Here is a 72,089-nt window from a genome sequence, read left to right on the forward strand (position 1 = left end):
GCATCCCTTTTGTGCGCTGTTAAGCTGCTGCTGTGTTGCACACCAGAAGTGGCTGCCTTTCAGTGGTGAGTGAAATCATCCCTAGCTGTATAATAATAAGCACATGCATTTAGTGTACTGGGTGTCAGCCATCCCACTCACATAGCTGTCATTAGGCAGATGTTAGATCTAATATAGTTGGCTAAATGTGTGCTGACCTTGGTGATCAAAGGTTCAGTCTCTGGTGATGATTAATGCTAGAAGCAACTTTTGCCCTGAAGCATCCTCAAATATCTTACAAAACCACAGGAGTGCAACAGCCACATGGCAAATGGCACAAATGGGGGAGGAGGGAGATTTTGGCCAAGTGCCACAGAACAAACCTCTCTTTTTTACAAGAGCTGTTAGTTATTGCCAGGACCCTGATCTTTAATTGTCCCACTGAAGACACTAATCTGCAATAAGCTGCCTGGTTATATCTACCTCACAGCAGCAAAGACATCAGGTTCCTTCATATAACACCAGGTGTGAGCATCCGGAGGACCGTTCGGTAAAGGAGACAAGGGCTTTACCAGACACCCGCTGCGCTATGCTAACTGCTCAGGTGCATGCTCTTACCCCATGGTAAGTGGAAGTAAACCACCATAACATATTTCTTTTTTCATTGGGGTCCAAGCTACCATGGCTTAGGTTCCACATACCATGAGGCAGTTATCCGAGTAACAAGCCTGATAAAGCTCCTTCTCCTTTGAGTGTAGTAAACTGATTGTGTGTCCCTATCCTTAGTTCCCTGCCCTGTAAGACTACCTGTGCAACTAATGCTGCTGTTCCCTACTATCTAGCTCAGGAGTAGATGCCATTTAGAAGTGTCTGAAGTGCTATATAAAGGACACGATGCTCTGCCGAGACAAGCTGAGTCGGCCTTTGCTTATCAATGCCATACAAAAAAGTATTAAAAATAAGGCCCCTATTCTTCTGTGCTGAGGAGCCTACCAGAAGAGAACTGGATCCCATGGCTCTAGAACAGTCATTGCACAAATGGATGTTGAGGGCTTTGCCACAGTACACCTTTAAGATGCTGGGGAATGAAAAACAGAGGCCCTTCCACCCATCCTTCCCAAGGATGAATGTCAAGGGGACTGACTAGGGAGAGGAAGAGTCATGGGACGTGTATGGGCTGCTTCACAAGTCCAAGTAACTTTACTTTAAATCCAAACGTTCTGAATACGAGTAATAGTATTTCCCATCATGATGTATGAATTTGCACTGAATGTATTGAATACACTGACATATGGCTTTGCATTGCCCAGAATTATGTGTAACACATACTTATTTTCTGATGCAGAGAGAGAGACAGGCACAATATTCACATTGCTGGAGCTGGAGGCTCTTCTGGCAGGTATAACCCCGGCTCTACCTACAATGATGCAGCTTCTGTGAGTGACGGCTGCGGGTCAGCCCTTCATGTTCTTAATTGTCCTCAGGATGCAGGTGATAACTGGTAAATGGCGAAGTAGAAGCTAGTTATCTGTGAGTGTGTCTTTTCTTCCTTTCAGTTTCCTTTCCTCCTTAGTCATGCAGTCTCTTTCATGCTTCTTGCCTGCTGCCTTTTCTTCTTACTACATAAAAAGCTCAATGTCTGCCCAGATCTGAAAGAACTTCACTGAGAAAGGAACTATCTAAATTTTGTAATACCTTGTAAGCCTAGAGAAAAATACCAGATCATTCCCTTAATAAGCAATCTGGAAAGGAGAAAAAATGGTGCTATTTTCAGCTTTCATGATGCATAAAAAAAGCTTACAAGACCACCTCTTTTTTTCCCCCTGTTCCCTATTCTCCATTAGAAACTTGGCTTCCCTGTTTTTTTCTGAATGACTCTACAGGCAGCTGTAGGTTTGTACAATTAAAATTGAGAGAAGGGCTTTTTCCAGGCTGCTTAAAATTCTGTCCTATTTGTTTCAGTTCACACCTCTTCTCTCATGCCTGAATAAACAGTGGGAGAGAATATGAGTTTGTAAAAGAATTAAAAATACAGTGGTATTTACTCCTTCCATTAAAGCCTGGGAGAGCTCACAGAAATGAAAGATGGTATTCCTGAAATGGCTAGTGTGAAAATACCAAGGAAGGAGGGAAACATTAGAAGATCCCATAAGTGTACTGTGTACATATTTAAAAAGAATCAGACAGACAAAGAAAAAAGCCCCTCCTTTCAGAAATATTTTAGGTTACCTTACTGGAAGAATTCTTTAGCCAAGGAGCGAAAGGTATCAGGTTGTGTCATCACAACAGTTGCCGTCTCCCATGATCTTTCTTTGAGTCTTGATTTAACGATTTTGGTGCAAATAATGTTAGTGGCATGACAAAAATGGGCAGCTCTGAACATGGTACTTGTAAACTCAGCTGTTGCTCTCCAAACTTTGTTAGGAGATGGGAAGGGGGAAACTTCAATAGCCAGGTGGAGGGGGTAGATTGAAAGACTTCTTCACTCTGATCTTGAGAGTTGCCACGTTTCAGTTGTTTTCCTCCTGTCCTCTGTTTGCCTCCCAGGCAGCCCAGAGTTTAACTTGGCAGCTCCCAAAGTCAGCTTGTTTACTTTCACATCCACCCCGTTACACAATATATCAAAAGTCGTAGGTTTGCTTTTCAAAAAAGCCATGAAACCTACAAAATCCATGCCAGAAATGTATCTTTAACGACACTGATGAGCTAATAGCTGTGCCCGTGTTTGCAATAGACTGGTAGGTGTGTTGTGATTTCGTGGGGAACTGACCTCATGCTGACTCACTGAGGAATAACACGGTCTTAGTAGCCCAATGAAGATGGACGTCCTTTTCCATGGATCACTGGCCAGAAAAGGAGAAGTTTGCCTATTTGCTCCCAATGTTTCTGCTGTGGCATTTGCCTGCCCAGGAGAAGCGCCACTGAACAAAATACAGCTGCGCCTCTGCAGAACGTCTGAGGGCTTGTGTCAACTGGGGAAATATAGTGCTTTCAAAATCGATTTAGCTAAAGTAGGATTATGCTTGGTTTAACCCTCGATGTTCACATTGACACATTTAAAAACATGCTAGCTGGTTAACCTCATATTGAGAGATGATGCAGTCCTAATATGAGGCCTAAATTAACCACAATCAGTTAACATGCTTTAAAAAAAGGATTGTTGCCTATATTAAAGGCTAAGTTGTATTTACTATGATGGTAATGTTGGCTGTTAGTTACTGGGAATTCATGACTAACATTTTGAAAGGCTAATCTAACACGATACTCAGGGCCCAAGGGGAGTTCATCCCAACAAGAAGCAAGGGGGGCAAGAGTGTCCGAAAGCCCCCCTGGCTCACCAAGGGCGTCCAGGAATGCCTGATTGCCAAAAAGGTGATGTACACCCAGTGGAAGGGGGGTACTATCTCCAAAGAGGAGTATACCTCCTCTGCTCGGGCCTGTAGGGGGCTGTCAGGAAAGCTAAGGTGGACATAGAGCTAGGACTAGCGTCCAAGATCAAGGATAATAAAAAGTCCTTTTTCAAATATATAGGGAGGATGAAGAAGGCACCGGGTAATGTGGGGCCCCTGCAAAGTACGCTGGGCAATCTGGTGGTTGCGTCAGAGGAGAAAGCGGACCTCTTTAACCAATTCTTCACTTCCATTTTCTTGTTCAGGGACCGGGACTTCCCCGCTGGGATGTCAGACGGACTCGAGGGGAACGCCTCCAGACCTCAGGCTGGGGAGGACCGGGTTAGAGAGCTTCTGGAGGGGCTGGATGCGTTCAAGTCAGTGGGTCCAGATGCTCTCCACCCCAGGGTGTTGAGGGAGCTAGCTGGGGTTATTGCAGGGCCCTTGGCACGGCTTTACAAGTGCTCGTGGTGCTCGGGCCAGGTGCCAGATGACTGGAAGATAGCTAACGTGGTCCCCATCTTCAAAAAAGGGAAGAGGGAGGACCCGGGCAACTATAGGCCCGTCAGTCTTACCTTTATCCTTGGGAAACTCTTTGAGAAGATCCTCAAGGAGCACATCTGTGATGGGCCGGCTTCAGGGGTGATGGTCAAGGGCAACCAGCACAGTTTCATTAGGGGCAGGTCATGTCAGACCAACCTGATCGCCTTTTATGATCAGGTCACAAAGGCACTGGATGCAGGTGTCGCCATAGACGTAGTCTTTCTAGACTTCAGCAAGGCCTTTGACACCGTCTCCCACCCCATCCTCATTAAAAAACTAGGCGACTGCGGCATTGATGCCTACACAGTCAGATGGATTGCAGATTGGCTGAAGGGTCGTACTCAGAGGGTGGTGGTGGACGGGTCATATTCAACCTGGGGGGAAGTGGGCAGCGGAGTCCCCCAGGGCTCGGTCCTTGGGCCTGCGCTATTCAATTTCTTCATCAGCGATTTGGATGACGGGGTGAAATACAACCTGTTTAAATTCGCTGATGATACCAAAATTTGGGGTGAGGTGAGCACGCTGGTAGGGAGGGAAAGATTGCAGCAAGATCTGGATAGGTTACAGGGGTGGGCTGACATAAACAGGATGCGTTTCAATACTGACAAGTGCAGGGTGCTGCACTTAGGCAGTAGTAACCAGCAGCACACTTATAGAATGGGAAACTCCCTTCTTGAGAGCACAGAGGCAGAAAGGGATCTTGGAGTCATTATTGACTCCAAGATGAACACGGGCCGACAATGCGAGGTCACTGTTGGCAGGGCTAACCGGACCTTGTCATGCATCCACAGGTGCATCTCAAGTAGATCCAGGGAGGTGATCCTCCCCCTCTATGCGACGCTGGTCAGGCCACAGCTGGAGGACTGCATCCAGTTCTGTGCGCCCCATTTCAGGAGGGATGTGGACAACATGGAGAGGGTCCAGAGGAGGGCCACCCGCATGATCCGGGGACAACAGAGCAAACCCTACATTGAAAGACTGCGGGACCTAAATCTGTTCAGCCTTCACAAGAGAAGGCTGAGGGGGGACCTGGTGACCGTCTATAAACTCACTAGGGGGGACCTGAAGGGTTTGGGGGAGACACTGTTTCCACTAGCACCCCCTGGCATGACAAGGAACAATGGCCACAAGTTGTTGGAGAGGAGGTTTAGATTAGACATCCGCAAGAACTTCTTCACTGTCAGGGTGTCTAGGAGCTGGAACCAACTTCCTAGGAAAGTGGTGCTGGCTCCTACCCTGGGGGTCTTTAAGAAGAGGCTTGATGCCTACCTGGCTGGAGTCATTTGAGTCCAGTTTTTTCTCCCGCCCAGGCGGGGGTCGGACTTGAAGATCTGCAAGGTCCCTTCCGACCCGGCTGCTATGATTCTATGAATTTTTTCTCTGTTGCAGAGCTGCAGCTATTCAAAATGGAGTACATTCACAGTATCTAGCTTCACACAATCCTTTTTACAACTAATTTTTATACCAATAACATATAGTCTAATAGAATTAGCTCACAGATCTCGAAAGAAATACCCCAGAAATCCCACAGTCCTGGGCACACAAAACATTCTTGCTGGTAACCATCTGGCATTTTAAAAAGAGGAGACAGAGAAGGGCAAGATATACACAATTTATATGTTTCAGTGGTAAGGAAAAAGGTCATTTACTAGACAACTAAAAAAAGAAGCTAAATTGAATCCCATGCAAAGTTTAGCCAGGCTCTTGACAAAAGGGAGTTTGGCTGACTACTAAGGATGATGGGAATTTGGCTGACTACTTAGGATGACTTATTCTAATAAGCCTACAAGCTAAAATAGACATCCAGAAATAATTTACACTATTGTTAACAGTAGATACAATATCTGTTAATATTTTTCTATAACAGTGCATTGTCTCAGTATAAATATACCTTGATATTTAAAGCCAAGTAATTGGGTAGATTAAATATGAATGCGGAATCCAGAAATCCTACTCCTTTCTTCCTAGATATTATTGAACCTGTTGCTAACATAGTTTCCTTTCCATATAATAAAACACTTGCTTGTTTCATAAGGATGAAGTTCATCATACTGAAGGGTGGCAGAAGGCAGGGCAGGTGCCACCTTAGAGACTGATTTGTGCCACCTTGCCCTTCCTTCAGTCTGACTTCAGACTAACACAGCTAAGCACCAAGTTTCATATAAAAAAGTAAAATAACTAGGATTTTCTTGTCTTTTGAGCTTCCACTTGGGTTCTCAAGATTAGTAATAAACACTTGCCAGTACTTACCTGCATTTTCCATTGGTTGTTTGCTGTTGGTTTCTTTTTCTGTTGCTCCTTTATTTGCTTTTTTGTCATTTTAATGTACCATTGTTCAGTTAACCTCCCAGTAAATCCATGACCTTACTTCTAATGGAAACATCTTGTAAAATTTCTCCTCCTGAGGAAAAATATCTCGTTAACAGATTTATTGTATCTTGTCTTGTACTTGATTTTGTTTGGAATAATAACAGTCCTTGAGGTGCATCAGACCTCAAGTTATCCCAACTCCTTTTAGCTTTCAGGATGAGAGATGATTCAGAATAAGCAAAAAAAGTTTTAAAACAGTCGTAGCTCCCCAGTAGTAATAAATATATTTAGCATAAATACAGCAAGTTGGATTTTTTGTGCAATATACAAACAGAAATTAATTAACTCTCCGAATTCCCCTTGTGTAATATGTTATAATCTACATTCAGATGAAGTAATTGAGGAAGAAAGATAAAGTGATTTACCTAAAGAAACATGAAATCAATGCTAGATCTGGGATTAAAACTCAAGTTTTTGACTTCTAGCTCTTGGCTTGTTTCTTCAGTACAATACCCAGTTCTTGGCTTGCAGCTGCATCGAGCTGTTTCTCCTTGTTTCTAACAGCTAAATTGCATTAAAAGCAATGCAAAATGTGTGAAATATGTTCCCTATATGAACGGTTCTCAAGTAGGGGACCAGGGCACCCTGGGGTGCCATGAGATCTTTTGAAGAGTACCATGAGGTGTGAGGAGCTAAGTGCAGGCTCAGGCTCCTCCGTGCCCCCACTGCTTGGCCCCTCTGCAAGGAGGTAAGCACTGTATTAAATAAATTTAGTATTTAGTTTTTGACATGGCATGTTGCTCAGTTCACAGAGGATTGGGGGGATGGGACCTCCAGTCAAAATGGTGTGCCTGAGTCTTAAAAAAGGTTGAGAATCATTGCCCTATATATTTTTTGTAAGCAGCTGTCACAGCAGTATTGTACAACTGTGGCCAGTATTGCACATCTGAGGTGGTTTGCATGATTGTGAATGGGAGGTAAAGTGTTCATTGGATGGCATCTAGGGTGGCCATCATAGAGCACATTCCGGTTTTCTACTACTCTGTCCTCTAATGACACAAAACTTGATGCCTTTATATTTCATATCAGGTTTCATGTCAATAGAGGACAGAGGACAACCGGACTGTCCTCTATAATGGCCACCCTAATGGCATCTGTATTAAAGATTTGCTCTCCCAGTCATTACAGAAGTCATTGAGATGACGTCTCCAGGCTGACTGGAGAAAATGACTCTGTTGATTCTCCTGTTAAAGGATGTAGGTTCAGATAAGGCAGCAGGAGGGCACACAAGCCCCCATGGCTTTTACCAAAAGCATCCGGGAATGTCTCCTAGCTAAAAGGGAGGTGTATACCCAATGGAAAGGAAGGGCCATCACCAGGGAGGACTATACTGCAGTTGCTCGGGGATGCAGGGGGCAGTTAGGAAGGCCAAGGCAGAGATGGAACTGGGACTAGCTTCCCAGATTAAGGACAACAAGAAGTCCTTTTTTAAATACATAGGGGGTAAAAAGAAGGTACTGGGTAACGTGGGGCCCCTGCAGGACATGTTAGGAAATTTGGTCATCACACCAGATGACAAAGCCAACATATTTAATGATTTCTTTGCCTCCATTTCCCTAAGCAGGGACCAGAACAGTCACACCCCACTCTGGGCCCCCCTCATGCCCCAGGGGAGGCGCACCTAGGCCAAGGGTTAGTGAGGAACTAGTTAGGGAGCTTCTGGAGGGACTGGATGTATTCAAGTCAGCTGGTCCAGATGATCTCCACCCTGGAGTGCTGAGGGAATTGGCTGAGGTCATTGCGGGACCCCTGGCACGGCTTTATGAGCACTCGTGGTGCTCTGGTGTGGTGCCAGAGGACTGGAAGAGGGCCATTGTGGTTCCCATCTTCAAAAAGGGGAAGAAGGAGGACCCATGAAACTATAGGCCAGTTAGTCTTACCTCGATCCTGGGCAAGCTTTTTGAGAGAATTATCCTGGCACATGTCCATGAGGGGCCAGCAGGGGAGATTATGCTTAGGGGCAACCAACACGGGTTCGTTAGCGGCAGGTCCTGTCAGACCAACCTGGTGGCCTTCTACGACCAGGTCACCAAGTCCTTAGATGCAGGGGTGGCAGTGGACGTTGTCTTCCTGGACTTTTGGAAGGCCTTCGACACTGTCTCTCACCCTGTTCTCATTAAGAAACTGGGGTTCTGTGGTGTCGACACCCACACAGTCAAATGGGTCGCCAACTGGCTGGAGGGCTGCACCCAGGGAGTGGTGGTGGATGGGTCATTTTCAACCTGGAGAGATATGGGCAGTAGGGTCCCCCAGGGCTCGGGCACTGTTCAACATCTTCATCAGTGACTTGGACGAGGGGGTAAAAAACAACCTGTTTAAATTTGCTGATGACACTAAGATGTGGGGGGATGTGGGCATGCTAGAAGGGAGGAATAGTTTGCAATCTGACCTAGACAGGCTACAGGGGTGGGTGGATGAGAACAGGCTGGGATTCAACACTGACAAGTGCAAGGTGCTGCACCTGGGGAGGAAGAACCGGCACCATACCTACAGGCTGGGGAACTCCCTTCTCGTCAGGGCAGAGGCGGAAAAGGATCTTGGAGTCATCATTGACTCCAAGATGAACATGGGCCGGCAGTGTGGAGAGGCAGTCAGGAAGGCCAACCGCACCTTATCATGCATCCACAGATGCATCTCGAGCAGGTCCAAGGAGGTGATCCTCCCCCTCCACGCGGCACTGGTCAGGCCGCAGCTGGAGTACTGCGTCCAGTTCTGGGCACCGCACTTCAAGAGGGATGCGGACAGCATGGAGAGGGTCCAGAGGAGGCCACTCACATGATCAGGGGTCAGCAGGGCAGGCCCTACGAGGAGAGGCTACGGGACCTGAACCTGTTCAGCCTCCACAAGAGAAGGCTGAGGGGGATCTAGTGGCCTGTTACAAAGTAGTCAGGGGGGACCAGCAGGCATTGGGGGAGTCCCTGTTCCCCCGAGCACCGCCAGCAGTGACCAGGAATAACGGTCACAAGCTGGCAGAGGGTAGATTTAGGCTAGATATCAGGAGGCGCGACTTCACAGTCAGGGTGGCTAGGGTCTGGAACCAGCTTCCAAGAGAAGTGGTGCAGGCTCCTACCCTGGGGGTCTTTAAGAGGAGGTTAGATGAACACCTTTCTGGGGTCGTTTGACCCCAGTACTCTTTCCTGCCATGGCAGGGGGTCGGACTAGATGATCTAGTCCGAAACAGGTAAGCGATGGGGGACGGGGCATTGCTGAGACTAGGGGGTCAGTGGGCACAACCGTTGAAGGCCTCAAATGCCTCTACACGAATGCTCGAAGTATGGGGAAGAAGCAGGAGGAACTCGCCCTCCTCCTAGCTGTCACCAGCCCTGACATAGTAGGGATCACAGAAACGTGGTGGGACTCATCGCATGACTGGGCGGTGAGTGTCAAGGGCTATAGGCTATACAGGAAGGACAGGATAGGAAGGAAAGGTGGAGGAGTAGCACTCTACATCAAGGAGGAATATACTTCCTCGTTAATTAGCAAGGGGGTAGAGGGGGGGCACTCTGAGGTGCTCTGGGTTAGAGTAAAAGGCAGTCCAGGGGAGAGAGACTTAACGGTGGGAGTCTACTATAGACCTCCCAACCAGGGAGAAGAGCTCGACCAGGAATTCTTAGGTCAGCTTACAGAGGCAGTGAGGGCTAAGGATGTGGTCATCATGGGGGACCTGAACTTCCCAGACATCTGCTGGGAGGAGCAGTCAGCCAAGTCTGATCGCTCACATCGGTTCTTAGCCAGAGTGCAGGACCTCCATCTAACCCAGGAGGTGCACAGTCCCACCAGGGGAGACGCCTTGTTGGACCTGGTGCTGGCCACGGGTGATGACCTGGTGAGGGGGCTGCGGGTGATGGGCCACCTGGGAGACAGCGATCATCGCTTGCTGGAATTCACCATCCAGCGTAAGGTTGCAAAGGGCTGCAGCAAGGCAACAGCCCTAGACTTTAGGAGGGCTGACTTCAACAAGCTAAGGAGGATCGTTGGGGAAGCGCTGAGGACCCAGAGGGGAAGGGAATCGGATGTCGAAGGTGAGTGGTTGCTCCTTAAGGAGACGATCCTCCATGCCCAAAGGGAGGTAATCCCAACAAGGGTCAAAGGGAGCAGGAGGGCACATAAACCCCCATGGCTCACTAAGAGCATCCGGGAATGTCTCCTTGCTAAAAGGGAGGCATATACCCAATGGAGAGATGGGGTCATCGCCAAGAAGGACTATGTTATAGTCGCCCGAAGATGTAGGGGGGCAGTCAGGAGGGCCAAGGCAGAGTTGGAGATAGGACTAGCTTCCCGGATTAAGGACAATAAGAAGTCCTTCTTCAAATACATAGGGGGTAAAAAGAGGGTCCCGGGTAATGTGGGGCCCCTGCAGGACATGATGGGCAACTTAGTCATCACGCCAGATGACAAAGCTAACATATTTAACGATTTCTTTGCCTCTGTCTTCCTAAGTAGGGACCAGTTCAGCCACCTCCCTGCTGGGCCCCCCTCGGGCCCCGAGAGAGACACGCCTGGGCCAAGGGTTAGCGAGGAGTTAGTTAGGGTACTTCTGGAGAGGCTGGACGTGTTCAAGTCCGCTGGTCCGGACGATCTTCACCCTAGGGTTCTACAGGAACTGGCTGAGGTCATTGCGGGACCCCTGGCGCGGCTCTATGAGCACTCGTGGTGCTCTGGCGAGGTGCCGGAGGACTGGAAGAGGGCCAATGTGGTCCCTATCTTCAAAAAGGGAAAAAAAGAGGACCCGGGAAATTACAGGCCAGTTAGTCTGACCTCAATCCCGGGTAAGCTCTTTGAAAAAATTATCCTGGCACACATCCAGGAGGGCCTTGCGGGGGAATGCATGCTCAGGGGCAACCAACATGGGTTCATCAGTGGCAGGTCTTGTCAGACCAACCTGGTGGCCTTTTACGATCAGGTCACCAAATCATTAGACGCAGGGGTTGCTGTGGATGTAGTCTTTTTGGACTTCCGGAAGGCTTTCGACACTGTCTCTCACCCTGTCCTCATCAAAAAGCTGGGAGACTGTGGTGTCGATGCCCACACGGTCAAATGGGTCGCCAACTGGTTGGAGGGCCGCACCCAGAGGGTGGTAGTGGATGGGTTCTTCTCGACCTGGAAGGACGTGGGCAGTGGGGTCCCCCAGGGCTCGGTCCTCGGGCCTGCACTGTTCAACATCTTCATCAGTGACTTGGATGAGGGGGTAGAAAGCACCCTGTTCAAGTTTGCTGATGACACTAAGATGTGGGGGGATGTGGGTGCACTAGAAGGGTGCAATAGGCTACAAACTGACCTTGACAGGTTGCAACGGTGGGCGGATGAGAATAGGATGGGGTTTAACACTGATAAGTGCAAGGTGTTGCACATGGGGAGGAAGAACCGGCACCACACTTACAGGTTGGGGAACTCCCCTCTTGCCAGCACGGAGACGGAAAAGGATCTTGGAGTCGTCATTGACTCCACGATGAACATGGGCCGGCAGTGTGGGGAGGCAGTCAAGAAGGCCAACCGTACCCTGTCATGCATCCACAGATGCATCTCGAGCAGGTCCAGGGAGGTGATCCTCCCCCTCTATGCGGCACTGGTCAGGCCGCAGCTGGAGTACTGCGTCCAGTTCTGGGCGCCACACTTCAAGAGGGACGTGGACAATATGGAAAGAGTTCAGAGGAGGGCCACTCGTATGATCAGGGGTCAGCAGGGCAGGCCTTATGAGGAGAGGCTACGGGACCTGAACCTGTTTAGCCTCCACAAGAGAAGGTTAAGGGGGGACCTTGTGGCCTGCTACAAACTAGTCAGGGGGGATCAGCAGGTATTGGGGGAGTCCCTGTTCCCCCGTGCGCTGCCAGGAGTGACCAGGAATAACGGTCACAAACTGGCGGAGGGTAAGTTTAGATTAGATATTAGGAGGCGCTACTTCACAGTCAGGGCGGCTAGGGCCTGGAACCAGCTTCCAGGGGAAGTGGTACAGGCTCCTAGCCTGGGGATTTTTAAAAGGAAGTTAGATGAGCACCTTGCCGGGGTCATCTGACCCCGGTGCTCTTTCCTGCTAAGGCAGGGGGTCGGACTAGATGATCTACCTAGGTCCCTTCCGACTCTAGCTACTATGAAACTATGAAACTATCTACTCAGGTCCCTTCCAACCCTAGGAACTATGCAAGTATAAGGTTCAATGAATAAGACTTTATTCAATGTTTTCTTCTGTCTCTGGAAAGTGTTTTCTCTTTTCTAAAAATGGGGATATTTCTTTCCCCTCAGTTTCATTTCTTCTTCTGTTGCTGGAGTTCAGAATTTTAGGTTCTAATTTTGTAGTGCTGGCATTGAAATTAAATGTTTCTTCTAGCTGCGCTTGTCTCATGACTGCAGCTTGCTATTATAAAGGGACAGAAAATTGCAGAAGGATGGAGCCTAACATGACTGCCCTGGCTAGAATGCCACCGTCACATCCAAACAGGGGGGAAATGGATGATCCTGAGCTCTGAGCACCACATACAGTGAAGCACATTCACACTGACATCCAGAAATGGGTCTGATTCTGATCTCACTTTTGATTCTCATCTCAGTTCAGCTTTGCTGAACTCAGTGTAGTTACACTTGAATTAGGAGGGAGATACTTATCCCCTAGTCTGAATCTATCTCCTGGCTTTCACCTCCACATCAAATACATCTTTCTCATTGTTTTAAGGACTGTCCTAACTTAGCCCTACCCTAGCTAGCTGACCCAGTACCTTTCACTGATGTCAGTCCCACCTTCTTTTCACCAGCCTTTCCCACCCACTAGACAGTTGCTCCCATAAAAACTTCCTTGTTTTCTTCTGCAAGGCCCACTGCCTAGAGCAGCAGTTCTCATCCTTTTCAGACTAACGGCACCCCTCAGAAAAAGCCAGCTCTTAGCTTTCACTCATTTTTAAACATGGAAAAATAGTAGCAATTCTTTTGTTGCAGCCAACTCTAAAATACCACATCAGGTTTATCTGTGAATGGTGTAGGTGTTTGCACACCTAACAGTGCTAATATTAAGCAGCACCCAGTGTCATCTTTACCAGGATCTTATTGTACTCCAGAGTGCCGCAACACTGGCTGAGAATCACTGATTAGAGAAAGCTTACTGGTAAGATCCCAGCAGCCATTGCTTTATCTTTTTTCAAATCCCGTTTTAAGACTCACATGCCTAGAAAACCCAGATATGCAAGTTGTGGCTATTCCATTTGTTCTTGTTTCATGTCTCTACTCTCACTCTTCCTCACCATCTCTGCAACAAAAAATGAAATTCAGTCCATGCAGCTAACAAAATTGGATCAACTTTTACCAAGTCCACTTGCTTGCACGTCATATCTCCACTCCTACCCTCCACCTAGCTTTTTAGTTTTAAGTCCTTCAGGCAGAGATTGTTTCTGTTGTGATTTTTCCAGTGGCCCACAATCCCAACTAGAACTCTTGGGGTCTAACACAATAAATAATAAGAAGAGGAAAGACTTAGACCGTGTTGTCACCCCACTCTCCCCACACTGTGGCCAGTTTTTAAGTGTAATGATGAGCCTGCTCTCATATTCACTCCACGCCTATATTTTCATTATGATTATGCACTTCTTTCTGAGAGGCCCCCAAAACTCTGCAAATCTCAATGAAACAAGACAGATCAGACTCCCTCCCCACCCTGAGAGAGCTGGCCTTCTCGGGTGCTGACATTTGTCATGTGATCAGTCCCCGAAAACACTCTACAGCTGTGCCTTGGCAGAAGTGCATGGCTGCAGTGCTTTAAAAGTGCTTGATTTCACAACAACTTAACCCTCATCTAATGAAGGTTCAGATCGAGGTGCTCCAAAGCGGAGCACCTTCATTAACTTGTGTCAGTTCCTTGCATGTGGAAGTTGGGCTGATGCAGACCAGTCCTGCCCCAGGTACTGTCTGCAGGATGGGAGTGGGGACAAAGGAGGAGAGGGAGCTCTGGACTGGGGTTTGCCCAGCCTGAGTGGAAAGGGGGGCAGGTGGATTGGAGCCCTACCACTTTGTGCCCCTCCCAGACCCCTTCCCTTACAAAGAGCTGCCTGGGGCTGGAGGGAGTGGGAGGAGGGTAACTGGAGGCAGGGGGTGCCATGTGTATGTGCACATGCACACATGAATGTAGCAGCCAGGCAACATGGAGAGCAGCTCCTGCAGCTACCTCCAGGTAAGTCAATGTGGGAGGGGGACAGAATGAGGCCCCCACAGTGAGGGAAGGAGGGAGTAGGGCAGGGCAGGGTGGGATTGGGGCTGCTGCCCAGCCAGGGCAGTGCATGGGGCCTGGGGCCAGGACAGGAATATATGGCTGTGGGGCCTGACAGGGGGGTGGGACAAAGTCACAGGTGGCTTGTCCAGGGGGCAGCAGGGGGGCTGCACACAGTCCTGGGCTGGAAGGTGGGAGGGCGTGTGCTCCCCAGATTTGTGCACAGGGCAGGAGCGGATGTGGGCTGCCCCCTGCATCTGTCCCACCCTTGTGGGCCATGCTGCCCACGGTGGGCAGAGGAGCTGGGCTCCACGCTTCACTCCAACAGCAGCAACCACTGCCTCCCACTGGTGGCAGCTGGGGCTTGGGTGCTGCTGGGGAAGGCAGGGGGCTGTAGGCCCTGGCCCTGGTCCTGTAGTCCTCGCTGCTGGGGACACCTCAGCTGTGGGGTGCAGCCAAATACATTAAGAGCTGCAAGTGCAGTCCACTATGGCGAACTGGTTGAGAACCACTGGTCTAAAAGCTTGAACCTGCTGAACACTTGGTCCCTGATCCATGCCCTTGATCCTGGAAGCAGAAGTCTTGAACTCAGTGAAACAAGCTACATGATTACAGTTAAGAGCTATGCTTGAGCCCCCTGCGGGTTTAGGTGCATGGTGATAGACTCAGATCACACTCTGAAGGGCTGTCCCCCTCCTTGTGACTATAATGGTTGCAGCAAGTAGAGGCCTCTAAGGTGAAGCCCCGTCTGGCATTGATGACGCATAGGGGGTGCACGCGGGTGCACATGCACCTCCTGAGTTCGGCTATGCACCCCCTGGAAGTGCCAGCTGCAAAACCAGAAGTGCCAGCGGAAGTGCATTTCTGGTTTCGCCACTGGTTCGGTGATCGGCAGCTGGGGGACCTCTCCCCTCCGGTGCCCCTGTAGACTCAGGAGGCACCAGTCGCCCATGCCCTCTGGTGTAAGAAAGAGGAAAGATTTGACTCCGTTAGGACCTTTAGAACTCACTTCCTCCCCATGTCTGTAACAATGGGAGGTTAATGCCCAACTTTACTGGGATAAAATAGTTAGGGAAGCTAATTAGTGAAGTCACCTGGGCTGAGGAGCTCAAGAACTAGGCCTGGAATCCTGCAGTCACAGGTGCTGAAACTCCCTGGACTTCGTGGCCCTGCAAGGGGAAAATAAACTAGTAAGGAAAGGTGCCAGCCAGAGCTGGAGAAATAACCACCTCAAGGAGGATACTAGGAGCAAGAAGAGAGCCTGTAAGGTATGGGAGAAAAAAGGACTGATTAGCAAAGAAGGCTATGTGTTGTTGGAGAAGTGTAGAGATAAACTGAAAATTGCTAAGAGTCAGGCCTTGCAAAGGGTATTGAAACATGTAGCAGAAGGATCTTCAGACACATAAATAAAAAGAGAGCACAGAAAGAAGAAATCTTTCTCATAATTTTTTTTCTATTTTCTTTTCACTTTCTCCATTGTGGATTTGGCGGAGTGAGCACAGTGAATATCTCCCAAGGGTTGTATGTTCTAGAAAAAAGGACAAGGAGTAACAGCCTTAAATTAAATCAAGAAAAATCTAGGTTGGGTATTTGGAAGAATTGTTTTCACTTTGAAGGTGGTTAAACATTGAAACAGTTTTTCTACAAAGGCTGTAAAACTTCTAGCCCTGCAAGTTGTTTAGAGTTGGCTAGACAAACGTTTGTCCAGGGATCATCCTGTCTTGGGTATGGGGGTGCTGTAGATGACCTCTGGAGATTTCTTCCAGCCTCATTTTCCTATGATTCTATGTTATGCGACAATTTCCCGCGGTCTTTATATAAGACTGGGAGCAGAAAGCAGATCAAGCAGAGGAAGGGGGTTGGGGTGGCCTTTGGGAGGGTGCAGGGCTACAGTTAACCCCCACTGAATTTAGATCATGGACATGGGCTGATCCAGGATTTCAGAAATGTTGGCGAAACACCCTGTGCTGTAGCTGTGCCCTGGTTCCCAGCCTGTCTCCACACATTAGGGTGGGCAGACTGTACTGCAGGAGCAGCAGCTTGGGCCTTTTTAAAAGTCCCTCAAACAGGCAACAATCTTCCCTTTCTCCCCCCCTTGCTCCCCTCTGTGCTCAGCAGAGTCTTCTCTTCCTGCTTCTCTCATTCCCCCCACTCCCCAGCCTGCTCCTGTTCTCAGCTGAGCTGGGGTGGGGGGTATCTCTGTGTTGTGGGGTGGGGGGAGAATTGCTACAGAGCAGCTCCTGACTTGCTGCAGCTGGACTGTGTGTAGAGCCAGGCTCAGCTCAGCTAGAGACAGCAGCTGTAGAGGTGGTATGAAACACTAGGGGGAACCAGGCAGAGGGCAGGGTCCCATCTGTTGCTGTCCCTGCCTGAGCCCAGCTCCAGGGGGAGCCCATTACAGTATTGCCAACTCATGATTTTTGGCATTGTTTTTAAAGTCTACACTTGAGGAATGGGAAAAACTTAGCTCTTTCATATATATATGTTTTTCACATTCCCAAAGTGTAGACTTTAAGAACAATGCCAAAAATCATGAGAGTTGGCAATACTGCCACTGGAGTGCACAGGAGCAGCTCTGGAGCCCTTGCCCCAGGGCAGCTGGACACAGAGGCAAGCATTGGCTGGGAGAGAGGAGGGGAGGGGAGAAAGGGGGATGTGCCACTGAGGACAGAGGGGGAGGGAGGTGGTGATTTTTTTTTTTTTTATTTGCTTCAAGGACTTAGAATAAAAGCTCCTTTTAAAAAAAAAAGTCCCTATCTGCTTCTCTCATGGCATAGTCAACTGAAAGCGGGGGTGGGATACTTCTATGCCAGTGTACTCCCCTGGATTGTCCTTAGAGAAATGCAGGAGTAAATCCTGCCAGAGGAAGCAACTGAATCCGCAACTCTGGAATGGCAGATGAACACTCTACCAGTTAAGCCACAGGGACCTCTAAGGGAGTACAAGCTGGATGAATGGACTGTAAGGTGGATAGAAAACTGGCTGGAGTACTGAGCTCAGTGGGCAGTAATCAATGGCTCAATGTCTAGTTGGCAGCTGGCGTCAAGTGAAGTGCCACAAGGGGTTGGTCCTGGGGCCAGTTTTGTTCACTGTCTTTTATCAATGACCTGGAAGATGGCATAGAGTGCACTCTCAGCAAGTCTGCGGATGACACCAAGCTGAGGGGAGTAGTAGATACACTGGAGGATAGGGCTAGGATTCAGAGTGACTTAGACAAATTGGAGGATTGGGCCAAAAGAAATCTCATGAGGTTCAACAAGGACAAGTGCAAAGTCTTGCACTTAGGACGGAACAATCCCATGCACTGATACAGGCTGGGGGCTGACTGGTTGGGTAGCAGCTCTTCAGAAAAGGACCTGGGGGTTACAGTGGACAATAAGCTGAATATGAGCCAACAGTATATCCTTGTTGCTACAAAGGCTAATGGCATACTGGGGTACATTGGTAGGAGTGTTGCCAGCAGGTCAAGCAAAGTGATTATTCCCCTCCTATTCAGCACTGGTGAGGCCACATCTGGAGGACTGTGTTCAGTTTTGGGGCCCCCCACTACAGAAGGGATGTGAGCAAATTGGAGAGAGTCCAGAGTCAGCTGCTCTGACCAGCTGTGCAATGCTCTGGGGACCAGCTGTGCAAAGCTCCCATCAGAGTTAATGAGTCCTTTTTCTGGTTTTTGTGTGTTGGGTAAGCTCCACACTGAAGTCAGCATTTGGGCATGTTTAAACTGAATTACCTAGAAATTTCCTTTCAGCCTTAAGATGATCAGTAACCATTATTTATCATTAGCACTAGCAGCCTAAAAACTTTTTTTAAAAGTAAAAAGATTGTTCAATTTGGTTTTAAAGGGGAACCACCACTTCTAGGCCTACAGTTTAAATTTTGGAAAAGTAAGATGTTCCAAACTGTAATGTCAATTAAAATATTGTAACTTATTGTATAAATTGTTGTATTTTAACTAGAATAACACTTGGAGGCCACTGAAGTATTGGGTCAGTATTGATAAACCTGATATTACACTACCATGCAATTGCAGCTAGAAGACCTTACATTTAAAACAAAAATAAAAGCAGGTATCAAATTAGGTGCGACTAGTTAAGGTGCATTAATGCATGTGTAGATGCGTTAGAACACATTAATGCAGTGACTTTAGTGCTGGGTCTGCCCAGCCCCAAAGGGCTGGCTGGAGCCAAGCCCTGGGACTGCTGGCTGGGAGTCTCCCTTTGCCCAGGCCTGGGCTGCCTCTGTGGTAGCCTCTAGCTGCAGCTGCAGGCTATAAAAGCCCACGGCCATTTTGTGCCCTGGGGCACACATCACAGGCTGTTTGGTACTGAAAGTCAGTGCCAACACATAGGGGGTGCACTGGGGTGCATGTGCACCACCTGAGAGTGCTGGTGCACCCCCTGATAGGCAGCATTCCCCACTTAGATGATGGGCGGGGGGTGGGTAGGAGTGCTGGTGCCCCCCTGAAAGTGCTGGCTGAGGAGTGAGGTCACCAGGAGAAGCACTGCTGGCCCTTCTGGGCGCACTGCTGGCACTTCCAGGTTGATGCATGTGACCGGTGGGGGGGACCCTACCCCAGTTGGCATGATCGGTCATGGGGGGACCCTTCCCCCATGGTCACTGACTGGCCACTGTGGGGGCAAGTTCCCCCCACTGACTCAGGAGGCACCAGTTGCCCATGTTGAAAGTCCTGTATGTCTCCTGGAAAGGACACAGGCTGCTGCGGCTAGTCCTGTGCACTAGACAGAGATCCTGCTTCGCCACAGGTGAGTGTTGCAAAGGGATTCAGTCTGCTGCTTTCCCTGCCCAGCCCTGGGATCTCTCTAGGGCTGCTGCCTGGCTGTCTCTGGCAGCAGGGCCAGCACCTGCTTCCTGCTGCTGCTCACCCCCAGCACTGTCTCCTGTGTTTGCAGGTGCTGTGCTACATTTGCCTCTTCTGCGCAGCTCACAGTCCCTGGTTGCACCCCTATGCTGGGTGCTGCAATCAGCTCTCCAGGGCTGGCCACACAAGGACAGCTACGCAGGTGCCCAGGTGTTGATACCTCACTGGAGGAGGGACCCTTGGGTGTTCAGCCCCACTTACCTTCCTGGCTGCTGCACCCATTGGCAGCTCAGGGAGCCCTAGTTAGCTGCTGCCTCAATTGCTCTGCACCTCCAGCCCCCACCACAAGGAGTGGCCATCCAGGACAACACTGGCTGTCACCAGCACCAGTCCCTCCCTGGGGCCTGCCTCTGGCTGGGCACTGGCCCACCAGACATCATGGGCCATGGACACCAGGTGCAGCTGGTTGCCATCCCCAACAGGGAGGCCTGCACCAAGCCGCCAGCCTCACCAGCCCCAAACACGAGGCAAGTCCTACACTGGAGGGAAGGCCCTCCCAGTCCCTGTCCTGCCACTGTCCTTGGTTCTGACCCTTGCCCCTGGACCCAGCCTCTGCCCCTGCTCCTGTCCTGCCCTCCTCCCTGCCTGGTCTGCCTGCATTTCCCCAGCCCTAGATTTCTGTTCCCCACCTCCCCCAGCACACAGAGTGTCAGAACACAGGTCAAAACTATCGAGCAGTCCATGTCCCTGCAGCTGGGCAGGCACAGGCCATTCACACCCCAAGGAAGGTGTTGATGTTGGCAGCAATTTCCTCCTTGGTAGCAGGGAGCTGGGACATGTAGCACTGCCACAGGGAGCCCTCCAGCTGGTTGCAGAGGTTGCGGGGCAGGTCAGGCTTGGTCCCCACACCATCATAGCTCAAGGTCCCGAACCAGGACTGCAGGTGTGCCCAGGGCACCAGCAGCATCAGCAGGGCATAGCAGCTCTCATACCCCTCAGCCTGCACAAACAGCTCATCATGCACTGGCTTGGGCACATGCAGCAGGGGCATGTTCAAAGCACATAAAGGTGTTTTGTTTCACCCGTGTGTATATCCTGAGAGTGGTATTGGGGTGGGCAGAGAGTAGGTGGTGTGTAGGTGCTGGGCAGGAAGACTGTAGTGGGGAGTGAAGGAGGAGGGGGTCATGTAGGGCCTCCCACAGCCAGTTCCCTGGCCCTACTGGTAGGTGCATGGCTGTCCTGGGGCTTGGGTGCGGGCTGCTGGGGCCAGCTGGGTCAGCACCATGGCCAGAAGAAGTGCAGGGTCCTGGCCATTGCTGGCAGGGGCTTGGCTGAAGAAGCGGGGCACTGGATGCTGCTGGCAAGGGCTGGGGCAGGGGCAGCCCTGGTGCAGAGATGCTGGGTGGGCAAGGAAGGATCTGGAGGCAGCTTCTGAGCAGGGAAGGGACTTGCAAGAGATCAGAGCTCCCAAGATGGCTACCGGGTGCTGGCAGCTGGATCTGGCTTCAACATGGCTGCCAAGTGCTAGCAGACATGTGTCTGGAGGCTGGCACTCCCCCCAGTGGCCACTGGGGCACATGACAGGGCTGAAGTAACTTGGACTAACATTAGTCTCAAGTCTCAGCATGTGTAGACACCTGCCAAAAACCACTTAATGCGCATTAGTTTAATGCACATTAAATTTAAGCACACTTATTTGCACATGTAGATGCACCCAGACTATCAGAGAAGGATAGCCCAGGTTTGAGCCCAGCCTAGCCTCTGGGAGAAGGGATTCAAGTCCTTGTGCCATCATTTACTTCTTGTGTGATCTAGGACTAGCACTCAGCTCCACCTACAAATGAGGAACCTCTTGAGATAACAGCACTTCCCTGCTTTACAGAAGTGTTGTGAGAACAAACACTTCAATTATAAGGTACTCAGAAATGATGGCCTTGTGGGAGAGCTGTAAGAGATACCACTGAAAAGCAGGGGATGTTTGTATTCCTGTCAGGTGGTAGTATAGTAGAAGTTGCTTTGAGTGATTCCAGGCCTGTGAAAAGCCAGTACAATAAAGGGCACCCCCACCCAAGTCAGCGGTGCTGATGCAGGAGGGAGGCCGAGTGAGGGGTGGGGGAAAGGGGCCAGTGGAGTGCAGCTGCCCAGGCAGGCAGCCCCACCCCTTGCTCATCCCTGTCCCCAGCTGCCATGCTGCAGCCACATGGCAGCTATCAGCCTGCCCACCACTGCCTGTGTGCCCATGAGGAGCTACTGTTGGAGCGATTGTGACACCCCTGGCATGGCTGCATTGCTAGCTCTGGTGGGGGGGAAGGAAGGGACAGGGGGAGCATGGCTTCCTGGGCAGGTGGCCCCATCCCTAGCTTGGTCCCCAGCACTGTGGGCATCTCCCTGGCCTCATCATGGGGGGCAGGGAATGTGCACCCATGCTGCTCAGCCTAGCTCCTCCTGAGCAGTGGCTGGAGGTCGGGGATTGATGGAGTGGGGTGTGGTGGGGGTAGAGCACTGCTGGGCATGTGTGCATGTGAGTGTAGCACTCCCCAGAAGTCCCCCCTGGTGCTCCCCTGCCCTTCGCATCCTGGGGAATCACCCACATCACCCACCAGCCAGCTCTGGATGTACTAATTTCATATGCTGCTTCTTGATTGCACTGAATGGTGTCAGCAGACAGACAGACATCATGGCCACCAAGAAGTGTAGAACAGATGACTTTTACCTCAAAAGCAGAAGATTTACTGCAATTTAAAGCAGATTTTTTTTTTCTTTAACTGTGTGAATAGGAGGCTGTTAGAATTGCTGGAAAGAGCTGCTATAGAGACACATGGCTTCAGGCACTATGACAGTGTATTACATAGAGCCTCTTACATCTTTTTTTTCCTTCCTTCAGGATTTTCAGAGATGTGGGCAGATTTTGCAACTAAACTGTCTAGATTGGTTGTTGAGTAGCCCCATTTAGAGTAGTATTGTCTATACCTTGTGACAGGTACTACAACTGCTAGGATGCAAAGTGTGTTTGAGGTCTCCATAGAAATACATCACTCTCTATCTGCCCATAACATCACAGATTCAGTGCACCTACGACACTTCTCTAAGAAAACGGCGAGCAAGGGAGGACAACCAGCAAGAAGGCGAAAGAACTACATGTCTACAAAGCTACCAGTTCTCTAAACACTGTTTAAATGCACATGCTTGGAGACGCCAGGAAAATATAACCCATGTTACCATCAGGTTAGCAGAGCTATGAAAACTGCCAGTCAACAAATGGAGCCCAGTCTTTGTGTCACAGTATTTCAGAGGTGAATTGAACAATTGATTTTTGGTTTGGTTTGGTTTTGTTGTTTTTTATAGGCAAGTATTGTGGGACTAACATTTTCCTGAAATACTAGGAAAGCCTTCTTTCAGTTCCTTTAGAATAGTAAACTTTGCAATTGTATTGTATAGCGCCCCAAGGACATGCTTGCTTTGTTTTTAGTTTGAGCTATTTGTTTCTTGTTTGTTCTGACAAAAGTGAAAACAGCACAAAAAGCAGGAGGCTGAAGCCTGGCATGTTGAATGTTTAATCAGGAATTTGCCAGAGACCTTATATGGACATCTCGGGGCAGAGGTGGGACTTGAGGAAATTCCTGCTAGGCAGAAGTGAAACTTTCATGAAGGGCTAAAATAAAATCCCTGATTACTGCTTTGCCAATGCCACAAGACTATGACTTCTATCCTGGACTTGGAATAGTTAATGAAGTCTCAAGAGGTGAACGAATGGGTGGAAGGATAATTTAAAGGGTATCAGCACTAAGATTGCTCGCCATCCTGAAATCCATATTACAGATTCAAACTGGATGTGTCTCGAGTGTTACGAAGTCATGTCATTGTGTCACAAGGCAGTGCCCTGGCACAATGCTTTGGCTTTCCTCAGTGTACAATGGGTGATCCTGAAGTCATCTGGAGTTTTGCCATTGACTTCAGTGGAAGTAGGATTTTGTCCCAAGACTGTGTCAATGACCAACACTATCACAGTTGATGCAATGCAACGGCATGATGACGTAAGCATTGCAATGTGGGTATTTGGCTTCATGGTATGAAAGCAAATAGCAACCATAATGGCCTGCCAAGAAAAGCAAAGGGTTGGCAGAAGAAATGGGCCACTACATTTTTATAAATTATACTCTGAATGCATGATCAGTTTCTGTACATATTGCTGATTGATTTACTTGCTTTGAAATTGAATCAGTATATATTAAAAAAAACAACCCTAAAAGGACACACTGGTCACAGTAATAGTCTTCAGTCCAGCAATTGTCTTCTCCAACTGAAAGTCCCACGAGGGAGAGAAATCCTTCTTTCTTCTCCAGGACTACAGGAAAATGTTCTTTATGTTTAGGTGCTGACTCTGAACCATGCGCTAAATGCAGAGATACTGAACCAGATAAGGAGATAATGGATATGATCTAAGAATAAAAAACATAACAGATATTTCACAAGCTGCATTTCACAGGAGTGACAAATTCACTTTTCTCCCATCCAACCCAGATTAAATGTTGATTTAATCACAAAGGCCTGTCTTGATCTCGCATCCATGGTGTCAGTAGCCTTCTCCACTGGGATTGGGAGGGATGATTGTGGGTGGGCTCTTGTTCCCCAAGTAGCAGCTCTAGCTGGGCACAAGACAGAGCACAGGCTACACAAGAGAGGTGACAGGGCTCCAGCCAACGCACGCATTTCTCAGATCTCCCAGAGGAATGCTAGCTGCATTGGGCATAACTTCTCCTAAGGCAGCACAGGTCTCTCTGCACTCCCAGTGCAGATTTGAGGAGTTTATTCCCCTGTATGAAGTAGTGATGATGTCACCCTCATGCACAATGTTTCATGTATTTCCAGTAGAGGCAGGCTTTCAGAGCATTTCTACAGCCAAACACCAAGGATACCACATCCCAGAAGTGGGATACAGAGATGCCTTTTCAAGAAGAATCTTAGATTTTCTTTGACTTCACTGGATATATGAGACTAGTCACTAACCCCGTGTGTGTGTAAGATTATACATGCTCATATAAATTCAGTGAGAATCTATCCCATAAACGGTTCCACTGATGTCCATGGTACTTGTCCCTGACCCATGGGTGTGGAATTGCTCACAGTCACAAGAAGTTGAAGACTTAAAACTGAGGTTAGCAGTGCGGTAGGATGCTGTCCACAGTATGTTGATGACTTAGTGAGCTACTAGTCTATGGGTTTTTTTACCACCAGGAATGAGAACTGCACAAATCTAAACCTTTGTGTTCTGACAATTGTTACTTTAAAGCCCTGTGATCAAAAGTGTCTCTGGTATCACAGAGCTGAAGTCACTGATGTTATATGGGCTGAATTTTTCTCTCCATCCTTTTACATTCATTTAGGTTAGAAACACAGATTGTATTTCATATTCAGCAGCATTTACATGCCTCTTAAACATTATGACTTAGTTGTAAAACTAAAGCGTATACTACATACTGCGGGCCCACTGTGCTTTCACCTAATTCCTTCCATCTTTACAAAGTTGTAAGTCCATTAACTTCAGTGGGTACACAGCTAATTTACACTGGGTCCATAGGATGCAGAACACAATCGGATTTTATGATGAAGGGTTGCTTGCACTGTTGAACACTAGGAGGAGCTCTTGTAATAAAGAAAGGAGGCGATGCCACTTAAGTACTTATGGCAGAAGGCAAGTTTTTATGAACAAAGTCAGGACATGAGAGACAATGAAATATATGGCTGAGAACAGTTTATGATTAGACTCGTGCTCTTGATCTGTAAAACTCAACTTTGTGTGATTAATTTGGCTAAGGAAAGAACACTTGTGTAGGCAAGTAGGTTAGTGACTAGTCTCATGATGCACTGAAGGCCAATAAAATAATGGGACATATATGTTCATTGTCCTTCTGGGTGGCCAGCCCACAGCTATACATATGGAAAACTTCTTTGTGAGCTTTCCTAATCCTTAAATCACAGCTAGTTATGTAGGGTCAGTAAGACACGTTCCATGCCGTCTAGCAGAACAATGATCTTTCTGCATGTGTACTGACTAAATGCACTTTGAAAAGAGAGGGACTTTGTCCTTCAGATAGATGTAAAACATTTTTATGTGTTGTGGCCTTGTGTTATACTGGGTATGTCAAAGAGGGAAACTGAGCTACACATCTTATTTTCCTGTAACCAGACAAGAGTGGAAAAGTTATAACTGTGGTCCAACTTTTGTTGCAGAGTCACTTTGTATCAAATCATTTACTGTTTTCTCCAGCCCTCTGTAAGATGCTCTGTGTGGTCTACAGGTGCCTGGCACCCTGCCACTATGGCAGGCCGTAACGGGAGGGAGCTTGGGAAAAGACTTCCATCATGTCATCATTCTTCTCAAAATCTATAAGGGCTTCTTATGTAGGAAGACAATGCTCTTATGTGGGCTTCTACTACATACTTTTACCCTCCCCAGCCCAAAGACCACTTTTGTCTCAAGTTGAGACAAGTAATCAATGGGTCCACAGCTACCTCCTGAGCCACAGTAGAGAAAGCAAGGGACTGAGAAGTAGTATGGAGACCTTCTTTTAATATCTTGAGATCCACAGTATTCTCCCTTTTGTGAGCCAGATGAACCACAGTCCTGCCCAGCTTTTGGGGTTCAGCCTCCTGATCTGATGCTTTTGTTGGAAAGAAACTCTTTGCCCCATAAGCTGTGAATATTTTCACCTGGGCTTGAGAAGGTTTGATTGTCAGATGCCTACAGAAAATCTCTAACTGCAGCTACAAAAGAACACATAATTACAAGGCAGTGGGCAGAAAGATTATGGTGCTTTTTTTCTGATTTCAGCTAGCCCTCACCATCAAAATAAACAGTAACTGAGCAATCCAAAGTAAATAGCTGTCACTCATTGCAAATCAGGTTCATGCATAATCTCATTTGTGTCCTCTGTGCAGCCAGTGATAGCCATTGTCCAAACCATTCATTCCCTACATCTGGAGAGAAAGCACGAAGGTACCTTTATTGGTTACAAAGGACCATCTAACGGGATCATAATAAATTCTAGTTTATCGGACGGGATGTGAAGTTACCAATACAATCATACATGGGTTATGGGTGGTACTGGTCACTTCAGCACATACACACATGCAGTCACTCATTCAAACCGATGTAGTATAGTGTATAGTAGCTGCTGTAGTGATTGTGAGAGCACTGGTGCCAGTATATCTACCTATCCACGGCCCTGGAGTCTGCTGTTGATGGTCAGCTTCCTCCAAGGTGATGTCTCCTCCAGAAGGGGGTTGCCTGCTTGTCCTTCTGTCTTGGTAGGTCAGGTGCTGGATGAGAGGGTGCCACTGAGGGTCATGCTTCACTGCCTTTTATCTCTTCCTGGCAGACTTGTGTGATCCCCCATCATCATGTTGGCTACTGTCACAGGGCAGGGACCCAGGAGCGGCCGTGATCTCTCCTGGCGCCCCCTACTGAGCCAAGTGGGTGCCCATGCACTCTCATTATCTCACCTGCCACGACTTTGATGGTGAAAGTATTATAAGGGAGGCTGCCTTTTACCCCCTTGGGCACGGTACCCCCTGGGGATACTCCCGCCGGTACCCTGTCTGCCGCTGATTCTGGGTACTCCCATCACAGGGCTACGCGTGGCTCCTACCACCCCTAATACCACCCCCCAAGCCTCTCGGATATTCTGGACGTTGTTGAGTCTATTCCTAAGGCCCACGCCCTCATGGACGCTTTCCTGGCCTGCCTTCACCTTGTGGCCCCACCTACTGCTGGGGAGCTCCCCTGAGGCCTCCTCCACCCCTACAGCCTCACCAGGTCATCCAGTCAAAACAATATCATAAGCTAGCCGGCTACAGCTCAAGAACTATTTAAGAACTATCTACAACTCAAGAACTGTTTAACCATTTCTTTGCCTCCGTCTTCCTAAGTAGGGACCAGAACAGCCACCTCCCTGCTGGGCCCCCCTTGGGCCCCGGGGGAGGCACACCTGGGCCACAGGTTAGCGAGGATTTAGTTAGGCAGCTTCTGGAGGGGTTGGACGTATTTAGGTCACCCAGTCCGGATGATCTCCACCCTAGAGTTCTAAAGGAACTGGCCGGGGTCATTGCAAGTCCCCTGGCACAACTTTAGGAGCACTCATGGTGCTCTGGTGAGGTACCGGAGGACTGGAAGAGGGCCAACGTGGTCCCCATCTTCAAAAAAGGCAGGAAGGAGGACCCAGGAAACTATAGGCCAGTTAGTCTTACCTCGATCCTAGGCAAGCTGTTTGAGAAAATTACGCTGGCACACATCCAGGAGGGGCCAGCAGGGGACTGCATGCTTAGGGGCAACCAACACGGGTTCATCAGTGGCAGGTCCTGTCAGACCAACCTGGTGGCCTTTTACGATCAGATCACCAGATCATTAGATGCAGGGGTAGCAGTGGATATAGTCTTCCTGGACTTCCGGAAGGCTTTTGACACTGTCTCTCACCCCGTTCTCATTAAGAAACTGGGGGGCTGTGGTGTAGACACCCACACAGTCAAATGGGTTGCCAACTGGCTGGAGGGCCGCACCCAGAGGATGGTGGTGGATGGGTCCTTCTCAACCTGGAAGACGTGGGCAGTGGGGTCCCCCAGGGCTCGGTCTTCGGGCCCGCACTGTTCAACATCTTCATCAGCGATTTGGACGAGGGGGTAAAAAGCACCCTGTTCAAATTTGCTGATGACACTAAGATGTGGGGGGACGTGGGCACGCTGGAAGGATGCAACAGGCTACAATCAGACCTAGACAGATTACAAGGGTGGGCGGAGGAGAATAGGATGGGTTTCAACACAGACGAGTGCAAGGTGATGCACCTCGGGAGGAACAACCGGCACCATACCTACAGGTTAGGGAACTCCCCTCTTGTCAGCACGGAGGCAGGAAAGGATCTGGGGGTCATCATTGACTCCAAGATGAACATGGGCCGGCAGTGTGGAGAGGCAGTCAGGAAGGCCAACCGCATCTTGTCCTGCATCCACAGATGCATCTCGAGGAGGTCCAAAGAGGTGACACTCCCCCTCTATGCGGCACTGGTCAGGCTGCAGCTGGAGTACTGTGTCCAGTTCTGGGTGCCGCACTTCAAGAGGGATGTCAACAGCATGGAGAGGGTCCAGAGGAGGCCATACGAGGCCTCATACAATCAGGGGGCAGCAGGGCAGGCCCTACGAGGAGAGGCTATGGGACCTGAACCTGTTCCGCCTCCACAAGAGAAGGCTGAGGGGGGATTTTGTGGCCTGTTATAAACTAGTCAGGGGGGATCAGCAGGCATTGGGGAAATCACTGTTCCCCCGAGCACCGCCAGGAGTGACCAGGGATAACGGTCACAAGCTGGCAGAGGGTAAATTCAGATTAGATGTCAGGAGGCGCGACTTCATCGTCAAGGCGGCTAGGGTCTGGAACTAACTTCCAAGAGAAGTGGCGCAGGCTCCTACCCTGGGGGTGTTTAAGAGGAGGTTAGATGAACATCTTGCTGGGGTCATTTGACCCCAGTACTCTTTCCTGCCATGGCAGGGGGTCGGACTAGATGATCTGCTCAGGCCCCTTCCAACCCTAGAAACTATGAAACTAAACCACCTAGCTAAACAAACTCTAAACCATCAAGGAGTTTTTCCTCCCAAAAATCCCTACCAGGGCTTCCTCCACCCGGTCTACTCCCAACGGAAACTGCTCAGGCCACCGAGCTTCTTTCTTCTACCCACTTCCACCAAGCTCTTACTTCCTCAGCAGCCAGAGGGGGAACTGACCTCTGGCCTCAGCCTGGCTGTTGTTATATAGGCCAGGCCCTGCCCCCTTCTGGTCAAATGACACACCTGGGCTGGCCTGGTGACTGACAGCTGAGCCTACATTACTGCTGTCAGTAGCAGGCACCTTAGTGCCCTGCTACAGCTACCCAGTCTGGAGGTTGCTGTCCCATGTGGGTCTTGAGTAGTACCTGACAGCTGTTAGTCACAGGGGTCTCTGCCTGCTGGTACCTGAAGTTTCAGGAGTCCACCCTGGACTTATTGACTTAATGGCTGTATTGTCATGGGTTACAGGAATAGTCCATAGGGTGAGTGCTCAGTTCCAGGAATCAGTTCTTTAGCTTGATGAGCTTAAAATGGAGTTCCTTTGGCTAGACTATTGTCTACTGATGATCACCATTCACTCACATTCACTCAACAGATTTTATCACTGTACAATTACAATTTCAGTGCAGTTTTAACAATGGTCCAGGGTGTAACTTCATTCTACAGGGAGTACACTCCTTAAGGGTATAAAAGTATAAAATGCCATGGTAAAGATGAGACAGATGAAATATAAAAATGCACTGTGAGACGTATATAAAAATGCAATGTGAGGTAGTGAGGATTGAAGGCTACTGGGGACAGTAAGTGAGTTAGCACCAGGATATAGTTAGCACCAGGATATATGTACCGTCTTTGAAATGGATATTTTAGTTCTTTTGTTTTCTTTAGTGACACTGAGCTTAATTGATATGTAGATGTAGTTTCTAGGTTTCTCCTACGGAAGGCCACTTCAGGTTTCTGGCTGGCTCTGAGCTGTGCCAGACCCATGCAATGAGTGTGCTAGGTCTCTGCCAGCACTTAGAAGGAAAATAAATGAACAAAATGGGGGGGCGGGGGAGGCGGCAAGAAGGGGCTTCTGTTATATCCATGTCCAGAAGGGAAATGTACAAAGGGGGCTTTCTGCTACACCGTAATGCATAATAAACTTCATTCTGTGCATGATTTGCTTTTCTATCCCAAGAGGCAAACAACTTTTTTTATTGATGAATTGTGCTTGCCTTCTAACTGCAAACATAAAGTGTTAAGCAAATTGTCATTTTGCCCGTAGGTAAGCAATTTCACCCCCTTATTAATTCTGCCATTCGTCCCAAAATCAGTGAAGACCACCACTCAGTATGCAGGCTTTAACAGGAACATCTCTGACGTAACAAAAATTAGGGTTGATCCAAATCAGCAACTGTTTGTGATCAGTCATGGCTTTAGTCATGAGTAATAAAACTAAAATCACAAAAGCACCAGATAAAGATGTGTGGCGGACTCACTGATGCAACCTGGCTCGAACGGGCTCGAAAAATTTTTTCGATTGGTGAAGCCTGTCTACAGATCAGGTAAGGGCTGGGCGGGGCCAGCCCCGCTCCTCACATGGAGGCGGGGCAAAGAGCCTGCCGGACCTGTTTGAAGCCTGCGCTCTGCAGGTCCAGCCAGCCTTCAGAGGCGGAGTATCCGGAGTGAAAAAAAGGAGCTGTGAGTCCAGGACGCGGCAGAGGCACTGAGGGATGAAGAGAAGAGCGGGGCTAGGAGCTGAGGAGGTCTGCTCAGCAGGGTGAAGGAGTAGCCTGGAAGAGCCCCTGAAGACTTCCCTTAGCGGCGGGAAGCAGCAGACAGCTCTAGTGACCCGGCTCTCAATGCACAGCACAGTGCATGGTGTCCAGACCCTGGGAGCTGTGTGAGGCAGCTCGGGTCTGCAGCCCCTGGCATGTGGCCAGAGACACGGTGCACGGGCTGGTGCATGGAGCAGGACCCTGAGAGCCACTTGCTGCGGCTCAGGTCCCCGACCCCCGGCTCAAGGCCGGGAACTTGGTGCAGGAGGTGTGTTGCATGGAAGGTGAGAGACCATGGGAGCTGTTTGAGGCGGCTTGGGTCTACAGCTGCTAACACTGGGCCAGCAGTTTGGTGTGGATGACACTGCACAGAGGGTCCGGGAGTGCACTGAGCCCCGGCGCCGCATAAGGCGGCCCGGGCCTCCAACCCTTTAGCAGAAGGCAGAGCCTCGGGTGCACATGAAGGTGCACGGGGGCCCTGTGCTGGCTGGTGGGCCAGAAGGAGCAGAGGAAACTGGGTCTCAGCAGGAGGGGCACTAGCTTGCTAGCCAGGAGACGCAGACCACCCTCCCGGGACTCTGGGGCTGTGAGGAAAGGGGATTTCCACAGGGGAGGGGAAAGTTGCCCCAGGTGGTGAGGCTGCAGGGGAAGCCTAAGCGAGGGAAGGCTCCCTGGATCTAAAGTTTCTCCCTCTGGTCCTGTCCCTGAAGGTCACAGTGGGACCTGGAAAGCACTGAGGATTTTCCCTCCCACTGGTTACTGGAGTGCAGCCAATGCCCCAGTGCGCCACTTGAGGGGTTTTGGGGAAGGGGCTTAAGAAGTTAAAGTTACCCTGATGTTGCTGCACCTTATATTTGGAAGGTGAGCGACTTTTATGTTGTAATATTGTGCCTTATATTTTGTGTACTTCTATATTTGTGTATTGATAGTTTAATAAACCTGCCAGTTTAATAAATCTGCTGGGACCCCTTGCTGTTACTTACCTGTGTTTATCTGTCACTTACCTGGAACCCCAGTGGTGGTGACCTATTGCAGAGAATAAGGTTTATAGTTATATGAATATATACTGTTACATATATATATCTGTACATATGCTTATATTTATGTCTATTTTTATCACTTTATGTAAATAATAATGCATTTGTACATAGTTAAGTTCCAGATTTTCCTGTCTTGACTCCTTTGGGACAGAGAGAAACTGAGTAGTCTGCAGTTTTGCTCACAGCACCCCTGCCAGATAACAATCCCCTTCAATTGGAAAAGGGAGTACATACCCGTGTATACCTGGGTTACATATGGTATTCTCTTCTTTACTCACAGTAACTGAAACTAAAGATCTGTAATCCACAGTGTACTATAACTCAGTTTGCCCCTTTTAAACTTCAGTCTGAAAGCTGCTACTTTTCACCAGTTGCATGGAATATTCATTGTCTGTTACATCAGCCACTTTTCTATAGTGATGCTTCTAGAAGTGAGTCAAGCGAAAACTGGAAAGTTATATATCATCCCCTACATTTTTAGTAAAAATTATTCAAAAGAAAGACTAGATCCTCCCACAGTAACACATGAAAACCTGAGCTTTCTTGGCTTGAAAGAAATGTGTTAAATATTGTGTAACTGTGCATAAAAAGTGTACCTTTACAATATTATTGGCAGCCTATAGATTGATTTAACGTAACTGGTAGATTCTGCACAAGAACTCCTGGGAGTCTTTACAAAAAGAAACTATAAACCAGACTGTCCCATCCCAGGAACTATATAGCTGGACACAGCTTATGAATTTTTAGGAGGTAAAAAGGAGGCATTTTCACGTTTTACCTATTTTTTGTTATGTCATAGAAGTTCCTTTTAAAGCATGCATACTGAATGGTGGCCTTCACTGACTCTGGGATGAATGTCAGAATTTGTAGTGTGGTGAAACTGCTTTTTTGCATCCAGAATGACTATTTGCTTAACATTTTATGTTTGCAGTTAGAAGGAAAGCACAATTCATAAAAAAAACCAAGTTGTTTGCCTCTTGGGATGGAAAAGCAAATCATGCACAGAAAGAAGTTTATTATGCATTATGGTACCTTCATGGTTTTGCTTCATATTTAGAGAATGAATGGTTTGGACAATAGCGATTACTGGTTGCACACGTGACACAAATGAGATTATGCAGGAACCTGATTTGCAATAAGTGATGGCTGTTCACTTTGGATTGCTCAGCTATTTTTTATTTTAATGGTGAGGGCTGGCTGAAGTCAGAAATAAGGAAAAAAGCACCAAAATCTTTGTGCCCACTGCCTTGTAATTGTGTTCTTTTGTAGTTGCACTTAGAGATTTTCTGTAGGCATCTGACAGTCACACCTTCTCAAGCGCAAACTCACAGAAGGATTGTGAAGCGAGTGGTCAGTTTTTGTCTACGTCATTGGCACCTAGTTCCAAGTGTGGGATGCACAAACCCAGGTAAGGTGCCTGTGGGTATGTCTATGTTGCTCCCTTGGTGCAGTCAGGGGGTCTCTTCCTGAGCTTGTCTCAGTCTTCTGCTCCCAAATTACATGCACCAAATTTGGAAATTCATAGGTCTCTCCTGGGCCTAAGGCACTTGGCTGCATCCTGGGGTGAGACCTTCATGGCTAGGGACAGATATGACACATAAACCAGTTTAAGTGATCAGAAACTGGTTTAAACCTGTAACGGAACAGATGTTCACAAACCAGTCTGAAAATAGCTGAAACTGATTTGACATAAACCTGGGTGAATGTAGTATCAGACTTACTTGATTTGAGTCAAACCTATTTATGCAATGTCTGCCCCAGACCCCTTGTTGGTTTAAGTTAAACTAGAATCCTCCAGCATCCCAGCATGCTCTCTGGGCTGGGCAGGGCTCTCTGCTCCACAGCAGGGCTGGCCCCTTCCCTCTGCTCCCGGGCTGCAGCTCCAACAGAGACTTGCAGGCAGAGCAGCGTCTGTCTGGCTTCCTCCTGCTGTCCATCTCCTCTCACCACTCCCTACTAAGCAGGGATCCCCTGTCTCCTCTGCCTTACACCTCAGCTTAACAGACACCTCAGCATTAGCTGGCAGATCACATGCTGGCTACGGCCCGTGCTGCAGCAAACAGCAGTGTCAGCTTGGGCTTTTGGAGCTAATCAACAGCTCAGCTGGTAACATCCCTCTGTTCCTTCTTTGTTTAAGAAGAGTTTGAACTAATGAGAAGCTGTTTGTCTTCTGATGGGGTGATAAATGCTGATAACAGAGGTGATAAGTGCTCTTTTATCAAGAAGGGGGCGGGGAGAACCCCAATCTAATCCTGCCCCCCTCATCTCAGCCCTATGGAAGGGATGGGATGGCTGCTGTAGCACTCCCTGGCTTCTAGCCTGAGCCACTGCAGGCACGTGCCAGCATTTCTGGGATATCTGTGCAGTTACTCAGTGATTCAGCCTAGCCAGGTTAAACTAACCTGCAAAGATTGAATCAATTCAGGCTCAGGCTTTTTGAGTCTCTGTCCCTAGCCCATGAGATTGGGTTTCACAGCCCACAACTCCCTGCTGGACGTAGATGTTTAAGTCTTCCCTTTGGGGACAAACAATTGGCTCACTCTTCTTTTAGGATGCAGAAAGCAATGGAGGGTATCTATTTTTTATGTAATAGTTTGGTGCAGGGTTGTCCAACACATCTGGCCTGCAGATGAATGGCATAGGGCCAGTTCATCATCATAGACTGGATCCAAAGCAGGGAGCTGCATCATTTTGCCTACGGGGCTTGAATTTGGCTGTGGCTCCCACTGTGAAGTTTGTGGTCTTGTGGGTATCCCCATGAACTGTATCTTATTTACACTTGGACTAATGAATGGAACACCTGCCCAGGGAGTGGGAGACCTGAGTCCAGTGCCTTCCTCAGCCTGAGAGGGTTCAAACCAATATTTTCCACTTAAAAAGAGGTGTAGCCCAACCTCTAGGTTATTAATTAGGTGAGGTGATTGCTGGGCCAAAGGAACAAAGGAAGATCAAGCAAGAGGGCGTATGACTCTCTAGCCCACAGGTAAGGTGACACAGTCATATTGTATTCTTGGGACTGCTTATGGGTTTTTTTTGTTAAAGAGTCATTGGATCAAATGCATGAACAGTGCTGGGAGCAAGGACTGGACCCCAGGATTTCAAGGCCTCTTATGCTTGAAAAAGATATCAAGGAAGCCAAACCATGGTCACTGGCTCCTGTGACATAGAGAGGAAGCATAATTTTAGGGGTCAGACTGCATTTCCTCCCTTTACATTTTGTCTCTACTGTGGATATGCTCTCATAGGCTAGGGACAGACATTACATATAAACCAGTTTAAGTGATCAGAAAATGGTTTAAACCTGTAACAAAACAGATGTTCAGTGCACATAATCCTGTTTGAAAATGGCTGAAACCGCCTTGAGACAAACCGAATTGAATGTAGTATTGCATAATTTCTCAACCTGTGGTATGCATACCCCTGGGGGTACGCAAGACACAGGCAGGGGGTACGTGGGTACCCCAACACTCTCTCTCTCACCCTCTTTTCCTCTCTCTCGCCCTCTTTTCCTCTCTCAAAACTATGGCAAAAAATTCTCCAGTAATAATTTGGCATGCCATGCTTTGTGTGGCACTGCGTTCAGCCCTCCTAGCTGTGGCCAACATCACTTGTAGCCCAGGTACATACTTGAGTTGTGCATCCCTGGTGAAAAAGGTGGTAACACTACCCACACCAGATCAGACATCTATCATATCACAGCCTTATATACACAACCCTTCTTCGAACATATGGCACACATTAATCTGTAAATATAAAATCCCCCTGGAAAATTGAGTGTTAGGGTACTTATTACAATTTTCAGAAGTTAGGGAGTACTTGCTACTTAAAAGCTTGAGAAACACTGTAGTATCAGACTTAACTGATTTGGGTCAAATCAGTTTATGCAGTGTCTGTCCCAGACCCCTTCCTGGTTTAAGTTAAACTAGACTCCCACAGCATCCTGGCATGCTCTCTGGGCTGGACGGGGCTCCCTGCTCCTCAGCAGAGCTGGCCCCTCTCCTCTGCTCCCTGGCTGGAGCTTCAGCAGAGACTGCAGGCATCTGCCTGGTTTCTCTCTGCTCTTCCCGCGTCTCCCCACCATTTCCCCATCCCCTCTGCCTTACACAGACACCTCTCAGGATTAGCTAGCAGACCACATGCTGGCTATGGTCCGTTATGTGCCAGACAGGACAAAGGCAGAATCAACAGGTAGCTGGTAATGTCCCTCCGTTGTTTTCTCAATGGGCTGACAAACACTGAGTTAGGGGTGATAAGCAAGCACTATGTTATCAATTCTCTGCTGGGCTGGTCAGGAGGTGGGGAACCCCTCCCTAATCAGAGTGTCCTGCGGGGCCTAGCCACTTCCCCCTCAGCTCAGCACTGTGGAAGGGAAGACTCTAGCACCCCCTGGCTTCTACCCTGAGCCATTGAAAGCATGTGCCTGCATTGTTTTCATCCAGAGGGGAAGTCTGCACAGTTACAAACTGATTCAGCCTAGCCAGGTTAGACTAACCTGCAAAGCCTGAATCAATTCAGGCTCAGGCTTTTTGAATGTTTTTCCCTAGACATGGTCAGGAAGTTCCTGTAAAAACAAACCTTTAGATCCAACAAAGTAAGTTTCTATTTTAGTGTTGGAATGACAGCTTCCTAGATTGGCATCTTTGCTGCACAGTAGTTAGATGGCACCATTGTCAGATATGTTTGCTTTAAATGACCAGCTACATTAGCAGACCTTTAAAAAAAATTACCCGCCTGATGGTTTATTGATTATGCTTCATGCCAAAGATAAAACAGGTAACTGGAAGCTATTTGTCATTCCTCAGCAAGCATACTTGGATACTCAGTGTACCAAATCTGACAGAAACCTTGTGCAAGTTGCAGTGATCGAAGTTATAATTATACATGCGTCCTAACAGGAGAGTGAGGGAGCTGGGACTTGGGAGATGGCCCCTCAGGAAGAACCTAGATAAGAATCAGTTAGAGAGACAGACAAGGCATTTGCAGATGTTGCATACTGCTCCACAAATTAAAGTGTGTTGTTTCCATTCACATATGCCTGTGTGTTTATTGAACCCAGTGATTGTTACACAACTTGCCCATACTCACTGCAAATATAGCAGTCAATCTATTCATTTTAATATAAGGTGACAAATATTCTGCCTTCACTTCCCAAATATTTATTCTCTGTAAATAGTTTAGAGAACAGAAAATAATTAGGATAATTTAACTTCAGTTATTTTAATTCCATAGCAGGTTTTAGATGGTGTTTTCAAAATAACATTAATATATCGGATAGCTAGACAAAGTAGTGGTTATAAAAGAACACCGAGAAAGCTGGCTTCTTGTGAGACAGGAAAGGTACCAAACATGCAAAGCAAATGCAGAGATTGGAACTTGTTAGCCTTTGCCCAAATGATTGCACTGAGAAAGTGTGTGCCAGAAACTGGACTGGCAAAAAGAGGTCCCATGGCTATAACTAATCATGGTTTCAAAGGTTTTTTTTAAAACTGTGATTAGTTTAAAGCACCTTTCTCCTGTTTCTGATGCCTGTTTCCATGAGAACAGGAGCAGCAGCCAGAAACCAAGTCGTCAAGGCTCCTGTTGATTGCACAGAGCTGACGTAGGTGGCTGCAGGTATTGCACATCCAGGCATGAAGACCAGACAGAAGTTAACAGTATGTTTTTTGGGGAACTGGGAGCTTTTATGACATTTCCAGGCTGCTTTTTATTTTTTGTCTTTGAAAGTAATGTCTTTCTTTGTTTTGATGCTAATTTTTTGGTAATGGGCTAGTAACATTAATTTCCAAGGTCAATGCTTCATTAAAACTGCCCAGCAAAAAGGCAACTTATTCTGGAAAGCTGCACCTCTTTGGAGGCTTTGACATGAGGCCAGATGTGAGGCTTGTGACATTCAGTACCTCTGGGGAACTGTGGCTCTGCCTCTGGAGACAGCTAAGCGCTTCCCACTAATGCATATGAAAGCTACGTGATTCCACATGGTGAAGCAGAATTCACCTTTGGTGATGCATTAGCTGCCTCCCACCTCCCCACTGAATGTACAGGACAGTGGTTCTCAAAATTCTGGGGGCACCTCTTGTTTGACTCAAAGCACCCCTCCATTACTTTTGGGAAGTTAGCAGCCCCTGATTTCAATAACTAATTAATGTATTACTGTTTTTACCTCCTTGTAGAGAGGCCCGATGGTGGGGGACGGGGCATCAGCCAGACAGGGAGAAGCCTGGGCCTGCAGTTATGTCCTCACAGTTACTTGTCTTCTCACACCTTGTGGTACCCCTGCAAAGATCTCATGGCGCCCCGGGGTGCTCTGGCACTCTGGTTAAGAATCACTGGTATAGGAAAACTACATGCCTACACAGGTGAAATAACCCCAGTTCCATAAATTAGGACTTTGGCAGCAGATACTTGTTGGATGACTAAGGCTAAATAGAAGCTAGCTGTAGATTTCCATGTGCTTTGAATAACTCTTCCTCAGGACCTAACATGCTTTGTACTAAAAATTTGTGGACGTGTGTTCTGTATTTAGGCCTGTGATACCGTAAAAGTTCAAAGCACATCTTTTTTTATCAAGTATAATGACAATTGTCAGATTAAGGATGGGTTTCCCCCTCTTTTATCATTCTTTTTAATGCGCCTGTAACTACATATCTCAAATACATATCACTCTAACAATCAATTATATATTTCTAATGTGTCTATTGTCATGATACCAGGCTCCAGTATTTGCAAATACAGTAAACATCTATAGCCAGTTGCAGCCACAGAGCTGCTGAAGGGTGTGTTGCTCATGGTTCAGCAAGTGGCACTGCCTGGCAAAAAAAGCCCCTGGTGTGTTGCAGCATTGCATTTCTTGTGCGTATGTGTGGTCATTTTTGTAGTCATTAAAAAGCCCATTTCAGTTGTGACAATAGGAGAAATGCAACCCTAATATACTCTTGCAAAGCTCCTAAGGGAATTCATGACCATGCAAGACTTGTTTCATAAAATTCCCAGTGATCAAAACCTGATTTCAAGTTTCATTGTGGAAAATGGACTTCTCAGCGGCTTGCACAAAGTGTCCTCCACATTTACTAAACTTACAGAAGATCTGGGTAGCTCTGGGCTAACTTTCCAGTCGCACTTTTTGCCACACAATCATGGGTCTTCCAAAAGATCAGTAGGACATTTTCTTCACTCATGAGTTGGTTCAACTTGCCCTGTCCCTTAATCTCACTTCCTTAGGCGTTTTCTGGCAGCTTCATAACTGTTACCCGTTCCTTCCTCCAAGTCTTCCAGAAACAAAAGGCTGACCTGATTTCCCCATATTAGCTGTCTCCCAGCTGCAACAGTAAAATGGAAAACAATTTCATTCCTGATACCACTGCTAACCTCAAGCTGGGACCTCACAGAAAACCACAGCCTGCCCTACTACAGAAGGTTGAATCGTGTTTACACCAGATGGCTCGTAGGTGTGGAGTTAAAGGAAGCCCAAACTCCAGGCAAACGCCAGTTGTGAATCCTCCAGCTAATGAGCCGTAACAGCCATCTTTCCCCACCAGAGTTGGATGAACTGTGAACATAGTCCTCATTTCTGTGGTCTTTACTCATGAGTGTAATTCTGCCGAAGTCAATAGTCTTATTCATATGAGTAAAGGCTACAGATCCAGGTTTAATAAGGTTTAAACATCTCTTTTCACTACCTCTGGATGCAAGGCACTATATAAATGTACCGTCAATTTCCCTGAGTTTCTCACACAGTAAATTGTCATATATTACCCCTGAAAGTGTTCTGCTAGTTTTCCTCTTATCTGATGGCAACTTTTTAACAAAGTAATTTTTTTTTGCCTTAAAGGAAAAACCCACAAGGAGACTAGCCGCTAAAAAATCGAAGACTGCAGGTAACCAGTGTGCATGTTGCTTTCCGAGAGAGATTTGTACAGCTTGTAATTGATGCAATTTCTTGCAATAACAAAATGTTCCTGACCTTTTACTGATCACAAAGCAAATGTACTTTTACTATGTCAAGTAAAATCAAATATCGCTCCTTTTCCCCTCTTGCTAGCTCCCAAGGACGGTGTTATATACCACCCAGCTTAATAAGAAATTTGAACTAAGTAGATTAGAATAGAACATCGTAGTTTAAGACCTTAATAGCCACCAAAATGCTACTTCAATTTTCCTTGTTCTTTTTTTTCCCTACCCCTATTCAGATACAAGGAAGCAAAGAGTCTGAGAGAGAGACTTGAGTGCGGTGCTAAAGAACACAACTTTGTAATCCAGTATTTCTATTTAATGCAAAATGAGGATGTGAAAAAGTTGTTCACAGCCATGTCCCTCTGCTAATTGAAAGGTGGTTTCAGCAACAGACACTTATGATCATCATCAAGGCACAGCCATACACAGCCAGGCGCTTGTCCTCCCTGGTAATAATAGCTCAGCAAAGCACTACTTTCCTTGTTGGAACCCAAAAGGGGAAGGGAGGAAAAGGGATCTTGAAGGCTGGCTCGGAGCTAAACTAACCCTCCTGGCATGGCCCTTAGGGGTTTACTTACATTGACAAGGCTCACCAGAGTGCAGTGCTCAACTGTTCTCATCTCGAAGGGCCACCAGTATGCTGGAAGGGGAGTGACAGGAAAGGACTGGAGGGTCACAGAAGTCTAGAAGTGTCAATGAGAAGTGCATCCTACCCAGCCAATAGTGCCCTTTACATGCCAATGTAGCCTTTGCAGAACAGCCACTCTCAGGTTCTTAGTCCTCGGGGTGCTTATGGACATGTATTCAGGAACACAAAAGCTAGGTACAGACATTCAAAAAGCCTGAGGTGGAATCAATCTAAGTTACGCAGCTTTCTGTAAGTGACATAGTTTAGATCAGTAACAAACAGACCACACATTTTAGCTTTGGTGGGGGGCAAGGGCAGAGGCAAAGCTTAGACCGTGTTCTGCCATTTTTAAACCAGTCTGTGTGCTGAACTATGGGCAACTGGTGCCTCCTGAAGCTGGAGGGTCCTAGCAGGGCACGACTGGGGTGGGGAGTCCCCCATGCAGCACGGCGGTGGCAGAAGTGCCAGCATTTTCACACGTGGCACTTCTGCTGCTGGTGTGCCACCGGCAGAGCCAATTTCAGGAGGGGCACTCTGTGCTCCCCTAGTAGCTGGAGTGCTCACTGTCAGGGGGGCAGCAGCACTCTTGTGGGGGGGCATATACCCCCAGTGACTTCCCTACTTGTTGCCTATGTGCTGAATCTCTGTTCTGTTACGGGCAAAGACTAGTTTCTGATCACTTATACCAGTAAAAATGTAATGTTTGTACCTGGTCAAAGCAAATGCGTGGTCTACTTTCTGGGTTTTGGTAAGTGAGAGCAGATAAGAAGAGCATGCTCTTGGGCTCAGTGTAGAGGCAAAGCAGACATGACTTAAGGCACCTTTATGCAAGGATGCATTAACATGGGACAGAATCTGTCCCAAAGCATTTTACACACTATATGGAGATCCCATTATTAAAGAGCTAATTAGCTCATGTTTGCAGCACATTTAAAACAAGGCACTATTTAAATACAAAGCACTTTTATTTTGGTATCTCTTCTTCGCCAGTGGGGTTGATTGCACTAGCAAGCCCTGTGATAAACATTTGAGAGCCCTGGAAACCCTAGATTTTGCCTGTGTATTTATTCAGGCCTCTTGATTTTAGCTACTCTAGAAACTGTTCAAGAGCCTACTAAGCCCTGTGGCTATAGTATATAATCACTGGTTGTTTTTTGGTTCTGGTGTAAGCATTAGCATCAGGACCAGAAGAGAAGCCAACAGAAAAGGCTTTCATTTCTGAGTACAAAAAATCATCACTTTCCCCAAGATACTAATGTTATAGCCCCTTGCAAGTACAGATGTATTATCTTTCTGTACCTCCCCCTCCTTTCTAAGGTGCAGCAGCCCTAAAAACAACCAATAACCAGAAAAGTGTCTTTACAAAACATGAACTCGGAGTTAAAAAACTACAAAGAAAATAATTTTAGAGTATCCTCCCACATTCAGCCCCTGAAAGCTCATGTCAAGGAGCTAGAAGCAATTGCTGCCTCTGAAACCAGCATAAAGTCACAGACAGCTACCAGTAACTGTACTCTCAAAAGGAAGAAGTGAGGGTTAAGTGAAGCGGTTTCAGAATTGGAAAACGGTCACAGGTAGAATTCCAAGTCCTTGTCAGAAGTACAATTTTTACCAGCTATCAGGATTGTTTACAATGACTCTGTGGTTGGCTAGTAAAGGCTACTCTCAAAGAAAGGCAGACAAGTCTCTAGTCAACAAGCCTACAGCTTTGAGCAGCTATGCACTAAATATGAAGAGAGCTTAGGAGCCGTGTGGCTTCTGGAGCAGTTACTGTGATTTTAATCCCAAGCAGGGTTCACTGAATTAGGGAAACGACTCAAGTTTTGCACCAATGTAAGAGGAAGAAAAGTGTGTGCTTAAATGACTGCTTTGCTTGCTGTTTTCCTTAATTTCAGTTTAGGCTGATAAAAATAATTTGCATGTGCAGGCCTATCTAGCACAAATGGCTCTCTCTGTGAGAGTCTACCTTTGAGACGGCTGCCTCTGCCCCCAAAACACAGGTGGTTCTTTAGCTAATAAACATTTTCTTTTAAAATTGAATGCTCTTCAGAAATACTTTTTCCCAAACATGAACCAGCTTTGCTGAGGCCTCAGACTCCTTGATATTTGCTTATCCCCATATTGCTTCTGACAGATTTTGCTTTGGACTGTTTGTTAATGTGTTTTAAACAGGAGGCTTTTGATGGGGGAGAAAAAAAGCAACCTGGAGAAGGTGGCAGCAGAGGTCACACACCAAATGCACTTCTGAGCAAATATAGATATGAAAGGGCAAGATGATCCATCAGGATTCTTAGTAATAAAGGGCAGAGTACCTATTGCTTGTTTATTTGCAGAGATTATCAGAGGGAAGGGGTTCCTTGAAGTGACTTGCTGCAATATAGTTTTCATTGCAATTCAGTTCTTAATCCCTCCCTCTGTGCTCTCTGAAAAATGAACCTCCTGCCTAACGTTCCTCATAGTCTTGGCTCAAGTGAGACATTTTTAAAGTATTTTGTCCCAGGTCAAATCCAAAACTGGCTAGAGCCTTTCCAATACTGACACAGTGATGCAATCTCATGAAAATCAGCTGCGTTTCAGGTTCTGTTATTTTCAGCTGAAATCTCATAGCTCCCAGGTTCTCTACTCAACCTCATAGCTGTCAGGGCTCTTAGCTTAGTGTAGCTTAGTCCCTACACCTCCCATAGTGCTTGTGCACCTGCTTTGATCCCTTGCTCTTGCTCCTCAAGTCCGTTATCTTTGCACCTCTGCCAGCCGTACCACAGGAAAGGGTAGGGGTGCCAGTGGGCTCTCCACGGACCACAGCCTTCTGCGGTTCCCTATGCTTGGCATCAGCAGCTCCAGGAAGAGAACCAAGCAGCATCTCCTCCTAGGTCTTGGGCTACCCCGCTTCTCTCCACAGCTCTCCACGTAGGTGGCATTTGGCTCAGAGAGGTAGTGGGGGTGTGATGACTAGCTGGCAGTGACCTGGCCCAGGCGTTTTGAAAGGGCAAAAGATGATTGGAGGACCTGGGATTCCCTTTCCGCACCAATCAGGCCCCACAGACTCACCCCCTGTGTCTCCTGATTGGCTCCCTGGGTCACCTGGAGGGGGATAAAAGGGGCAGCGTGGGCTGACTCAGGAGAGACCAGTGAGGGACAATAAGGAAGGAGCTTCACAGAGCTGAGCCAGCAGAGCAGGAGCAGTACCCTGGAAGAGCCTGAAGGAGCAGGACCTGCAGGCAGCAGTGGGACCCTCAGCAGCGCGGCGTGCGGCAAGCAGGAGAGGCTCCCCGCTGGGCTCCAGGATCCCCTGGGAGAGGCTGCAGCCAGCAGGAGAGGCTCCCCAGCTCCAGCAAGGATCTGAGCCCAACCTGAGGGGTTCCCAGCCCGGCTTCCAGCTCCTCCAGTCAGAGGCCAGGCAGCTCGACGTGGGGCCGGGGCTCCAGGAAAGTTGTGATCTCTAGCAGGGCTGAGTAGTCTTACCAGTGGTGGCTGTGTAGCAGCATTCCTGCCTTCCATGTGGAAGATCTGGGTTCAAGTCCTAGCTGAGGTGACTTGGGGTGAGTTAACAAGAAACAAATCTTGCAGTGGATAGGGGCCATTGGGTTTTTCCCCCTCCTAGTACCAAGGCCCTATATTTCCTTGTCATTTTGCATTTTGTGCCTTTTTTAATATTTCACCAACCCATATTGTTTGTTCTGCTGTTGGTGTTTTATATTTTGTTAACCCTGTTTTTTTGTCAACGATTGTAAGTGTCTAACCTTTGTTGAATCCTGCCCCCTTTGGGCATTGTAGTGTCCACTATACCCTCTGATTTATGCCTGTTTATGTTCCCAGTATTAAAAGGTATATGGTTAAGTCCCCATTGGTGGTCTGGCTCTGCTCTATAGGGGAAGAGAGTCCCTATACCTCCCATAGTGCTTGTGCACCTGCTTTGATCCCTTCAATTGGAGAGGGGGTACCTCTTGGAGTACCGCTCGGGCTCTAGCAGACACTTGACTGCTGAAGAGAAAAGATTGCAAGGAGCTGCATCACTTTCCTATAACTGGGGTGGATTAACTGGTAAGACTACATGAGCCTGTGGGGCCTCTGCCAATTAGCCCCCACCCAGGGTGCCAGGGGCAGCATGGCCCAGGTGGGCATCCTGGCCACAGGCATGTGGAGCAGGTAGCATATGCCTCCTCCCCTCTGGCCAGGTCAGAGCCAGGGGCTAGGGATGGGCAGGGAGCTCTATGCAGGTGCTGGAGGCTTTCTGGGGCGATGTGCTGCCAGGAGGCCCCCTGCTCCAACTCCTGCTCCTGCTCTCCTCTGTCTGCAGGCAGCTGCTGGCACCGGCCTCGCTGAGACAGGATGGGACAAGACAGCCCCGTGCTGCTGGGGCTGGAGAGGGGCAAGTGGGAAGCCAGGAGCAGCATAGAGCCCATGTCCCTCTGCTCCTCCCACCCCCTGTGTCCTGTTCTGGTCCCAGCCCGTCCCACAGCATTGGGGGACCACATCCCCAGCTGTGTGACACCCATTGGGTGGAGGGGCTGGGGCTGGGGCTGGGGCTGCCTTCACTTCAGCGGTGTTTGTGCCCCCAGCTTGCACCAGACTCATTGAAGAGGCTGGGTGGACCCAGCCACAGCTCTCTGGCAGGTGCAGAGGGAACCTGGCCTCGCCTGGTGGGGGGCCTTCCATTTTCTGCTTGCCCAAGGCCCCAGTAAATCTTAATCCGCCACTGTCCCGAAGTCCGTAGCAAGCTGAAAAACTGCTTGAAGAACTGTTATGCTCCTGCAAACTATGTGGTAAAGAGCCCCTCAGGGGTGACTGGCAGCTGGTAAAGATTAGAGCAACCAATGCCCATTTACATGCAAACATACGCTTCTCACTATTTGCATTGCGTTACTTGTCTGTGAAGCTGTATGCCAGGTGGATGGATCCACAGACACGTTACTAAGCAGAAAGGTTCGAGTCAATAGAGCAATGATCTTGGTAAATGAAATAGATGTTCCCATCTCGCACTATGAACTCTCTGTTCAATATTGGTTTCTTTCTTAGGTTTAAGTCACAACAGTTGCTGCAAATGTTTAGGTTGTTTCTCTAGGTGGTTTGCTTTTTTTGTACTGCTTTCAATGATCTAGAGGGAACATTCGCTGGAAGAGACAAGAATTGTGACTCTTGAAAAAGCCTTGGCTGTTCAGGAAATGGGGTTTCAAACTAATAGGAAAACCACAGTGAATCTTGTTTCAGAAATAAAAAAAGGGAACAAGAAGTCACAGCTGCCTACACTGAACACCCAGCAATACTGAAGAAGACAAGGGCAATACTCTCTAGGTACCTCTTTTTTCCAGGTAGCAGTGGTGTAGCACTGGCCAGTAAAGACCAGGTTGTCAAATTATTTTGCCTGGTCATTGAATAGCAAAGCGGCCTCTTAACCCCTCTCAGTGTCTACTTACGTTGTAGATAACAGTGTAGGGAGGATAGCAGCCTTTGCAGGATTGCCATATGCCCAAAGTATTCTCTAATATAACTTTGTCCATGTCCTGGTAGAACGGGTAGGCAATGTTTTTGGCCGGAGTGGTGAAAAAACCGCAATGTCTACCTTGTAAGCTACTAGAGTGCTGGCATGCCAGAAAAACAAAACTGGGGCGGGGTGCTCATGGGAGGACACACTGCATATTCGTATAGTTAATAATAATAAGTGTTGCTCTCTTTTTACAGTAAATAGCAGGTTTTATAAAAATTCTAAACCTGGTGACCATAAATAAAACTTCATATATTACCTTTGTATGCCTTCTAACTAAAATTTCCTGAAGTTCATTCAAACCAAAGGCAGGGCAAACAATGTAAACAGGCAAACGGAAAGTGGAAAGTCGGAAAGAACTGAATTATTTGAAGTGTGTATAAATCGGAGTATTTCCAAGAAGGCAATTAGAGAACAGAAAAACACAAAAGTGAGCAATATGAAAAGTTCAAATCTAGGAATGCAAAGTAGAGGGATCAAAATAAACTGAATATGACCTGCTTTAGACAGTAAAAAAATTGAAAAATATGAACTGGTTTAAGTGACAGTGAAAAACTGAATAAGAAATGATTTAACAGAGCAAGATAAATGGAATAATATGAATTGGTCTGAGACAGCAAAAGCTGAATATGAAATAATTTAACGAAGCAAAATAAATGGAAGTTAAACTCTCAGTTTGCCAAGCACAGAAATAAACTGAATAATATGAACTGGTTATGAAATGCAGTGGGAAAATAACATACCCCTTTGAATTCTTCACTGACAGAGGCATTAGAGGATGAAAAAGTCCATGCTTGCTTTCTCTGAATGAAGCTGGAACCCCTCCAGGGAAACCAGCCTCATAGCAAGAGAAAGATTCTCTTAACACATTGCCTTTAGGAGAAGGGTGGACTGCATTGACCAAGAAGACCATTGAAAGGGATAATTTTCACTTAGAACAGAGATTTTCAACCTTTTTGAGTAAGTGTACCCTCGGTGACTGGATGTGGGGCTGGGGGAGGGTGGGAGTGGCTTGCAGCAGATGTTGAGCGGAAGCGGTAGCGCACGCAGCCAGACATGGAGGAGGGTGGAGGTAGCATGCAGCCGGATGGAGAGTGGCAGCAGCGTAGGGTGGTGGATAGTGGTGGCAACTACTGCCACATGCAGCCTCCCTCCAACCCCACATTCGACCAGCTGGGGGACACCTTTGTGGCCAGCAGAGGGATGTCACTGCCCTTGTCCCACCCCAGCCCTGCTCCTGGGAGGTGGCGGTGTGGGGTGGTGGGTAGTGGTGCTCCATCCCCACTCATCTGTGTGTACCCCCTAGGGACTTCCCAAGTACCCCTGGGGGTATGCGTACCCCCAGTTGACAACGCCTGACTTAGAAAGACTGAAAGATAGCCAAAAGCTGTGAGACAGCTCTTGCCACAAACAGCTCTAGAAAAAGAGGAAAAAAAATGACAGCATGTCATTCCTATATGCGTGAAATTAAAACTGTATGGTATGTACATCAGAGCTGCATTAGTCAACTATGTACACTGCTGAGCAACACCTTCAGGACTGGGGCATGGGAAGGGATTGAAGAAATTATATGGAAAGTCTGTTGGAGTGAAGATTCTTGGAAAGTTATGAGTACAGTACTGCTAAAACCTCAGAATTAAAATTGTCATTTGGTAAAGGTCTTCTTGGATTTAAAACAGCCTTTCATATGTGAAGCTCTGTGTTTTTCATTTTCACTTTGTGTATATTTCTTTGTATTGAAATGTTTCTGATGTAAATCAAGCTACAATAGTGCAAATCATATCTTCACTGGGGATTTGAACTAATCTACCAATAGTTGAAAGCCTTACTTGTAGAATATCTCATCTATTTTTTCTCTAAGTCATTGGTCATCATTGCCTCTTTTGCTTCACCATCGTATGCTGCAATAATGTAAACTCTGAGGAGAACAGATATATTTCATCTTCCTTTTAATCCCCTACATATGAGAACTAAATGGCTAGGTAGGGTGGTGTTTGTGACGTTTACTGCAGTAGAGCTTTCTCTATGCCAGCTACAGGACTCCTATTACTTCACTCTTTCTCACATACGTAATTCAGTTAAAATACAATTGCCTTGTGTAAATGTGCTGAACTTCTTGCTGGTTTCCACCCTTTTAGACAAATTTGTGTCTTCTGCATGATTTATGTTTATGGTGAGGACAAGAGCTTGCTCTCCATTAAAACATGCTTTATTAGTTTTTGAATAACCCAGTAAAGACGGTGACCAAATTCCTCCCTAATGAAACTTGACTGATTTTTACTTCCAGAAGGCCTTCGACACAGTGTCCCCCCAATTCTGGTGGGCAAGCTGAGGGACTGTGGTATTGACGAATGCACGGTCACGTGGGTGGCAAACTGGCTCCAGGGGCGCACCCAGAGGGTGGTGGTGGACAGGTCGATGTTGACCTGGGAGGGTGTGGGCAGCGGAGTCCCCCAGGGCTTGGTCCTTGGGCCAGTGCTATTTAACATCTTCATTAGCGACCTGGACGAGGGTGTTGAGAGCACCCTGTTCAAGTTCGCTGATGACACCAAGCTGTGGGGTGAAGTGAACACACCGGCAGGCAGGGACCGCGTCCAGGCAGACCTGGATAGGTTGGAGAAGTGGGCGGATCTGAACAGGATGTAGTTCAACAAGGACAAGTGCAGGGTGCTGCACCTGGGGAGAGGGAACTAGCATTATGGTTATAGTTAGGGGCTGACACTCAGCAGCACAGAGGCAGAGAGGGATCTTGGAGTCAGGATTGACTCCAGGATGAATATGAGTCACCAGTGCGATGAAGCAATAGGCAGAGCTAACTGTGCCCTGTCATGCATCAACAGGGGCATCACTAACAGGTCCAGAGAGGTCTTGCTCTGGTCAGGCCGCAGCTGGAGTCCTGTGTCCAGCTCTGGGTGCCGCACTTCAAGAGGGGTGTGGAGAACCTGGGGAGGATCCAGAGAAGGCCACTCATGTGGTTGGGGGCCTCCGTGGCCAGCCCTATGAGGAGAGGCTGAGGGACCTGAATCTCTTCAGTCTCCGCAAGAGGAGACTGAGGGGGGATCTTGTGGCTGCCGACAACCTTATCAGGGGCCAGCAGCAGGGACTCGGGGAAAGTCTGTTCACCAGGGCCCCCCTTGGAGTCACCAGGAACAGTGGCCACAGGCTGAGGGAGGATAGGTTTAGGTTAGATATTAGGAAGAACTACTTCACTGTAAGGATGGCCAGAGCCTGGAATAGGCTTCCCAGAGCGGTGGTGCTCTCACCTTCCCTGGAGATCTTCAAGAGGAGACTGGATAGGCACCTGGCTGGGGTCTTATAACCCCTGCCACCCCCAGTGCTCCTTCCTGCCTATGGCAGGGGGTCGGACTTGATGATCTGTCTAGGTCCCTTCCGACTCATTGATTCTACAAATGGGTACAGCTAAATTCATCCTAAGACACTGTCAGTAAAATTATGCTATGAAGAAAACTCCTTGTATTACCTGTGTTTTAGAGACAGCTCAAAAATCAAACAAAATGGTTTCAAATGGTGATCAGTGTTAAAACTGAGGGCTGATGGACAATTCAATACAATACAATATAATATAGGGCTGCACTGATAGAGATTTTTGGAGCCGATACTGATATCGGATTTTAAGAAGGCATATCGGCCGATACCAATCTGATTTCCAGTATAGCATGGAAAGCTGCCTCGAGCTGGTAAGTCCATTGTGGTGGAAGGGGCGGGAAGGGGTGTGAGGGCAGATTAATCCCCCTGCAGTGAGGGAGGGAGGGGGAAGGGGTAGGCGCTGCCCAGCCGGGCAGGGCAGGGTGTGGCTTGGAGGCATGGCTCATGGGACTCCTGCCACTGCTTGCACCCTAGGAGGGCATGGAAGGGCTCATGTGCCCCTGGATCCACATGGGGCAAGTGGGCGTGCTGCAGCTGCGGGGGCTATGGTGGGGGCTGCAGCCACCCCAAATTATGCTGTAGTTCCCTCCCAGTGCCACTGCAACTGTGCAGTCGGTGTGGCCTTGGCTCTTCCCGCCTCAACCTCCACCTCCTCCCATGCGCCGGGAAGAGCCAGGGCTGCACTGGGCACGCAGAGGCAATGGTGCTGGGAGGAAGTTATGCCAAAAATTGGGGTGGCTGTAGTGCCATCTGTAGCTCCTGCTCTGAGCCCAGCTCCCCATGAGAAGAGCCCAGCTCCAGCCCACAAGTGCAGTCTGCCCGCTCACCCTCTGCAGATCTGGGGACACCCTGTGCCCTCCCGGGGTGAAAGCAACGGTGGGAGCCACCCCCCCATAAGCCATGCCTCTGTCCCAGGCCTCACCCCACCCCAGCTGGGCAGCGCCTGCCCCTGCCCCCTCTCTCCCTCACCGCAGGGGCCTTGATCTGCCCCCCACAACCCATTCCCTCCCTTCTCCCCTTCCACCACAACAGACTTACCAGCTGGAGGCACCTCTCCACAGCGCCGGCTCTGCACTTCACTGCCTGCATGCTGTGCTGCAGCTGCACACACACACTGGCATTTATTGGCCAAATTATTGGCCCCATTGGGCCAATTTGTGATACTGCCAATTTTCTTTATATTGGCACTAGTCTGATACTGGACCGATGTATCGGTGCACTGCTAATACAATACAATACAATACAATTTTTTAATGACTGTCTATGCTAAAGGCTGTAAAAGGTAGAACACAACGTTTAACTTTAAATGAGTCTTAATTCTGTCATACAGTGAGCTGGAGAGTTACACAGATGCCAAAACCCCTCCCCATTTTGCTTTTTTTCTAAGGAGAGAGGGTCTCCTATTATAAATATTTTCTCATTTGCCAGGAGGTGACGACAGGAAGACAAGAAATTGTTTAAGACCTATGTACACAGAAATGATACAGTCTTCTTTTGGGCACAAGAAAAGCATGAACTTCCATGTTTTATGTTCTGGAGGACATCACCCTAGATTGTCAGGATGGCCTCCAGAATTTATTGATTCACTCTTCTCCTGTGTACATCTCACTGTTCACTGCTGGTGGGTTGCCTGGAAGCTAATTCTGTCCCTTTACTGCTCAAACTTATTTTTAAAATATCGCCACAAGCAACTGCAAACGAGTAATAGACCTGTTAGGAGAACTGCAAAATTGATTTTTTTACAGTTTAACACTAGCAATATTACATGCCTAAACACAAATAAAACCCCCTCTGAAAATCTATACTCTACTGAAGCAACAGAAACTCTTATGAGCTTGCTTTACACTATCAAAAAAGTCACAAAAATCTATCTGAGCAAAGCGACTCATTGGGTACAAAGGTGTGATGTGGCTGGCTTCAGGTCTGGCTGCTTTGGACTCCCCAGGTGGAACGATCACAGACCCATCCCAGCCGGGGCAATTGGCAATGCCAACTTTTGGCATTAATCTGAAGCAAGATGCAAACTGGATCTGTAGCAAGATGCCTTCACTGCTACTGTGCTCTTGCTTGAAGTTATAAATGCATAAGAATTTTTTTGTGAATAATCTGATGAAGACAGTGGGCCAGGTTTATTCCTGGTGAAATAGTGCCTGTAGTTAAGCCTCTACCTGTAGGCTAGATATGAAATGAATTTGAAAAAGTCAGCTTTAAAAATCTAATGCAGCCAGAGACGCTTACTTTTTAATATTTGGGAGAACTGATATAGAAAGGGCTGGCTGCCAGTGACAATGTATACAAGATTGTATCAAGGGGTATCTCTCATTCTGGCATCAAATAAGATGAGAAAGTAATGAACAGTCAGTGCTACATCTGATATCCATTGTTGTCCTCTAAATGTCAGGAAAGTATTGGAACGGCAGTCACAGCGATAGTTTCAATTTCTCCTCCTACTCCATGCAAAAGAAGAAAAGAAATAATTGTGTTAATACATATTAATGAAATGGTCAATGCACTCAATCATACATTTAGCAATATTTTTTACTGCTAACTCCATAACATTTTGTCTCTTCCTCAAGATCAAATAAGAAACAAGCTCTTAGCCAGTATTCATCTGCTAAACTGTAAAGTAATATGTTCTCTTATATGAATTAGAATAGCATCTGATATTGCACTAGGTAGGCTGAGTACTTCATTATATTTCTTGATATAGATTAGTCTCAGGAAAGTTATTTGGCTTAATGCTTCACAATTGGTCTGAAGCTTTATGGAGGATTTAATATACCTCAATATAGCAGATATCAGCTGAGACTGGAGGCATACTACTGAATGCAGTAAATGGGCCATTGATCTCCCTATGGCAATCCAGTGTTCCTCAATTAATTTAAATTGTGATCATCTGGTACAAAATTGCATGGGCTTTCTTATTCATATGGAAATATAAGAGGCAAATCCTGCCCTGAGCTGCATGGGTATGTTAGCAGATGGAACCTGTTTTCTTCCCAGTTCTTTACTGGGCAAACTCTCCTACCCTGCTCTAAGAGGGGGTATAAGTACCAAATTAAAACATAGCTGAAAACAGAGCATAACCACCTAAATAATGGTAAATGTTATTTCCACCTTTGCAATGGCATTAGCCTCTCATGGATTATGGGCACAAACAGACATTCATCTGTGGCATTACACATGCCTCAGCATTTTGTAGCACTACAAAAATCAGTGCTACAAGGCGCATGCATATATATTTCAAGCCCCCTGGCTGGAGTGCTACCAAGTTGCTGTGAAAGGCATGCTCTCCAGCCAGCAGGCTTTGCCTTTGCCCTCTCCCCCATTGGGGAAGGGAGACCACTAGGCAGGCTGATAATTCTACAGATGTCTTAGAATAGATGTAGGGTTCATCCACAGCCTCTATAGGTGCTTGCACACGTGACATGGTTTTGGCCCTTAGGGTTGCATTCTATGCTCCCTAAATTGAAAAGGTGAGGTTTTAATTGAAACCATGGGTTTTATTTTTCCATCGCTCTATATACATTATTGTCCTGGTGGTGGCAGGTGTCTACTGAAGGCAGAATAGTGAGGGGCCCAATCCTTTCTTTTTCCTTTTTAGGCAGAGCCCGCCCACCTCTCCTGTGGTCAGGGGGCCATTAATCTGTGCCATTAACCTGTCAGTTTGCCCCTGGCTACAGGAGAGTCTCCACAGGAAAAAGGAATGGGCTCTTCTGCCTTCAGCAGGCTCCTGCAGCCAGCAAGATGACTGGGGCTGCCTGGGAATGGGCTGTTTTGCACCTGGGGTGGCGCGGGGAGGCAGCAGGAGGGCAGCTGGGTGTGCTGGTGGCTGGAGAAGGCAGCAGGGATGATGCACAGGGTGCTGGAAGCATGGGTGGGCTCAGGGAAGCCAGCAGCCTACCCAGGTGGCCCTGTGTCCTGTATACTGTCCCTGCCAGCTTCTCTGGCCACCAGCACACCCAGCTGCCCTCCTGCCACCTCCCTGTGCTGCCCCAGGGGCAAGCCAGCCCATTCCTAGGTGGCCCCAGGCATCCTACCAGCTGCAGGAGCCTGCTGAAGGCAGAAGCAGCAAAGGGCCTGATCCTTTTTTCTGCAGAGCCTGTCCACCTCTCCTGGGGCTGGGGGGCGAGATGACTAATTGTCATAGGCGACATGAAGGGGGGGCACAGGGGTCATGGGTCCCTCCTGAGATTGGCTGCTGCTGAAGCCACCACTGTCAGCGTAGACATTGGTTGTGGGCGGTCCCTGCTTACCGCCTGCCACTTGCCACCCCACCCCGCTGGCGCCGACACCACTGGTGGCAGCTGTGGGCAGTCCCCGCTCACTGCCACGGTGCCTCCCCAGTCGCGGGAGACACCAGTCGTTCATGCTAATGGCTGTAACATCCCAAGTTGCTACATTGCAAACTCAATCACATCGGGAGGTAGTTTAGTTTGCAACGATGCAAATTCATTTAAAAGCCCCCAAATTTGTGTATATGTAATACTAATGTGTGACGCCTTTAAGCCACACACAAGGAAATTTGCATCATGTGTACATTGTGACATTGTCACGTGTACAAGCATCCTGTAGCTTTCCAAAAGCACACCAGTGTGTCCTCTGCTATGTGACCTCATAGCCCTCAGCTGCTCACAACACCCCCGAGTCTGTCAGCTGGACAATGCCTCTGCTCCCTTTTATGATGCTGCCAAGGGTTTGGGCTAAGCACAGTATTTCTGAAAAACTCTTAAAAGGGTTGCTTCAGAATATAAGGATGCCAGGGAGTAATCAGGAGATCAGGCTGCCAGCGGCAGAGTGGTCTGTCAGCTATGACAGCACTGCAATTTCCAAGTGAGGCTCTGGTAAAGCCTGTAAGATGAAGTGCATCAGGAACACAAAGGGTCCCTGACACATACGGAGGCAAAAAGGGAACCTTGCTGCCAAAGACAACATTAGAAAAAGACTGATTTGTGCAAGGAAGTGGAGTGACGAGACTTCTTTCAATTGGTACCCATTCTGGCAGTAGCGACCCTGACCTTCTGCGGATTGCCTCAGCCTGCATCTAGCTCTGGCTGGATTGAGGATCTGGGTAGAAACATAAGAGGACCCAGTCCTGCACTATGCTGAACCCTTTCAAATCCCATTGACTTGACTGGGAGCTGAGCATACTCAGTGGTTTTAAGGAGACACTGCAGGAAGCGCTCACTGAGCTAGTGCAATGAGGTTTCCAGTACCAGTGCCCTGTGGAGCACTCAAATGCAGTCAGAAACATACATTTTTAACCTTACACTTATACATACTGCCTTTCCTTTTTTTTATCTTCCATATTATCCCTTTCTTTGTTCTCTATCACTTCCACTGCAGCTGTCCTATATTTCCTCCACTTACTAGTCTCACTGCTTTCTTTCTCTCCCCCCTACTCCTGTCTCTCATATTTTCTCATGCTTCTAGGTAAACTGCTGCCAAAGGATGCAGGCTTAACACTCAGTGCCACAAATGCAACATGCTTTCAACAATGCAGGATCTTCATGGAAGGCATTCTCTGGGGAAAGGGTACTAAATAGCACAATTTTACTTTCATTCACTCCTTCCAGTCTTCCCGCTTGCTTTCCATGTTCTTTACCCCCGTCCCAATCCTAGCTGCTATGTAGTAAGCACCATCTGGCCTATAGCACATGCAACCAGACACTTTTCTAACCTGCTTTATCTGATCAAAGAAAACATATGCTCTGACTGAATAAGCATGAGAGGTGGCATTAAAATTGCAGCATTGTTTATGTCAATTTATATGATGAGTTTCAAAACTGGAATGAAATGATCCTTTGTGAACATTACAACTGGACAAGGTTAATCTTCTACAAACGTATTAGGAATAACATTTTCTAAAGTGGATCAGGAGTCATAAAAGGGGGGCGAAACAGGCAAATTTCTAAAAGAAGCTGATTTTTAGGTGACCTGTTCTTAACCCTGGCTAGAAGGATGCTATAGCGTGCGTGCAATTTATTCGCACACTTCCTATGCAGCACATGAGGTCTGCACTACAGCTGGCAGAGAAGCTAAAGGTAAAGCAGGTTAGTTTTACAGAAACTCTGTGTTCTCGGGGTGAATTTTCTTGGATAAAGCAGAGCACTTCCATAAACTGGATAAGGAATATTCAGTCTGAACAAGATCTGCATCTATCAGCTGGAGAAAAAAGGTCAGTATAAATTCTCATTTTTCCATTTAAAAAAACACTCCAACAAATTCCTCTCATTGAGAATGGTTGATCCATATCTCAAGGCTGCATTTGCCTTGTAGCAATGTCTGCAAGAAACCACTGCAGGAACAGAAGAAATTAAGCTGTTGACTGCGAAATGCATGGATAAATGAATTTTCATTCAAATGAATAATAACTAGTAACAAGAAGTAACGACAACAAAATAATGTTCTTTTAATTAAACTGCAAACCTTAGGTACTGGAACAGATCTGTTATTTTAATGTGAAAATGCCACAAATGGAATGTCTCAAATGAGCTGCTTTATAATTTCAGTACTTGTTCACAGACAAGTAAATCGAGGCAAATTCTGTATCAAATGAAAATCTGTTCCTTTGGGTCTGGGATTAATGTAGTTAATCATGAAATAAAACTGCTTACAGACTACAAAATGACAAAAGTAGGTGATATTTTCATGAAATGTAACTCTTCAAGCCCAGAGAAAAAAATGGGTTTAATCTGTGGATTGAGCTCCCAGTCCAAATAATAGGTACCTTTGCGGGGAGAGAAGAAAGGAAAAGGGATTCAGTGGGGCAGTAGCCATCTGTGATCTAACATGGCCACAGAGGTGTGGAGGGAAGATCCTGTCCCCAGCTATCCTCACGCTTCAGTTTATACTTGTCCCATTTCCTCTGATCTCCTGGCTTGAAGGCAGCCACTGCAGATCTTAGCTCCAAACCCTGCCACTTTTACCTCAGAGAAGAGCCCGCAATATTAAGGTTTCATATCCGTTCTTGAAGTTTTTCAGAGTAGTAGATGGGATATAACAACAATGATATTTAAAGGCTGTAGACAACAGCACAGCTCCAGTGCAACCGCACGCGTGCGTCTGTTATTTTTTCCCGGTAAAAAGGAAAAAACATCAGAGGGCAAAGCTGAAGCTCCTCTTCCTGCTTTGCAAGGGAAAATGGGAGGGCTTGGGCATTTTCAAAACTAGTTTAAAAGATGGGAATATTTTCAGTGCTTTAAAATTCCTAACTAACTTCCCAAACACTTGATTCGAACCAGTCTACCGAGAGGAATTCAACACATGCCCAGGCTTATGGGCAACTGCAACTTAGACAAATCAGGTGGTGTATCATCCTGGCTCAAACCTAGTCATCAGGATAGCCTTCTTTTTTTCAAGGGAAAAAGAGATATCAAACATTAACAGCAAAAATTGAAACCTTATAGTGCATCCAATATAAAAATAACCGCTTCAACACAGGTAGATTTCCAAAGGGGAAAAAAAAATCAAAAGGAAAATGTGGCAGATGGAAAAACTGGAAGAAGAGTAGACAGCCTGAGGGAGGAAAAGAGCAACAGGACGGCTGAACAGGCTTCACAGAACCTGAACGTCCAAGACATCTGAGAAACTTCAAGAACATTTCAGTGAAATGAAAGTGTCAAATCTGTAGGCTCAGTATATGAACTCAAGCAAAGTACAGCAATCTGATCTTACCAGTTGGTATTGCAAATGTTGCTGCATATCTTAATAACAGAAAAAAAAAACAGTTGTTACTATTTAACTTGTGATCTTAGATAATCTCAAAACAGGAAAGGTTTGAATAGTATTGCATTAAGCAATTAATCCCAAGAAACAGTGGAAATAAAGAGAATCATGATGCTCCTACTGGGCTGTTTCTTTGTTGCATTTGCAGAGCAGCAGCAAACTCTTTAAACTATTGATTAAACAGCATAGCTGGTAACCTGGAGCCCTACTGAGCCATTAACTTTCCAGCAGAAATCTGCACTAAAATGAGCACAGAGTTCTATGTTAATTGCTGAGATAAAGCAAAAGACTTAATCACAGATAAGCAAACAGTGAAAGATTTAGCCTCGGGCACAGATTTTCAAAGATATGTAGGTGTCAAAGGTACAGAAAAGGTGCAGGCAGAAGTGATAATTTTTGTCCAATCTGGCCCCTGGGAGTGCTCTACAGCCATGATCAAACACAAGCGTTTGATCAAACACAAAGCACTTTAAAAGGGCCTGATCCCACAACAATCTGAATCCTCAATACATGAGGGTTCAGATGAAGGTACTTCAAAATGGAGCACCTTCATTAACTTGTGTCTGTGTGTGCTGAGAGCAGGGCTGGGCAGCCTTGCTCCCACTGCTGTTTTCAGAAACAGAGAGTGGAGGGGAATGGAGAGAGCTTCTTTTGGGGGTTGCTAGCCAGTGCTGGAGGGTGGAGTGGGCAGATTGGAGAGTGGGCTCCAACCCACTCACTCCACCTTTTAGTGCCGGCTGAAAAGACCCGGACCAAACTCCCTCCATTCCCTTCCCTCCTTCCCATTCTGAAAACATCACCAGGGCTGGGAGGGGTGAGGGGTGAGGCTAGGAGAGAGCAGCTGCAGAGGTGCATCCACTCCAAATTGCAGCTGAACCCCCCACCCCCTGGGACCCAACAGCAAACATCTGTCAGGTCCAAGGGATTGCTCTAACTCATAGCGCTTCCTGCCAAGGACTATGAGTTACAGGGAGGAGCTGCACTTCTGACTGTGCGCAAAGGCACCTGCTGGGATTTTCAAAGTACCTAAGCAGGTAAAGCATCTCAGCAAGTGGCTATCTGTCTCCTAGGTACCTGAGTACTTTCAAAATTGGGTCCCAAGTGTTTTCAAAAGATCTGGCCAAAATTATATTTTTTCTCTTACCTTGAATCTGAATAGGTTAAACCAAAGATGTGTCCCATGGGGCTGTTAATGAAATTCTGGGAATTCAGTCTTTTCCTTTTACCTTAATGTATTCATGCAGTAAGTCTTTTATTCAATAACATTTTTAAAATCATTTTGGTGGAAGAAAACTTTCAAAGAATGCCAGCAAATCTTTGAAGAAAGTTTGAACAGATTAAGGAGAAAGCATCTAGAAGGACTATCAGTTGGAAAACATAACTAGACTACCCAGAACATGAGGCATAAAAGGACAAAGAGCAGACCTATCATCTGGTGGAAGGAGTTGCTAATGAGCTCTACACAGCAAAAAAGGGCACTTGAAGAAAGAGCAAGAAAAAACCCCAGGTATTTTTCCCCCTTGCTATTAAAGCAAATCATTAAGGTCTTTTTAGCAACTCTTTAAAAGGTGATTAAATAGTTTTTGGTGTCTCTGGCTCATATGAGCTGCCTCTTAGTTCACATAGTGGTACCTTAAGGAGTATGTAAGGAACTAACTCAACAAGCCGAAAAAATGTTTTTTATCCCAAAGGTAAGATTCACAGTGTTGCAAAAGAAAAGAGCAAGAATACTCTTTATGTGGAAGGAATAGCGCAAGAACCATATTATCCTTTAAAAAGCAATTAGGAGTTGTTTAATCCAGATTTTGGAGGGGGGAAAAAGAAAGAGAGAGAGGAAAAAAAAAGACAACTGAAAAGAACAATTTTTCAGTGTTAATTAAATAGCTGTCTTGGCATAGATATAGTATAGTTTAACCTAAAACTGATTCTACCTAGAATCTTATCACTTCCATTCCCCTACTACAATTAGCAAGGAACTGCAAAAGCAAATGATATTGTCAAGTCTTGTAGGTAAGGTTTTTTGTAGCCTGTTCATTTTAGATCAGCCATTAGAAGACGATGGGATTTTGCAAAAAAAATCAGTTACATCCCATAAGGAGATCATCAGAGAACAAAAGTGACATGTACAGACTTGTGCAGCTTCTTTGGAATTAAAACTTCCTGATGGCTTTGCCGTTGGATTTAAGAATTAGCTACATATGGGAATATTTTGCCTCTTCCTCAAATGAATGTTTTGCTTAACATCAGAAGACACCTAGTCTAGTCATTAGACTAGAGATTAAAACATAGGATTGGGAGCCTGGATTTCATTTCAGCCCCTGTCGTTCCCTTGCAGTAATCCCTCGGGCACCGTCATCAGATACAGGCATTACACTTTTACTGGTATAAGTGTTTGGAAACCGGTCTGTACCTATAACAGAACAGAAGTTCAGCACACACAGATTGATTTAAAAAATAGCAGAACCTGGTTTAAGATTTGCACCCCGCCACCAAAGGGCAAAACTGTGTGACTTAGATCCACGCCGCCTCGGGCTTTTGGAATGCCTGTACCCTAGCCTGTGTGATTTTGTTTTCTATTACAATATTTATTAATTACAAAGAAATGTCCTGAGGTTTATTTATTTATTCACTGCTTTGAAATGCAGGGAAGAAACATACCACGTAAGGAGATATATATTAGAAAAGAGAGAAAAATACAGTGTCGTAAAAGATAAAAATACAATGGACTAAAATCAGCAACAGGAAGAAAAGGGCTGAGATGCACACACACCTGTGAACACAGTAAAACATACAAGCCTGATTTTCAGAGGTGGTAAAAACTCATCGCTCTCATTCATTTTCTCTCATTTTTTATTAAAAAAAGAATACATATAATTATAATTCCACTTATACTTTTCTTTATCTCTTAGCATCGTTTGTTACCATATTTACTCAAATCTAAGGTGAGGTTCCCCCCACCCCGGTCATAGATTTGTGTAATTCGGGTGAGGGGCAGGCAGCTACTGAAGCTCTGAATCTGGCCCTGAGCCTGGGTCAGGGCCAGAGTCAGACCCACAGCAGCCTCCTGTCCCCCACTCTGCTTGTCCTTTGCAGCTTCTTTCTCCCCCTCTTTCCCTTACTGTCAGGCTCAGCTTAGCTCTGGCTTGGGCTGTTTTCCCTCCCCAGCACAGAACAGATGGAAAGGCCATCCCCTGCCCAATGCTGCACAGCCCAGCAGGGGCTGTGTTTCCACGTGCTGCGTTCTGGGCAGGGAATAGAGCCTGAGCAGTGTGAAAATAAGAGGGGGGTGGAGAGAGGAAGAGGGAGAGCCTGGGGAGTTGGGGGAAAGGGGCAGAGATTGTGGGAGGTGGGGGTGGAGTGGTGCAGATGGCAATGGGGCAGGAAGGTTGGAAGGGGGCAAAGGGAGGAAGTGGGGGTGCAGAGGGCAAGGGGGCCACCTGAGCCCTCTAGCCACCGCTTTCCCTGATGCAGCAGTGGGGTGGGTGGCATGAATTCAGGATGACCCTACAATAATTAGATTCTATACCTAGACAATTGTAACAAATATATACATTTTCCATATATAGAATTTAATTATTGGGGTAATATCTTAGATTTGAGTAAATACAGTATTATTAACTTATTTATTTACACAGTAGCAGTGTTCATAATGTGGTAGGTGTTCTTCACAGAGAGGAAGAGAGAAGTGGTTGCTTTAAAGCAGGGGTATCAAACCTCCAGCCTGAGGGCTGGATCTGGCCCATATCGCCATATCATCTGGCCCTTGGTGCTGGCAGTCCAGGACCCCCACTACACACCGCATGGAGTGCTGGCAGCATCTGTTTCAGCCATTGCGGGACTTCACTGCATGTGGTGCCCACCCTGACTGCATGCAGCAACCACTCCAGCTGGTCTAGCATACAGTATGGGTCCCAGAATAGGCGTCACATACAGCACAGTCCCTAGAAAATACATGCAGCACAGTCCCTAGTGGACCACTCAGTGTGGGGGCTGCATCCAGCATGTGGGGGAGGACTCCAGGGTCTCCTGTATGCTGGATCCGGTGCCTGGTCTGGTCTGTTCTGCACTTTGCCACACATGGCTCGCACTCCAGTCAGTCTGGGACCCATGTTACATGTGGCATCCACTCTGGACTGGCCAGAGCAGGTGCTGCGTGCAGCTTACATCCTGCTCTGGCTGGGGTCACATGACCAGTGCGCATCTGGTCTAGCTGCATGGTCACCAGACCTAGCATGTGTTTACGTGTGCGATTCAGTGGGCCTGATCCAGCTCGGAGGGCTGGCTCCACACTGCTCCTCCAGCACGTGGACCAGTCCCACCCCACAAAAACAGAGACACTGTACAAACAAAGTAAAGAGGGTGACATGAATATGTCTTTAGTTACATGCCTGTTTAATTTTAACTACAGTCTCCTCTCATTCCTCTCCAAAATTCAGCCATTTTACTGTTTGGAAAAAAACAATATCCATCTTCATCACTAGTGACCTTATCCCCTTTCAACTCCCATGTGGTGAACAGATGAACAGTTCATTCATGAGTTAAAAGATTAAAATGGATGAGTTGAATAATTTCTTGTAAGCATCACAGAGAGTAGGCTACTAGGGAGGACAGAAATGGAAGTGTTTGGTAGACCAGTCCAGGGAGTGCATGAGTGGGATGAAGCTTGGAGATTGCCTGAGAACCAGGCAAAGGTGGTAACTGCTACAACCCTCTTGTCTTCTCCGTCTGCCTTATGTCTAATCTTTATAAGCCATATTTCTCTATTACGGATGCCACAGTCCAAAGACAAGTTGCATCCTGCTGGTATACACTGAAAATGGAAGAGGGGCAATGAAGCTGGGGACAGATTTTTAGATTGCTGGCACAACTTAATTTGCTTTTTAAAGTGTTTAACTTGATTCCATGTATTCTCATTGTTGCAAACATTAAGGAGGAAATGTATATGTTGAATATGTATGATGGGAGATACCCCCAAAAAATCACAGCATAGGAAAAAAATTACTAGTTCTTCCTGTACAACTCTGAACTGGTTATTTTCGAGTCAGTTTATGAGACTTTGTGATGGTCAAACCTTGCTGGAATAACTAATACAACTTGAGCTTCCTTATATATAACCAGTAAGGACTTACATGTATTTGTTATCATCTTTCAGATAAATTAGATAACAAATTGCAAAATCTAACAACTAAGGGGTATCCTGTGGATCTGGAACACTGCTTGGCAGATTTCAGATCAATGAGCCAATTTAATATATTAGACTAATCCAGAAGTGTCCTTCCCCTCCACCCCCATTTGTAGAATATGAAAAAGCATTTAATTATTCATTTATTAATAAAGTATACTTGAAGTTAAAACATTTCGTTTCATTTTGAAACAACTGTGACAAAGGCAGGTTAGGTTCTTGCCTTGATACCAGTTTTTAGATATGAAACCAGAGACTTGTTTTCCTTTTATTTACTTACTACTTGCATTTAACGCAACATTTGAATTCCTCTTTTCCACTGCCATCTGTTCTTTGGGATGTTAGCTGATAAAAGAGGAAGCAGACATTTTTACTCCAAACAGTATCTAATCTGCCTGTTTATCTAGATCTGCACATAACTCTTAGACCCACAGTATCTAAACAGTTAGAGAATGCAACAGTATTGTTAAAAAAAAGAACAGATTATTCCTGCATTTCTCAAGGGTTTTAAGTTGAGAGCCCCTCATTTGAAGTAAAAAATTAAGGTGATCTCCTTGCCTTTACAATGAAAGGAAAAGTAAAATGGCTCGGTGATAAAAGCTATTGTAATATGTATTTATGGTTTGAGGGGCAAGCAAGACTACTTAACTTAAAAGGCTAACGATGGTGTCTGAGAAGTGGGGGAAGTAAGATATTCTTTGCTTTAGTTTGTAATTATATTTTCAGTTTTTCCTAACTTCCCTGATTGCCCTTCATGACCTTTCAGGCAGTCACAACCCAATGGACAGGAAACACTAGATTACTTTAATTCAAAATGCACTGGAAGCCAAGCAGCGAGGACTGTGCGAAATTTCGCTGGCAGTTTCGTTTCAGTGCTGTTTCGACTTGTTTCAAGCTCAAAACAGCAACATCAAAATGAAACAGAGAGCTTCAAAACAGCCTCGAAACAAAATGAGGCAAGTCAAAACGTTTCAAAATTTTCTAAATGTTTCGAGTTTCGAAGCTCAAGCTGGGCTTGCCTGCAGGGAAACAAACTACAGTAAGGAGAGAGAGGCGGAAGAGGGTGGAAGGAGTGCTCTCATATTGGCTGTGCAGCTGGCCAGTGACTGTCACCGTTCCCTGAGGTCCCTTCCAATCCCAGTGCTCTGGGGAGGGATGGAAAAACTGCATAAAAGGCAGCATTGTTTGAACTGCCCTGCTTTCTGCCTTGGTGTCAACTGCGTGAGGGTGCACCTTAACACACACACACACACACAGTGTCACCCACCCATATCACGAGTTTTGCCTGTCAGCAGCCAGAGATGCAGGGTCCCAGAACCCAGACACCCCCTGCACCTATCTCCTTGACAGCTGGCAGGCTTTGTGGCCTCAGCAGGGGCTACCATCCCTACAGCTTTCACTCTGCTGAGCCTTAACACACACAGTGTCACCCATGTCATGTGTTTTGCTTGCCAGCAGCTTGAGGTGCAGTTTCCCCCAAACCTCTGCACCTATATCCTTGAAAGTTTTCAGACTTTGTGGCCTCAGCAGGGGCTAGCAAGACTGCAGTTTTGACCCTGCTGTGGCTTAACACATACACGTGACATGATTTATTTGCTTTCAAGACTTTGAGGTGCAGTTTCCCTAAATCCCCTGCACCTATCTCCTTGAAACTTGGCATGCTTCATGCCCTCATAAGGGGCTATCATTTCTGCAAGTTCCATCCAAATCAGGCCAGAAATGACAAAGTTATAGGCTGTTTCGAGCTTCTCCATTATAGCCTATGGGCAAAACATTGAAACAGCATTGAAACAGCAAAACTGTTTAGATGAAACAAAACGGAACAGCAATTTTGAATTGAAATGAAATTCGAAACAAAATGCTGTTCCATTGAAACATTGAAACGCAGCTTGAAACAGAATGGTGCCGTTTTGCACAGCCCTACAAGCAGCCTCAATCTTGTACTAGAAAAGGAAATAAGCACAGGCTATAGACATACTTTTGTTATGGACAACTCACACCTATACTTTTTGTATGGATTGGAAAGGCATTCTTTCTACAGAGCTCTCATTTAGGCTTGGCTGTAGCGAGGTCCATGGATAACAACTATAGAGAAAAAATTAGCATCATTTACAGCAGACAAGCAAAAACACATGGTTAAGAATGATTAAAAATCTGTAAATATGTTTATCAACCATACATGGAAGCTTTTACAGTCTAATTGTTTAGTTCAGTTCATAGAAATCATGACTTGGTAATGGAGAAGTAATGGTCCTAGTATTCTTTTCATACCAAGGTAAATCAGGATTAATTCAAATAAAGTTTAATTTCTACACTTGAATTACACAGCTATTTGGGCCTTACTGTATCCTGTGGTAGCACACTTGGGTCTATTTTCACCATAGTATGCAAGTGAAACTCCTTTACCGAAAAATAAGGGATGTATTTCAAGTTTTGAATACTTGCTTTCCTACCACTCCATAGGTCAATGCAGAGGACAAAAAATGGCTGCATAGAAGTCCATGGCTAAACTTCCAGTGACTGCAAGGCCAAGATATTACTCTGAGGTCATACCTTCCTACTACTTATATTTCACACAGTTAAGAATTTGGCCACCAAACGTAAAAATAGCCAGAAGGGAGGTGCCTTTCCCAGAAAAATCAGTGAAATAAATTTTGAAGAAGATTTTCTAATCCTAATAAAGAAAATGTAATAAAGCATTGTATGCTTCTGTTGTTAGGCTGTACCTTATTTCCTGATCAATATAAGAGAAAATTATATTTTTGATAACTCATTCAAGCAGAAAATGAGGTCTCTTACCTGCAAATTCAGAAGTTTCTTAAGTAATTGGCTCGCCTTTGTACATCTCCAATTTCTGATGCTATTGGGTAGTTTATGGTATTTACTAAGATGTTTTAGCCTAATCATTTTTTGACATGATAAAATACTGCTATTACAGTCAGAACATTTTCCTGACAGGTCACTTAACAAATTAGGTTCTAAATTTAATTTACTGGCCAATGATAAATATACTATATGTTACCTGTACAAAAAAATTCAAAATATTAACCAGACACTAATTGTACAAATGATTTCTTTTTTTTAACCTTCAAAATGCATGAGCAGAAGTTATTTTAATGCCACAGAAAGTTTTTTTTGTAGGGACTTGCCTTCTGCAGAACTACAGATGCGTCTCCCCCCCACTATTTCTGAACACATTTCTAAAGCCATCCTGGTTTATGAGTGGAGAGAGTTTTGGTGTATACAATCCTCCCTACTCTTGGTGGGAAAGGATTTATGCTCTCTTGGGGGCTTCTTCAATCCTGCCCTGCTGAACTTGCAGGAGTTAAGCTTGGAAGGACAGGTTAAAAGACGAAAGCTCAGCTTGGGTGGGTAAGGTGTTAGTTTTGTTGGTTGGGTGTGGGTCCTGCCCCACTGCAGCCTTCTGTGCAACTCTTCTTCTACCCAGTAAGGCAGCAAACAATCTAATCTGTTATGAGCACATGAGTAATGTGTTCACATTCAGATAATCTAGTCCTGAGCTTGTCTTCATGAAGGGTATAATTGGATTATTACACCGAGGCGTGAGGTCTAAGAAACCCATGTCTTCAGCCACCTCACGACCTACTGGGGTAGACTGGCTGCTCTGTGGTGATGAGACCTTAGATTAAGGGCGCTTGTGCACATAGTGCTTTACCTGGATACACGTCACAAAATGTTCAGAAAGATTGTAGAGAATCAGCAACAAGAGCAGCTAATTTCAAAGCTTCTAGCTCAGCAACAGGAGCTGTATCAATGGCTGGGATAGCACATTTTTTTCTTGCAGTTTCCAGGGGGGCTGGAGTTTTGCTTGTGAGCCAAGCTCCTGGGATCTCAGCAATGACAGTGAGGCTTAAAGGCAGAACCCATAGGAAGTTTTTCCTGCTAAGTGATGGGTGGATAGTTGTGGCTGCTTGAGTAATGGGCCACTCTGTTGCTTCTGTACCTGACAATGCCAGCCCAGTTCAGGCTTAATGCAGTGGTTGCTCTGGACTATACCTAGGTCAGCACAGTCATTTTGGAGCACCTGAATATAACAGAGGAGACCTGCTGCTGACTTTGTTGAGAGAAGAAGGCTACTCCAGCACCATGTCCTTGAAAGGGAACTTGAAGAGCTCGGTGATGGAGAAGTCTGCCAAACTTTTCTCAGCAAGGGGAAGGCTGGCTTCTGGGTCTGGGCAGAGATGCTAGCCAAAGCCGTTTGGCAGGCGGCATGCTCTATGGTGGCTAAGGTTGAATCCTGCCTGGCAAGAGCTTGCCTGAGGCAACTTAATCATCCCCAACAAAGGGGAAGCCCAGCTGTGGAGGCTGGTCTGGAAGATTCAATAGGGACAAGCTTCCCCAGACGGTCTGAGGGGGGAGCTGGCTAGCTGGCAAGGAAGCCCGGATGGCCCAGGTCAGAACCTAGGCAGGCGAGCCTGAGCCACCCCTAGTCCCCCAAAATGGAGTGCCAGGGCTGGTTCCTCTCACTAAGAAGGAGAGGCCCCAAGAGTTAGGGTCTGGCTTTCATCCCGCCACCATGGAACACACACCAGCTTTTTCAGAGGGGCACTTAGGTCACCTGTGCTGAGACAGCCCCTTCATGGGCAAGCTTGGACAGCAAAAGAGTCACACTGTCATCCAAGTATGAGAGTGCAAGGTGACAGATGTAGATGGTGGAGCCAAACTCTCATCTATAACCGCTTTGTAGAAGCCACAGACTTAACCAGTAAGGCCGCTTTCTATCGCGAGCTCATGGTGATAGCAAACTCAAGCAGGCCCAACACCTCTAGTGTTGAGCCCTCACATATTCTCTTTAAGAGTGGTCTGCCTTCAGCCTTAACAAGGCTGACCTTTTAAAACCCTCTTGTACCTGGCCGTAGGAAAGGGAGTCCAGGACTCGCCTGCTAGGGTGAACCTACTTAAGCTATCAACACTGAGAGCAAACCAGCTTATAGGCAGGGATCTGGGTTTTACATTTCCCATGGGAAAACAGAGTAAAATTCAGATTTCCCCCCTAACTGGAGTAAACCACAGATTTCTCATATTAGCAGAGAAACCCGCGGGTTTTGCAGGTTTGCAGCGAGACCTCTGCAGGATGGCAGAATTCCAGCCCGCAAGGGGCTGGGAGGGAGCGGGAGGAGGGCGATCAGTGCATGGATATGCACATGGCCCCCAGGAAGAGCATCACCTGCAGGTAAGTGGGGGTGGGGATTGAGGCGCCCATAGGGAGGAACGGAGGAGGTGGGTGGGGCTGGGGCTGAGGCTTGGACTGCTGCCCAGCTGGGCAGTGTGGGGCTTGGGGCCCAGGCTCCAATAGATGGCTGCAGGATGGGGCCATCCAGGGAGCGGTGGCACATTCAGGAGAGGGCAGGGGGGACCCATGCCTCTCAGATCTGTGCGCGGGGCAGGGGTGAGGTGGGATACCTACAGCGGGCTCAGGTTCCCACCCTGCTGCCCTCTCGCAGGCTCTCTGCAGCCCAGCAGGTATGACCTGGCACTTCAGGGCAGAGCGCAGCCGCACAGGAAAGCTCCTTGCTGGCGATGCATGCCCTGAACACATGGGGGCAGTGCGGGCAGCGGTGCAGGGTTGTGGCCCTTGCTGCTGCCACGTGGGGGGGAGACGTGTCACCAGAGCAGCACGGAGCTTGCAGCCTCAAGCAGCTTTCCCGTGCAGCCGTGCTGTGCCCTGGAGTGCCAGATCACATCTGCTGGCTGCGGAGGCCCTGGGGGAAGGCAGCAGGGTGGGAAGCCTGAGCCCGCAGCGTGCACCCCCTCTGCCCCCACCCCATGCACAGATCTCGGGGGCGCAGATCCCTCATCCCCCAAGGGTGCACGCAGCTGCGGGGAGCCGGCTCCACCGACCCGAGCCTGCAGCAGCTGCTGCCTCCTGGCAGGGACAGGGGGCTGTGGACCCGGGTCCCTGGCCTCATAGCCCGGGCAACTGGGGGCCCCCTCTGTCAGGGCGGTGGGGGGGGAGTGAGGGGCACCAGCAGGGCTGTGGGGAGCCTTTAGTTTTAATCACAGCTTTGGGGGGTTTTATGAGAGATTTTGCAGTTTTTTATCAGGGAAAACCAGGATCCCTGCTCATGAAGCAGGAGACATCTTGCCCTCTCACGAGGAAAATTCAAAGCCAAGCAGGCATTCCAGACAGTTTTGAAAACTTGGAGGTCTGAGGAATAACACGGTGATTGGAGAAAGCTTCTTTGCTGATCCCAAGGCAAATCCCAACATCTAGTTATACATCCTCCATGGAGGTGGGGCGGGGTGGCTAAGGGAGAGTCAATGCTATCTTTGCATATACCATGCCTAAACCAGATGAACTGCTAGATCTGCAGGACATGTCCATGTACATTGCTTTGCTGGACCTGATAAGGGGCTGCTTTCTCTACTCCATATTGGCTGTATTTAGAAGCAGTTCCAGGGTTTTGCAGAGCAGGGGTAGTGGGAGCAGCAATATGGGGGTGGCTGTACCCCTGTTCCCAGCCTTCCTCCCCTTCTGCCCCCACTGGGATAGGCAGACCACACTGCTGCTTCTGCAGTCAGGGACATAAAATCCTCAAAGCAGGTAAAAATCAAACTCTCCCTGTGCCTGAAGAAGGGTGTTTGTACCTGAAAGATTGCAAGGAACAATTTTTCCAGCTATTTAGTTGGTCCAATTATAAAGATACCACATCTACCCAAAAAAACCTTGTTTGCCTGTGTGCTGAGACCAACACGACTACAACCAACAGCCCTAAAGCATGACAGATAATCTGGTCATTCATAGTCATGACTAGGAGGTCCACTTTAATCAAGTAGGGACTCTTTAGTCCCTGGAAGAAGATAGGTTGATGGCAAACCCAGGTACATGGAAAACAGAGACGGATAAGACTTCTTACCTGGGATGCATCTAGAAAGGTCAAGTCACCCCACCTGCTCACAAGACAAACTGGTCTGAAGACTCCTGAGGCTCATATCCCTGGGATATAAACACCTGGAGAATGCAGTACCCATTCAAAGTACAACACGGGGTGAGGAGAGACTGCAACGCAGATTGCTTTGTTCGTCTGTCCCAGATGGTGAGGAAGTGGATTCATGTTTATTATTGCCTGAGGTATGGTTTTGAAGCAAAAACATGGGGTATACAACCTCAGTGCCGATCAGAAAATGGTGTAACTAGCTGCTTTGGATCAGTCTTGCCTGGCTACACCCGTAAGCTTGCAGCGATGGGCTGAATGGGGAGAGACAGCACAGCTGGGTGTTGGTTGGGAGCCAGAACAAATCTTCATCGCTGTATGACTAGTCTTCCTGGGGTGAGGAACAGACTGGAGACAGCAGCCTAGAGTCATGCTGAGAAACATAAAGCCTGATGCGAGACTCCTGTTTTGATTTGCTACCAGTGATTTTCCTATTTCTGAGTAAGGTAGTGCCAGTCAAATAAAAAATGGGTGTGTATCTTTTGTACCTGATGGAGCTTGATACTGTGCCCCCCATGACAAACAAAAGCTATACTGTGCAAGTTCTCTCCTGCTCCCCCCTCTTTTCTGGTGAGAGAGAGCACTTCAGCAACAGTAAGCCAGGTATGTGAGGAACATCTTTTAGGGGTTGAATACAACTAGCTGTCTTAATTTTTGGGTGTCCTATCTTCAACCAGTTTTCCAGAAGTGCCGAGTACTGGGAGTGGAGTTTTAACGGTCTAAGCCCACTGGACTCCAAGGGGATGTAGGTGCCCAATGCTCATATTCTCCTCAATAGCATCCATCTGCACCTTTTGTCATCTAGAGGTAATTGAGAGTTTTACCCCCAGCTGCCATTAACTACACTCAGATAATTGGTGCTCAGCCATTTTAAAAATAATGTTATGGCATCTCAGGTTCAGCATCCAAACTTAATGGCCACTTGAGTGCATAATCTGTGGCTTGTAGTGGCTAATTAGTCTTGAGCTAGTACCTTCTAAAGCACAGGCATCGTTATCCACATACGGTGTGGTAGGTACCAGAACTGCCAGATAGAATTGTGACCTGGGATCCCTGTTTCCTGTTTTGAAACAAAGGAGAAAAATTGTTTGCAGTTCTTACGTGCCAGGTGTCTTACTGGGCATGTTTACATATATATTTATGCTGGCTTAAATTTACTCTGCAGTAAGAGGGAATAGGCCAGCATCTACACATGCAGGCATTAGAGCACATTAACGCGGTGTGTGGACTGACTTGGAACTAAAAAATTAGTCCCAAGTCAATCCACACACACGGTGTTACTGCACTGTAAGGCATCTACACATGCGTTATTGCATAGTAACTAATTGGGTCTAAATTTGATACCTGCATGATACAGGTATCAACATTTGCACTCAAGTCAGTGTAAGTTGCTATATTTACTGTGCAGTACAGGCATGCATGTGTAGATGTGCATCCATACTGTGCAGTAATTTTGGTTACTGTGCAATAAATGCACGTGTGTAGATGTGCCCACTGTCTCTTCCTTTCCTTCATGTCTCCTGTACACCAGCACTAGGTGGTAAGTAATAAATCCAGCTTCTTCGTCTGCAGCTGGGAATTTCTCCTGTGCTGTACAAACACCATATGCCACAAAGCAAATGGTAGAAGTCTGGGTACAAGGCAGCGTGTTCTCAACAGAGAGCTTATCTCTGTGCAAAGTCTCAGTGAACCTGTACAGGTTTTGTCTAACTTGGGGAAAAGGAGAAGATTCATCTAGCTCAGCTCCTCTGGAGCCTGCTTATTAGCTCAGAACATGGGATTTGGTTCCAAACTCAAATCTTCCACTCTTCATACAACAAGCGTTGAATATATTCTTATTTGAAGTCCAGTTTAAATATTTAAGTTTTGTATTGTATACAAAGTGTAGGCAACTGACAGGTGCTGCTACAGAGTTCCCACCTTTAGAGACTTCAGTGCTTGTACCCACTGTCCTGTCCTCCTTTTCAGTATTCTCACCTGCCATGCCTTGATGTAAACTCAGTAGGGGAGTTTATGGAGAGTAAGGCACACTTAAAGAAATGGGCCTATGTCTGGGCTGGAGCTCTCCAGCCCTGTCCCAATTTTATTTTAGCTGAGCCTTCCAGCTCAGGGCCCACTGTTCAGGGCTGCCAGCTCCTGGCTTCAGCTTTGGTCATGCTGCGTGACTCCCAGGTTCCAAACCTCGTGATATTCATCATGGTGCATGCTAGCAGTCCCAAAGTTGTCTTTATGCTCTGCCTGCTCGGCTGAGCTTCATTTTCAGGGTGTTCCCAGTTGTCACCTTTCCATGGCCTCTGCCTCCCCTTCATTTGAGTCCTTGAGTCTTCCCCCTTTATTTGAGCCACATTCGAATCCTCTAGGGAACAAAAAAAATGAAAGTCATCCAAGATGCCAATATCCTTTCCCAGGGACAGTGATGTCCCACAGGGGTTCACCTCACCTCTGGGTGGCACACTTCACATAGAAAGAAGACAAAACAGGAAAGTGCATGGAGTACTTATTTCACTCTCCTTGCAAGTCCACAGCCTCTCTTCACTGAAGCTGACTTCTGAAGTTTCCCCTGTCACAGTCTGTGCTTCTGTCCTTGTGCTTCCCTGGATGGGTTCTGTCCTTGGCAGCTCCCCCAGCCACACTGCCCCTCTCTGGCATAAGACTTGGACTTATGTAGTGGGCTCTGGGTCACCTGACCTTTCACTTCTGCAGCCTGGGCCGTCAGGCTCTTGTCTGCACCTGGACTCGGTGGCCGCCTTGTTTCACAACCTCGGCCTGTGTGCGAATTGTGGCAGCACCCAAGGACCCACCAACTCAGACCACAGCAGAAGGTAAAGAGAAGAAGTATGTGTGCACACAGGGAGAAAAATGGGGTTGAAAATGAGAAAAAGGGGGTGCAAAAGATAGCAGTGAAAGCAAACCCTAAACCAACCAGTCTCCCTAGTAACAGGGTAGGGGTCCCATTGGACAAGGGGCTGCTAATGCACTGCTAGAGCAGACTTAAAATCCTTATCTGCTATTATTTAAGTAGGGATTTGGGGATAGCATTATGCATGTTTGAAATGGCCAGCTTATGTGTACCAAAGAGGTGCAGGGGAATGTTCTA

At 47.1% G+C, this 72,089-nt stretch overlaps 1 long non-coding RNA gene across 1 annotated transcript; it reads left to right on the top strand.

Annotated features, from left to right (window-relative positions):
- The first annotated feature begins 440 nt into the window (after positions 1-440).
- Positions 441-39,533, top strand: LOC149872292 (uncharacterized). The gene is made up of 3 exons (XR_016440613.1): positions 441-603; positions 1,325-1,480; positions 39,508-39,533. It is a non-coding gene; the product is annotated as an uncharacterized LOC149872292 (long non-coding RNA).
- Positions 39,534-72,089: the final 32,556 nt, after the last annotated feature.

The sequence above is a fragment of the Crocodylus siamensis genome, chromosome 2 (assembly GCF_052110815.1).
Source record: "Crocodylus siamensis isolate JL-2025a chromosome 2, ASM5211081v1, whole genome shotgun sequence".
In the NCBI taxonomy this organism is placed as follows: domain Eukaryota; kingdom Metazoa; phylum Chordata; order Crocodylia; family Crocodylidae; genus Crocodylus; species Crocodylus siamensis.